This window comes from Quercus lobata, chromosome 10, assembly GCF_001633185.2.
Source record: "Quercus lobata isolate SW786 chromosome 10, ValleyOak3.0 Primary Assembly, whole genome shotgun sequence".
NCBI classification, from domain to species: domain Eukaryota; kingdom Viridiplantae; phylum Streptophyta; class Magnoliopsida; order Fagales; family Fagaceae; genus Quercus; species Quercus lobata.
In genome coordinates, this window is record NC_044913.1 from 32908227 (window position 1) to 32971453 (window position 63227).

At 34.8% G+C, this 63227-nt stretch overlaps 2 protein-coding genes and 1 pseudogene across 4 annotated transcripts; 1 reads left to right on the forward strand and 2 right to left on the reverse strand.

Annotated features, from left to right (window-relative positions):
- The first annotated feature begins 1285 nt into the window (after positions 1-1285).
- LOC115965493 (bifunctional D-cysteine desulfhydrase/1-aminocyclopropane-1-carboxylate deaminase, mitochondrial) lies at positions 1286-27235 on the forward strand. 2 transcript variants are annotated; one of them, XM_031084731.1, is made up of 11 exons: positions 1286-1524; positions 8405-8533; positions 8639-8704; positions 8814-9008; positions 9104-9214; positions 10415-10506; positions 12995-13087; positions 21191-21248; positions 21330-21443; positions 22660-22757; positions 26929-27235. In XM_031084731.1, the coding sequence occupies exons 1-11, from the start codon at positions 1327-1329 to the stop codon at positions 27131-27133; spliced, it is 1359 nt and encodes a 452-aa protein (XP_030940591.1). In that variant the 5' UTR covers positions 1286-1326; the 3' UTR covers positions 27134-27235. The 2 variants fall into 2 exon arrangements, with proteins under 2 accessions (XP_030940591.1, XP_030940592.1); XM_031084732.1 differs by lacking the exon at positions 1286-1524 and having other exon boundaries at positions 8169-8533; positions 26929-27234.
- A 962-nt stretch (positions 27236-28197) lies between these two features.
- LOC115965494 lies at positions 28198-38573 on the reverse strand (annotated as a pseudogene). Its single transcript, XR_004086068.1, has 18 exons — positions 38176-38573; positions 36620-36805; positions 36205-36294; positions 35697-35890; positions 35517-35601; positions 35060-35226; positions 34091-34279; positions 33751-33864; positions 33421-33543; positions 33206-33335; positions 33038-33136; positions 32070-32126; positions 30489-30535; positions 30259-30402; positions 29875-30052; positions 29715-29800; positions 28836-28914; positions 28198-28311 (listed from the first exon to the last, which is right to left on the reverse strand). The product of XR_004086068.1 is annotated as a cycloartenol synthase-like (transcript).
- A 3504-nt stretch (positions 38574-42077) lies between these two features.
- On the reverse strand, positions 42078-44936 carry LOC115964651 (receptor-like protein EIX1). Its single transcript, XM_031083917.1, has one exon. It carries the CDS (start codon positions 44934-44936, stop codon positions 42078-42080), a length of 2859 nt encoding a protein of 952 aa, XP_030939777.1.
- Between the last annotated feature and the right edge of the window lie 18291 nt (positions 44937-63227).

The following is a 63227-nucleotide window of genomic DNA, read 5'->3' on the forward strand; positions in this document are numbered from 1 at the left end:
CCAGTTCTTTCAATTTCTCTAAACAAGCCAAACTCATATGAAATTGAGAAGCCAAACCCATATGAAATTGAGAACAAAACCGAAGGAAGATTTGAGACTACAAAATTGTGAAGCGGAGTCTTCGACCACCGCAACCCACCATCTCAACCTCCCTTTTGCAACCACCTACCACACCATTACCATTTGTGATTTGTGACCACCATCGATCTTTGTTTCCGTTTCACAACCACTATTGATCTCAACCTCACCCAATAAATCATCGATCTTGGCCTCTCTTTCTAAACCAAATCAAATTGATCTCAGCGTATCTTTCTCTAACTCAAATCAAACTGATCTCATTTGCTCTCTCTCTAAAACCTAGATCAAACTGATCTTAGCTTCTCTCTCTTTAACCCAGATGAAACAAATCTCAACCTCTCACCCTTTCTCTAATCCAGATCAAACCCAAATCCTATAACCACTTCAACCCCCACTAATCAAAGCATATCCCAAAACCTTCGAGAAATTAATTTGGGTTAGATTGAGAGAAATAGAGAGAGTGAGAGAGATTATTGTGTCTTCGTGTTTGGTTGTTAAGAAAGTACCAAAAAAAAGTTAGAAAACTGACATGAATTGTAGTGTTTTTTTTAAAAAAAAAAAAAAATTTAATTCTATATATTTTTGGGGTTAAAATTGATAAGTTAATTATTATTATTTTAAATTTAAAAGCTTACAATGGATGTTGATGTGACATTTTTTAAATGCCAAATATATTTCTAATATTATTTTAATGGCTATGTTAGTTTTATGCTTGCCAAAGGTGCAGTACATCAGCCATGTATAACAAGGGAATAAAATAAGAACGATTTTTCAATTTTGGAGACCAAAATGAAAATCGGCCTAAAAGGGCTTGTGCAGATCGACGATGGAATTGTGGAGAACGCGCGGCCATGACTAGGCTCATGCAGATCGACGATGGATCTGTGAAGGAAGAAAGAAGGATCTGGAGGAAGAAAGAAGAGATGGAGAGGCAGTGAGGAGAGAGAGCCGGAGAGACGGTGAAAGGAAAATGAAGGAAAGAATAAAAAATAAAAAATGACGTGTGAACATAGAATAAAAAATTATTTTTCATTTTAGTTTTGATAGATGTGCACGATAGCAAAAAGAGAAAAAAGTTTTAGTATAGCTTCATTGCTGCATTATTTTTTTTTGTGTTTTGGTGTAGCTAAAATAGTAATACATTGCTGTGAATGCTCTTAGGACCAAAAAGCTATAAAAATTCATTTTAAAAAAGAAAAAAAAAAGTTAAAAACAGTCGATGAACGAATGATGTAAAGAAGAAATGAAATGCTGTGCAGCAGCAGCAGGCGTTGGGCAGTCCGCCCTCTGAGTCATCCGAATCGTATGAACAAAATCTTATTGTTATTCTTCAGGCCCAAACGCTTTTCTTTCTCATCTTCTTCTCCTTCTTCACGCACTAATATCATATTAAAAAGTCAGTCTGAATCTAAAACCCACATAAACACAATCATAATGGAGGACGAGGTTTCAAAACAGCAGCAGAAGCAGGCAACGAGGAGCATGGAGTTCCTCTCCAGCAAACCTTACGTCCCTCCTCAGTGGGCCTCTCATCTCAATCCTATCCCTTCTCACATTTTCTCTCTTGCCCACGTAAAGTAACCTAACCTAACCAACCAACACAAACAAAACTCTTAACTCTCTTTTATAAGAATTATATTGGATTTCGGAATTGTTTTCAATTTTACCTACTCTTGAGTGGCTCAGCAAAATAGTAGAGAGTTGTCACGACCCAAACCTATACTCTAGATTTTAGAGCATTGCCGGCATGTTAATAACAAGTTAAACTCAATACTAACACGAACCAATTAAAGCTGAAGGTGATTATCAAAATTTCACCTCTCGTCATCCGTTTTCATTCCTTGCATAAAAGCCATAATATACAAAATTCATAAAAACTTAAATCTTCATTACATTCAAACTTGCAAGTTTGAACACTTGGCTGAAACTAAAGGTTTTCGAGTAAATATTACATAATTAAACATTTAGCAAAAACTCTTTTTTACAAACCTAACCTAACCCTAAAGATATACACTGGGGTCCAAAACAAACTTAATAGCATCTTTGTTCATGAGGATCAAGTACATCTTGATACCTCCTATATAACAAAAATCTATATCTTCTAAACAACAAAAGAATTATACAATCTAAACAATTGAGAACCATGGATCTCTTGCCACCTCTAATACTCTCGCTGCTTCCAGAAAAGAACCTATGCACTGAAATATAATAGGGTGAGCTGCGAAGCCCAGTAAGATTTTAAGTTCCATGAGCATTTAATAAGAATGCGTGTAAGTCAAATACTCTATGGATATGCCAGATTTGATAAATAGTCTTCATACTATTTTAATAATAACTTATGAACTTTCATACGAAGATACAACATTTTTCCTTTCATATAATAATAAAATGACATAATAAGGAACTTTAACATATTTCAATAACCTTATCTTTAAATAGACTATAAAACATTTTATCATAAACTTTCCATCAGATTTATAATACATTCAATATACATTTCTTATCATCATACTTTTCTTATAAATACAAAATAGCTTAATGGCTCATTAATAATATATTAGTCAGTCTAATTGTAAGTTTGTTACAACTTTTGGGAGGCTTCCAGCACATTGTGTCAAACATCCAGCATTCTCCACAATTCTAGGAAATCTCATGATCATATCAGAAATATCACACCCCTTTCGGTGTGCTCAAATCATCAACCGTGGGGTTGGTTGGCATCCTCCACAAGTTGGTATTTTCCAACAAGGGCAGGTGCAACAAAATCCTCACCACTTTTAATGGCCGATCAATACTTCCATGGAAATGCCGGTACTTTAACTCCTACTGACTGAATTCAGATCATAACAATGGAATAATCCAAAAACTATATTTTTCTAACAATTATACATTACATAAATACTTCATAATAGTAGCATATCCACTTAATTCTTAAATATTATGTTCATAGTGTAAGTAATAGCATCAATATGCTAAAAGTTTTCATATATATAAGATTCAACAACTCACGAACATCTATCTTTACTTAAATCATGCTCATATGTAATATCTCTAATTAAAATGTTTGAATGTATAATAAATTTTCTAAACAAACTTTATACTTATCAAACGCACATGTCATATATCTCTTACCTGAAAGCAGAAAACGTGAGAAAGTTGGATAAAAGGAGCTCAAGTGTCCATATTCTCGTCACGTAAATGAATGACCAAAACTTATTACTAACAATTTTTCTAAGTATATAAATTTATACATGAATCACCACCTAACTTTCAAACTCAAGAAAATCTTAATTCCCATCTCACAAAGGTTCCCCACAGCAACACATAAATACACGCACACACACACCAATCACATGATCAAAAGAATCCATAGACTAAGTTTTGAATTACGAATCTTCTGCCATACCAAGCAACAAATAGAAAATTCTTATAGCATCATGTTTGTCAGGTTATAATTATAAGCCAACAAGAAAACTTAATCACCTAATAATTAAATTTTCCTATTAAAACAACATCTTTGCAAAATAAACTCACCTACAAAACAACCTTTACAATCTCTAATTCATTATCTCAACTCACAATTTTCTAGGTATAATAAATTAACCATAATACCTTCAATATTTTAAATTACTAACACAAAGCAAACAATTACACCATTAAAATACCTAAAACAAGAAATAGTTTTATTTACTTACCCACAAACTTTGAAGCTAAAACTTTAGTGTTAGGTGTTTGATTTCTTCTTTAGAGAGAGGTATCTATGGTTTCGGTGAGAGAGGGAAGTATGGCCGGATTAGGTACAAGCAACGAGAAGTAAAGAAAGAAGAACAAAGGAAATAAAAAGGAATAAAGAAACAAAGAAAAGGGAATCTGATGCAGTAAGGAGATAAGGGAGAAAGGTGATGGGGCACGTGTCTTGCTAGGGGAAAAATGGGTTGATGACTCACCCATTATACTTTTCAAAATTTACTTACCACCCCTCCATAAACTTATATTCTAGAAAGACCCAACTAATAAGATAATTATGCATATATATATATATATATATATATCCTTACCTTTATAAACTTCTTCCTATAACATTAAAAGAGTATATTTCTTCTATAACATCAAAATATCAAAGTCTTATGCACTTAAAGTAAATAAAATAATGATAAGTATGTAAATCCATAAAATTAACCATGCATATAGGCTGGGATTTTACAAGAGTCATCCGCAAACAGTAGATGGGAATACTAGGTTCTCTCCTACAAATGGAAACACCATATAGCCGCTCTTCAATCTTTGCTCGTGCTAGTAAAGAAGTAAAACACTCTGCACATAAAAGAAGTAAAACACTCTGCACCAGTCATAAGCTTTGCTAATATCTAGCTTCAATGCAAGAGAACCTGTTTTTCCTTTTTTTTACGACAATGTGTAGCATGTAAAGTTTCATATGCTACCAGAACATTATTAGTAATAAGGTAACTTAGGACAAAAGCACTATAGGTAGGAGATATCAAATGGGTATCTATTGGCCAATACTTTAGAAATAATTTTGCAAATGACATTACAAAGCCTTATTGGCCTATAATCAGACAATTTTTTTGGAGATTTTATTTTGGGGATAAGGACAATATAAGTATAATTAATATTAGGCTCCATGTATCCAGAGTTTAGAAAATCCAGTACAACATTAATCACAACATCGCCCACAATATGTTAAATTTTTTTGTAAAAGAGAGCATTCATACCATCCTACTTTTCTTACTCTATTACTATCTTGAATAATAGAGATGGACAAATGTTTCAAATTAAAATGATTACATAAATTTAGAATTTTTATTGATAAAATTAAAATTTTAAGCATAAGTTTAGGTCGTTTATGTAATTTTTCATATATAATTTTATTAGAAATTTTATGTGTATTACACTGATTAGTGATTAGTTTAAAATTTAAAATGTTTAATTACACATTTGATCCTCAACCTTCTCCCTATATTTCAAGTTGGTCCATTTTAAATGTCTTAGTTTTAGTCTTTAACCTTTTTGAGAGGGCAGTTTTTAACCTTTTAAATGTGTATAAAAAAAAGGTTTCTAAAGTCACCTGATTAATGGAAAAATATGATGTGATAAGCAAAATTGCTATAATCAAGCATTGATGTTTATATGGAGTCTAGGAGGCTAGGTAGCAATTGTTGATGGTAGAGATATGTATATAAGCAAAATTACTAACATCTTGTTTTATAGTAGTTAGTGTGTAATTGTTTTTCTAATTGCCACACAGACTTCATATACGTATGAGTATATGCTTTTAGTGGGAAAATTGGCATTTTCCCTTAATTTACAAACTATGTAGAAATTTGTCCCTCTTTCCAGACTATTTAGAAATATGTCTATATTTTGAAACTCGATTTTTAGAAAATCAAGTTCTGCTAATAACTCGATTTCAAGATTTTCAAGTTATGGCTAAATTTTGCCATGGTGGAGTAAGCTGATGTGGCTTTTCCCATTAAAAAAAATCTAGGTGGAACTCGATTTTGTTAAAATCAAGTTCCATACAAATGTTAAAACTCGCTACTTGAAATACCGAGTTCAAAAAAAATTTCAAAATGTAACTCGATATTTTTGACTATTGAGTTCTTTGGGGGGGAAAAAAAAAAGAGCTGTACAAATGCCACTACATAGCCAAAAACCCCACACCATTATTAGCAAACCCACTCAGCAACCACCACATAGCAACCAACCAAGAAAAACCTAAACACCACACAGCTAGCAAACTCACACAGCAACCAACCATCCACCACCATCAGTAACCATTGAAACTCAACCCGAGCACTGAAACCCAACCATCACCACCACCACAGTAGCACCGAAACCCAGCTATCACCACCACCATAGTAGCACCAAAACCCAACAACCACCACCCCCGTTAGCAATCAACCACCCACCACCATTAGCAACCACTGAAACCCAACCATCACCACCACCATAGTAACACCAAAACTGAGATCAACCAACCCATAAAACAAAGGAAACCTAGCCATGACAGAAAATCAAGGAAACCCAAACACCACCAGCCAACACCAAAGCTCACCCACCCAATCTACTTCCACCCCAAATCACCACCTAAAATCCACTGATCTACTACAATCACCACCTAAAATCGTAAGCAAGAGAGAGAATCGAAGATTGAGAGAAAGAAAGAAGAGATGAAGAGAGAAGAGAGAGAATCGGAGAGTGAAAGAAGAAAGGAAGAGAGGAGAGAGAGAGAGAGTGCATTTTTTTAAAATTTTTTTTGCAGAATTCGATTTTAATAAAATCAAGTTCTTTGTGGCAATTTTTTTGGCTTCCACTGTGGCACAAAACATATGGAACTCGATTTTAATGATATCGAGTTTTACATAGAACTCGATTTTATTAAAATCGAGTTTCAAAATAGGGACATCCCTAAATAGTTTGAAAAGAGGGATAAATTGTTACATAGTTTATAAATTAGGGACAAATGCCAAATTTTCACTTGCTTTTAGTGTTTTCATTTGTTAAGTCATACTTTTTAATTTGAAGCTATTAAAAGGGACCCTTTTGACACACATTTCAAAATTTAAAAACTAAACTTAAATATTTGAAAGGCTATGAAATAAATGTTGACAAGCAAATATATAATTAAATCAATCTAGAATTCTTCTAGGACCACTACTTCTTTTTTTTCCTATTTTGGTCCCCAAAACTAAAAAAATCGTTTTCATTTTAGTCCCTACTGTTATCTCACTAATGAAAATTGCATATGTGACAAATAGACTACACTGCTGACAAGCATAAAGTTTATGTGACCATTAAAATAGTATTAAAAAATGTATTTGGCATTTAAAAATGCCACATCATCATTCTAATAATAAAAAATCCACATGAGAAAAAACAATAAAAACAAAATTCTAAACTTGTGATTTTTCTAAAAATAAATTAAATAAATTTTATTTATTTATTTTGGAATAACATATTCTTCATGGAAGAAAACATTTTTCCCCAAATGGTTGTGTAGAAAATTTAAAAAAAAAAAGTTTTTCTTTTATTTTCTTAGCAACCAAGCTCTTTAAATCACCAAAACACTAAATCCTATCAAATCAAACCGAAATGAAAAACTTCAACTATACAAGCCAAATCCATATGAAAACCTAGCCAGTTCTTTCAATTTCTCAGTACAAGCCAAACTCATATGAAATTGAGAAGCCAAACCCATATGAAATCGAGAACAAAACCGAAGGAAGATCTGAGACTACAAAATTGTGAAACTGAGTCTTCGACCACTGCGACCCACCATCTCAACCTCCCTTATGCAACCACCTACCACCACCATTACCATTTGTGATTTGCGACCATCATCGATCTTTGTTTCCATTTCACAACCACCACTGATCTCAACCTCACCCAATAAATCATCGATCTTGGCCTCTCTTCTAAATCAAATCAAACTGATCTCAGCATATCTTTCTCTAACTCAAATCAAACCAATCTCGTCTGCTCTCTCCCTCTCTAAAACCTAGATCAAACTGATCTTAGCTTCTCTCTCTCTCTCTAACCCAAATGAAACAAATCTCAACCTCTCACCCTCTCTCTAATCCAGATCAAACCCATCAAACCTAGATCCTATAACCACTTCAACCCCCACTAATCAAAGCATATCCCAAAACCTTAGAGAGAAGTTAATTTGGGTTAGATTGAGAGAAATAGAGAGAGTGAGAGAGATTATTGCGTCTTTGTGTTTGGTTGTTAAGAAAGAATAAAAAAAAAAAGTTAGAAAGCTGACATGAATTGAAGTGTTTTTTTTTTTTAATTCCATTTTTTTTTGGGTTAAAATTGATAAGTTAGTTATTATTATTTTAAATTTAAAAGCTTACAATGGATGTTGATATGACATTTTTTAAATGCCAAATATATTTCTAATATTATTTTAATGGCTATGTTAGTTTTATGCTTGCCAAAGGTGCAGTACATCAGCCATTTATATCAAGGGAATAAAATAAGAACGATTTTTCAATTTTGGAGACCAAAATGAAAATCGGCCTAAAAGGTAAGTACCAAAAAGCTAGAAAAATTCATTTTAAAAAAGTTAAAAACAGTCGATGAACGAATGATGTAAAGAAGAAATGAAATGCTGTGCAGCAGCAGCAGGCGTTGGGCAGTCCGCCCTCTGAGTCATCCGAATCGTATGAACAAAATCTTATTGTTATTCTTCAGGCCCCGACGCCTCTCTTTCTCATCTTCATCTTCTTCTTCTTCACGCACTAATATCATATTAAAAAGTCAGTCTGAATCTAAAACCCACATAATCATAATGGAGGACGAGGTTTCAAAACAGAAGCAGAAGCAGGCAACGAGGGGGAGCATGGAGTTCCTCTCCAGCAAACCCTACGTCCCTCCTCAGTGGGCCTCTCATCTCAATCCTATCCCTTCTCACATCTTCTCTCTTGCCCACGTAAAGTAACCTAACCTAACCAACCAACACTAACAAAACTCTTAACTCTCTTTTATTATATTGGATTTCGGAATTGTTTTCAATTTTTGTTTTTGTTCCTTTCAGCTTCCCACTCCAATTCACAAATGGAACCTTCCTAATTTGCCGAACAACACCGAGGTCTGGTTGAAGGTGAAGAATTTCCTTTCTTTTTCAATCTATATGACAAAACCAATCAACCAACCAATCCAATTGCTTGCTTGCTGAGTATATGTATATGTATATGTATATGTATATATAGCGTGATGACCTTTCAGGAATGCAATTGAGTGGAAACAAAGTGAGAAAATTGGAATTTTTGATGGCAGAAGCGGTGGCACAGGGTGCTGACTGTGTCATCACAATCGGAGGCATCCAAAGCAACCACTGCCGTGCTACTGCTGTCGCTGCCAAATATCTTCATCTTGATTGCTTTATCATACTACGAACTTCTAAGGTCCAACACTCAACACTCAACACTCAACAACCATCATTTTCTCTTTTATTATTATCATCATCTTCTTCTTCTTATACCATGATAAAATATTGCAGGTCCTTGTGGACAAAGATCCTGGATTGACTGGCAATCTCCTGGTTGAGCGTTTAGTAGGAGCTCATGTTGACCTTATTTCAAAAGAAGAATATGCAAAACTCGGAAGTGTGGTCTGTTTGTTCTGTTCCAATGCATTTCATTTTACTGCCATGCGTTTCTTACTTTGCTTGCTGTTACTACTTTTTACATCTCAACTTCAAAAACCTCCTTCTTTATGTCATACTATACTTTACAGCCATGCATCTTTCAATGTTTATTGGATGTTTTTTGGACAATACCTAAAGTCAAGTCAAGTCCAGTCCCACTTGAATTCATACCTTCAAGTTAGTTTTCAGAACTTATGGATTTCTCCATAAGTATTCTAGAACATTTTCACAAAAGCAATAAGTAGCAAGGACCCTTTTCATTGACCTTGTTGACCGATCGTACAAGATTTAGGGCAAAAGTATATTGACAAATAACCAATTGCCCCAAAAGCTTAAACTCTTATTCAATCATTTAACTATAATTCTAACACTCCCTCTCACACGAGGCCCCGAATCTCCCTTAATAACTAGGGCCAAATACGTGAGATTTTTAAGTGGGAGGTAGAGAGGAGACAATGTTCAAACCCAAGACCACTTATAATGAGACCACTATAAACTATGAATTCTCCTAAAGGCTTGAGCTGTTAGAACGGTGAATTTAATTACTTTAATCATAATTCTAACAGATGTGAATCTTTCTTTCCTAGTAGAATGGTAGATAAAAGAAGAAGAAAAAAGAACCTTTCTGCTTCAGTAGAATGGTAGATAATAAGTGAGATTCTCTGCTAGGAAACTTCTCTTGCAGTTCCTTTTTCCTTTCTGGTTGTCCTCTCATTATCTGCTCCCCTGATTGCTGTCAATGACGACTCTATATCCATAAAATCGATCGTATAAATGTTATAAGGTGTCTAATTCATTGATTTTCCCTCTTTCATTTTTACTTTTTCTCTCTAGAACCTTGTTTTGAATGATCATAGTTACTAAATGGACAAGTTAGCCATGCCGTATCAACATTGTTTTCCTTCGATATTTTTTTAGTCATCCTTTTTGCTTTTGACCATTGGAGTAATTCTATGTGACTGAACTAGTAAAATGAAATTTGTTTCCTCAAGCAATTAGCTGAGATAACACATTACTGATTTATAGGACTCTCCTAAGCTACATATGACAGACTATATTACTGTTGTTTACCAATATATATTTTCGGATATTAATAAACTGATACTTTTTTCCATTGCTAATATACTTAGTAATTTTCTTTGTTCATATGAACTTTAATCTCAGACTCTTACTAATCTCTTAAAAGAAAAGCTGCTAAATGAAGGAAGAAGGCCATATGTTATTCCTGTTGGTGGATCAAACTCCCTAGGGACCTGGTGAGAATGGGTCACTGATGTCTATGTTATTCTATTTTTCCATTTGATTCTATTGTTTGGGAGTAATAATGTTGTAATTTGAAAATTATAGTAAACTTTCCCTGTAAGCTACTTGTAAATGAAATAATTAATATCTTATGTTTTACACCGTATCAAATTGGTCTCTGGTCAAAGACCATTGGAACCTGTTTGATACCTGAAAGAAGACTTGGGAAAGCATGTGAGTAGACTTTTAAGTAATCCTGGTTATGCTGCAAATTTCACGGCCATGGGGTGACTCTAGAGTATTTTACCAAATCTTGGGAAATATATTTTTTAGTTTGTGTTTCTTTGTTAACACAGTAACTGATCTGAGGGACAAAGTGTAAAGAACAATTTGGATTCACACACATACACACACACACATATATATGCATGTATGTATGTAGGTATGTATGAATCTGGAAGGGAGTGGTGAGTTTGTAGTTGCAAAATACGGCTTCTTGTTTTGCCTGTTAGGAGCTTGGTTGTTGTAATCATTTATTTTTCTGTATTATTATTTGCTTTTTGGGGGGGGGGGGGAGGGGTGGGGTTGTTTAGGTACATTTCAAAAGTAGGATCTACTTTGTGGCAAGGAATAATTGAAGTTCTGAATTTATAGGAGGTCTTGTGATTTTCCCTTTAGGAACCAATTTCCATATACTTATTTGATGACAGATAGGCAATAGCTTGCCAATTTCTTTTCCTCGAAATTGTCTGGTCCTTGGTCTTTGTTCCAACAAAAGAAATGTGGTGATAAAGAATTTCCAGATTTCATCTACTTTCTGGAAAAAATTTATTTTATTTTAGTTTATGATGCATTGAGGAGGAAGGATGCCCTGTCCTTGTGACTGAAGTTGTTTCCCAGTCTACTGTTTGGTCTTTGGCAAGAATATGTGGGAAAGGAGTGCCAACTTTTTCAATGCTTCTTCCTCCTAATATATGATTATGTCAACCTCCTTGTTGGATGAGATTTTATGAGGGACCAATTGAACCAAAGGCTATAGTTGGTGCTGGAGATGAAAGAAGATTTTTATTTAGTATTATTTATGTTTGCCAGTCAATTGTATTTTTATGTTTTAGGTTCTAGTAGTTTATTAGGCTATTAGTATTTTAATATTTGGAAGCAAGGTTATTTTTGTAATAAGGCAATTAGAGTTTTCTACACCATTTAGAACTAAGGTTTAGCAATCATTTATAAGCAAACTATTGTACTCCTTTTGGAGATAGTTGATATTTTGATAGATGAAAAAAAAGGGCCTTTTGGTCTCTCTTTGATCTGGTGCTGACTTCAGTACCACCTTAGGTGTTGACTCCAAGTCAGACCTAGGTGCTGACTCCAAGTCAGACCTAGGTATTGACTCCTAGGTTATATCCCTTTACTTTCCTGTTGTTTTGTTTTGTTCTAGTTGTTGTCAATAGCTTTGGTTAAATGGTGGATTATTTGTTGTTATGTCGAACAGTCAATTGTTCAATTTTCAGTTGTTATCAGCCTGCATCAGTAGTTTGGTGTGTCTTCTGTTTTGCTGAATAGTCTTTGATAGCTGAATGATTTTTTTGGTCTCAAACACTCTTTTTTTTGGGTAAATCTTATTTTATTTAGTTTGAGAGGAGAAAGCATACGTTTTTATGCTTTGCGTACATGGAAGGAATCAAAAGAGTTGATTGTTTAATAGTGTTTTTTTTTTTTTTATGGCGGCAATAAGGCGGTGGAAATGGTGAAAAGTTTTTGCTCCTGTGAGCTCTTGGAATCCCCTAGATTGCAAGGACTTTCCAATTAGGTTTCTTAATAATGATCAGGCTAATTTGATTTTCCAATGGGGTTCAGGTTGGGTTTTGGTTTGTCTTCTGCTTTTTTTTTTTTTTGTCCTTGTAGATTTTGGGCTCCATGAGGAAGTTTGTTACCTAGGTGCTCTGCTTCTGTATAATTATTTTGTTTTGGCTGTTTTGGGGCCCAAGGTCAGTTTTAGTCACCTTTGACTCTCCATTAGGCATTCCACTTCTGAATATTGTGTGTAGTTTGGTGATGCCCACTTGGCATCTCTTTAATAAATTATTCTAGAAAATTGAAAAGGGATCTGAAGTACTAGTTGCCAATTTTTCTTAATTACTTCTCTCATCCTTTCTTCCTTTTCTCTCTTTTTGTGTGTGATAAAAAGAGCAAACAGTATGTGTGGTTGTGCACTTCCCTATAAATTTGCACTTAAAATCTCTTTCTTTCTTGCTGAGTTCTGTCATTTTCTTCTTCCCCCACAAGTTTCCTTTGATTTCCTTTTCAAATCTTGTTTTCTAATAAGGATTTCCTGTTCAGATCTTATTATAATTGATGTCTACATGTTAACTTTTGTATGTGATATTGTTTTGTTCAGGGTCTATATTTTGTCCCACAAGTTTCCTTAATTTCTTGTTCTAATCTTATTATAATTGCTCTCTCCATACTAACTTTTTCATATTATATTGTTCTGTTCAGGGGTTATATTGAAGCGATCCAGGAGATTGAGCAGCAACTTCAGATTGGGACTAGCCAGATAAAATTTGATGATATTGTTGTAGCCTGTGGAAGGTTCCACTCTATTTCATCTATTAATATTTTCTGCTGCCAACAATTCCTCCTCCCCTCTCCCCCCTTCAACTTCTCTTTAATTAGTGACATGGAATAATTTAAACCCAAAGAAGGCCCATTAGTCCATTTTGTTAGCCTGTTTTCTAAGACCTGTCTTTAACTCTTTGAAAATGTTTTGTTGTCATTATGTCTTTAGAATTTTAAAAGGTCATGCTACATTGAGGGAAATCTGCTTGTTTTCTGGTGTTTCTTTGCGTTCTTGAAAATGTTTTGAATTTTTTTTTCTCTCTTTTCTGCATTTGGCTTGTATGGAAAATCACAAATCTTCTGATATATATTTTTTATATAGATATTAAATAACACCCTTTTTTCACCGCTTAAAAATATTGATACCAAACATCTAAATCAAGCAAAAAATAAGCACACTCTAAATAAAATTATTGAAAATTACATTTATAAGCACAATCAAAACGTGAGTGCAATAAAAAAAAAAAAAAAAAAAAAAAAAAACACTAAAAAAATTAGTAAAAGCTATTAACTAAACTTACCTATGAATTATGTTGTACAGAGTAGGGCGTATCAGGGGAAGAGGTGACCCAGGAAGAGGGTATGGGTTATTGACATTGCATGGACAAGGATACAAATGGAGTGTGAGAGGGTCTTAATGATCAATGAAAATGTATGGGGGCAGAGAATATGTTATGTGAATAAAGAGGAGACAATCTATCTACAAGAAACCAAAATAGAAATCACGACTAAAGAAATACTAAGGAGTATATGTCCATTGGTAAATTGGTGGGTGTTGGGGGCAGTTGGGAGTGCTGGTGGAATATTGTTGATGTTTGATAAACGTTTAGTAGAGATAGTTGACTATGTAGTAGGTGAATTCTCTGGGTTTTGTGAATGTTTAGAAATCTGGAAGGTGATTTTGAGTGGACTACGGTTATCTATGGCCCAAATGATGTAGGATGAGGCCAAATCTATGGTAAGGGCTAAAAGGTGTTAGAAGGAGATGAGATGTAGCTTGGTGCTTAGGGGAATTTCAATATGGTGTGACTTCTATGTGAAATATGGAATTGCCAGACTTTTTCCACAAGCAATGCAAGGCTTGTCCAAATTTATTAATGTACTTGAGTTGTAAGACTTTCCATTATAGGGCCTTTTTCTCCTTGGGTAACCAGGACCGTCTCTTTCTCACATTGATCGTTTTTTGGGTGTCATTGATGTGGAAGGAATAGTTCAGATGTTGTTGGCACATTTAGAGATGATCATACTGTCTAGCTGGGTTGAGTACAGGTTAGTGTTCATTTAGTTTTGAGAACATGTGACTACAAGTATCTGCTTTTGCGGAAAATGTGAAAATTTGGTGGGAAGGCCATAGGGTGATGGACTCTGCTAGTTTTGTCCGGACAAAGAAGCTTTTCAAAGTGAAAGGTGATCTGAAAAAGTGGAATAAGGAGGATTGTGGAGATATTGATGTGCAGAAAAACAAAATTATAGATGAGTTGTTGAGGCTTGATTTAAAGGAGGAGGGTGGCTTGAATGATGAAGAAAGGAGCAAACATGATTTGAAGACTCTGTTAAAGAAGATTGCTTTGATGGAGAAAATGGTTGGAGAGAAAACTCCAGGGCATTACAGTTGAAGGGAGGAGATGATAACATGAAGTTTTTTCACAGATTGGTCAATTGGTGTAGATGCTCAAATTTTATTGGTAATATTGATGTGTATGGTGTAGTTTTGACTAAAGGTTTGTACAAAGACCCCATTGATTGGCAGCCTAAGGTGGAAGGCCTTGAGTTTGCTGGGATGAAGAGAGTGAATGGCTAGAGAGTTTATTTGATGAGGATGAAGTTCTATTAGTTTTTAAATCTATGAGTGCGGATAAGGCCCTTTTTCCTGGCAGATTCTTTGTAGCCTTCTTCCAAAGATGTTGGGAAGCGATAAAAGAAGACGTGATGAAGTATTTACATAAGTTTCATATGGAGGGATCTTTTGAGAGGAGGTAAATGTGCTTCATTGATAGCTTGGGTTCCAAAGAAGCTAGGTGCATCTAATATTAGGGTCTGTTCGGTTGTTGACAATTTTTAATCTCAACAGTTATAAATTCTTTAAACTCTCAATAATTAAAATTCTTGAGAGTTGACATTTATGTTATTTGGATATACGTATATTTTTGAATTTATATCTTATTATAAAAGCACAATATTAAAGAATATAAATTTGAATTATTTAAAATAATCAAATTGAGTACATTTACTTAAGTAATGCTAGTTAAGTGGCTATGGAGGTTCACCTGAAAGAATAATCATTCTTGGAAGCAGGTTGTGATGTTAAAATATGAAGGAGAGGGGGATTAGATTTGTAGTTCAATTTGTACAATACATAGGCTAGTAGTTTGAAGGCCATTAGAGAGGGATGATATAGCTTGTGTAGGTTTGTTAGTTTTAGGGTTTGGGGATGGCAAAAGAGTCTTTATAATTGGTTCTTCAACTCTAACCTACCGTCCTTATTCCTTGAACTATTTCAGCTTGCTATGAATAAAAATGCTATGGTCTACAAGTATATAGAGATGACAAATGGTTGAGTGCATTGGAATTCAATTTTTGTGAGGCATGCTTAGGATTGGAACTGGAGTCATTCATTAATTTTTTTGAGGTGATGTATTCTACCCAAATAAGTGTGGATATGAAGGACAAGGTGTTTTGGAAATTAAGCAAAAATGGGTGTTTCTGTGTTTGCTTATACTATAAGGCATGAGAGAGAATGATGTCTCAGATTTCCCTTGGCAGGAACTTTGGAGGGTGAAGGCTTCTTTGAGGGTGGCTTTCTTTGTGCGGATGGTTTTTTTTGGCATCGATACTCATTATAGATATCTTCATGAAACAAGTTATGTTCATTGTGAGTCAATGTGATGTGCAAACATGATGAAGAGCATGTTGATCACTTGGTCTGCATTGCTTGATGGTGAGGAAGTTATGGTATTTCATATTTGTCGTTTTTGTAGTAAAGTTGGTGATGCCTAAAGTAGGAAGAGGAATGCTTCAATGCTAGCGTCATAGACCTATTCCTTTTAGAAATAGGGTTTAAAATGTAGTGTCGTAGGACCTTTGATGGGCTGGAATTGTATATCGAGAGGTTAAAATCCCAATTTGTTGGAATTCTTTCTTTTGGATGTCCTTGGATGGGAGTAGAGACTTTCAAATTTGTGTAATTTCATACTCTTTCTACTTTTAATTTTGCTGGGTTACTTATGGGTATACAGCTTGTGTACTCCGTTTTTTACCCATTGTACTATTTGTAATTGTTGTTTACGGTGAAGGTGTTTAGGGTTTGATAAGTCAACCCTAACACATAAAATATTATTTATATATAAAGGAGTACATGATATTACTGTTAACACTCCCGCTCAAGCTGGAGAATATATATCATACAATTCTAGCTTGTAAAAAATAAACCCAAATGAGTCTTACATAAAGCTTTGGTAAACATATCAGCAATCTGGACTCTTGTAGAAACATATGGAGTAGCAATTACACCATCTTCTACTTTCTCCTAAGTAATATGACAATCTACTTCAATATGCTTGGTTCGCTTATGGAACACAGGATTGGAGGCAATGTAAATTGTTGCTTGATTATCACAATGTATAGTCATAGGCAGCTTCACAACAAATCTTAATTCCTCAAGTAAATGCTTAATCCACATAAGCTCACATGATGTGTGTGCCATGGCTCTATACACAACCTCTGCACTAGATCTGGTAACAATAGTTTTTTTCTTACTTCTTCAAGTAATCAGATTTCCTCCTAGAAAAGTGCAATGCCTAGTAGTGGATTTTCTATTTGATAGTGATCCAACCCAATCAGCATCAATGTAGGCTTCTACCCGTAGGTGACCATTAGCTTTATATAAAAGACCATGGCCTGGATGTGCTTTAAGATACCTTACAATCCAAATAACTGCCACCTAATGTGGAAGGCGAGGATCTTTCATAAACTGGCTCAAAACACTAACTGAAATGATATATCTGGGTGAGTAATTGTGAGATAATTCAGTTTACCAACCCTACGACGATATTTCTCAGGATTAGATAACAGCTCTCCTTGATCTTCATACAGTTTGACATTAGGATCCATAGGAGTCTACATTGGTTTAGATCCTAACAAGCCAATTTCTTCCAAAATATCCAACACATACTTCCTTTGTGATTTACTGATTCCTTCTTTAGATTGTGCTACCTCAATACCCAAGAAAAAACAAAGTTTACCCAAATCCTTAGTTCGAAAGGAGTTTTGAAAGTATCTTTTCAAATCATCAATACCTTGCTTGTCATCACTAGTGATTATAATATCATCAACATATACTATCAACAAAATCTTTCCTCTATCAGAGGTATGAGAAAACATAGAGTGATTAGTGTGGCAACATCGCAATCCAAACTTTAACACTACTTCATTGAATTTATCAAACCAAGCTCTGGGAGATTGTTTAAGACCATAGATGGCCTTATGCAACCTACACACTTTTCCAAACTCCCCTTGAGCAACAAACCTAGGTGGTTGCTCCATATACACCTCTTCCTCCAAATCGCCATTCAAGAAGGCATTTTTAACATCTAACTGAAATAATGGCCAGCCCAAATTAGTAGCCAAGGAGATCAAAATCCGAACAGAAGAAATTTTAGCAACAGTTGAGAATGTCTCGACATAGTCAATACCGTATGTCTGGGTATATCCTTTGGCAACCAAGCGAGCCTTCAAACGCTCAATAGAACCATCAGGCAAATACTTCACAGTATACACCCAACGACAACCAACAGTAGTTTCCCCTGGAGGATGAGTAACTAAAGACCAAGTAGCATTTTTAGATAGGGTAGACATTTCTACCTCCATAGCAGACTTCCAACCAAAGATGGACATAGCCTCCTAGACAAACTTTGGAACAACAGTAGAATTCAAGGATGTGATAAAGGCATGAAGAGATGAAGACAAGTGACCATAAGAGACAAACTGAGAGATAGGGTGAGAGGTACAAGAATGCTTACCTTTGCGCAAAGCAATTGGAAGAGAGGTAGGATCAGGAGGCAGATCACTAGGCAGGGAAGAAGTCTTTGTTGGAGGTTTCTGTCAACGACGATATACCTGGAGTGGTTTCTGAGGAGATTCAATAGGAGACACAGGTGGTAGGAGAGGAAGACAAGGTGGAGAACTGTCACTAGCAACCGAAGGAGAGAAATAGGATTGAGATTCATCAAATGTGACATCAGCACTAATGAAATGACGACGAAGAGTAGGTGAGTAACATCGGTATCCCTTTTGAGTAAGAGAATACCTAAGAAAAACACATTTAATGGATCTAGGATGAAGTTTGTCACTCCCTGGACCTAAGATATGAACATAGCACACACAACCAAAGATCTTAGGAGGTAGATGAAACAAAGGTGCATTAGGAGAGAGCACAGTATAAGGGATCTGACCACCTAGAACAGTAGAAGGCATACAATTAATTAGGTGACAGGTAGTGAGAACAACATCACTCCAATATGATTTGGGAACACGCATATAAAACTTTAAGGCACGAGTGACCTCTAACAAATAACGCATTTTGCGTTTAGCAACATCATTTTGTTGTGGAGTATGGGGGCATGAAGATTGGTGAATTATACCATAATCATCAAAAAATTGAGACAAAGATGTGTGAAAATATTCACGAGCATTATTAGACCAAAAAATACGAAGTGAAGCATTAAATTGAGTCTTTATTTCCATATAAAATGATTTGAAAATTGAGTACAATTCAGACCGTTTTTTCATAAGATAAAGATAGGTGACTCTAGAATAATCATCAACAAAAATAACAAAATATTTAAATCCCAACAATGAGGGAGTGTTTATTGGACCCCAAATATCAACATGAACTAAATGAAAAGGACTACTAACACGACTCTCACGTCGAGAGGCAAAAGGCACCCTATGGTGTTTACCTAACTGACATGCTTCACATTGTAAAGACTCAATTTGACGACACGACGGAATGACTTCAAATTCTAGAGAGATGGATGACCAAGGCGACAATGATGCTGAAGAGGCGAGATAGACAAATGAGAAGCCACTAAACGGGAAGAACCACATCGATCTTGGTATTAAACTCCACCAGCTTCATGCCCTCCACCAATAATCTTCCCCGTCTTGAGATCCTGAAAGATATAGTGAGTGGATAAAAAAATGGCAGCACAATTCAAAATTTTAGTAAGCTTACTAATGGACAAAAGGTTAAAAGGAATATATAAGATAGAAGAGAGAGAAAGATTATGACTAAGATTGGCAGTGCCCAAACTAGAAACTGTAGTGGCTGAGTCATCTGCCAATGTAACATTGGGAAGATTACTAGATTGCTCAAGGTCAAGAGTAAACCTGAGGTACCTGTCATATGATCAGTAGCACTTGAGTCAATGACCCAAGGGTCCTGAGTGGCAAGACAAGTAGCGGAAGTACCTCGTTGAGCCAAACTAATAGTAGAATCATACCCAATAGAGTTGGAATGCAGAGACAAGAGGCGATTGTACTCTTCTTTAGGAATGGAGACTACTTTGGATGTTGGTGGAAGTGACTGTGAAGGCGGTTCTTCAACTTGAAAACTAGCTTGGTGAGATGAGGGTTTACCATACAACTCCCAACAAAAGTCTAATATATGATTCAACTTGATACCATGTTGTTTACGGTGAAGGTCTTTAGGGTTTGATAAGTCAACCCTAACACATAAAATATCATTTATATATAAAGAAGTACATGATATTATTGTTTTGCCCCTATTACTCATAACATTAATATTTAGTATTAATAAAATTGACTTGTCGAAAAGAAAAACAAAAAGTAGATAGATTCCACAAGAGTCTAGATCTCAAAGTGCGACTTGTCTGGTGAGATGTGGTGCCTCAACTATCATAATCTATTATATTCCTACTTTCTTCCTAGCCTATAATACTGCACTTCTACATCCAAAGCTTATGCCAGCATGTCATAATCTCAGTTATTATATGATATTTTATTTTTACTGAGGCACCATTAAAATCAAATTTACAGTTTTTTCCTTCATAACAGGGACTCCATAAAAGGGTCAAAACTTTCACTTCTGTGGAAGAGCCTTGATGTAGGACAGATTTGAAACCTCAAAGGGCCTAACTTTTCCCAAACTTTGGAATTTCAAATCACCTTTTAAAACAATCCCTTAAATCCTTATTTCTGCTGCTACACCCAAAAGTTGTGCCACCTATCCTTCTCTGTTTCAGCCACTCTTCATTCCTTGAACCCTATCTTTTCCAAACACTACTCAATTGACAAACTCTAGATACCACTCATAAATCCTGAAGCCATGGTAGACCATCCGGCTGGCAGAGTTCCCTGAATCTGTCATACATTAAGCTATGGTTAATGTGCAACCAGTGATTGGTAATGCAATTGAAAATCTGATGCCACAGTATGCTTTTCTGCAGTTTCACATGTTGACTATAGAGGATAAAGTTCTAGAAAGTGAGCAGGTTGAGTCCATGGCACAATCAGCCATTTCTTGGGCATAGATTCAATTAAGGAAAGATTTGGTGCCAATTTAAGTAGCAAGGACTAAAGTTATCTTTCCATATGTTAGGTGTACTTTGTAATATAATGGCTGTCATGAGTTTAGGATTTGTTTCAATAATTTTCTTTTTAAGTTTTTTCATAAGTCTTTATGTTTATTTTACTAAGAAGTAAAATCATCAATGTCTCCCTAATTCTTATTCTTAGGATTGAAGTCATTCATATTACATCAGTACCAAGTTGATTAGGCACCACCTTATTTTTATGTTTGGTACCAAGTTAGTGACTCTATGCAACCGAAATGACTTCACTGAGCTAGATTTCCTTTCAAATTAATTTATACATTTTGCTTTTATGTTATAGCAACTTATGTTGGCACTCCTTCAAAGAAAAGTCGGTTTTGTTCTAGCAAACTTTTATGGGACTTTCTACCTCACAATAATGATTATTCAGCTTAAATTTTTATTTGTGGGGAGTTGTGATGATTCTATGTCTACCCATTTAATATGTAATAGTGTTGAATTTCAGTGGGGGCACAATTGCTGGTCTATCATTGGGATCATGGCTGAGTACACTAAAGTCAAAGGTTTGTCCTTCTCAATGTAGTTTCTTATTTGCTGTTCTTGACCTATCAATTAATTTCAATTCTACATTTCACCATTTATAGGTCCATGCATTCTCAGTTTGTGATGACCCTGATTACTTCTACAACTTTGTTCAAGGCCTACTTGATGGACTCGAAGCAGGTGTTGACTCACATGATATTGTTAACATTCAAAATGTAAGTGTTTAAGTATATTAGCAGAGGTCCTTTGTGAAAATGTATTTTTCTGTTTCATTGCTGAGCTGCTGTCATTTGCCCCACTTGGTGCATGTGTAACTTACCAATCAAAGAGAGAGAGAGAGAGAGAGAGAGAGAGAGAGAGCTTTTCAATAAACATGCATTACATGGCTGCATTAATTGTATTGCCTGCTCTCTAGTTTTACATAAATGGAAAGGAAACAATTTTTTTTCTTATTTAATGTAGGTGGGTGAGTTGTAATGCCTTAGAGAGTTAGAAAGATAATGTTGTGTTATAGGGGTTATACCGATGTTGGATGAGTGGTACTCTTCTAAAAGAGCCTGAATATTCAAGTGGTTAGGTGTCCCTACCAGCTGTCACCATTAGAATATTCATTATCCTATTACAACCACCTCTTCCATATAAATGGAATGAATAATCCACTGGCTAACATTCTTGATTTTCAAGCTCCTCCTTTTCTATAATATATTATTCTCTTTTTCTTCAACATAATGGTGCATGAGTATGTGAAGGCATGCACCTATGTCTACACACTTCTTTAGAACATTGGTTGGTATTCAAGCACCTGTTTTTTTCTGCTCAATCTGGAAAATTAATGCTGAAGTGGTATGTTGAGTTTTCTGTTTCATTCTCATTTTTCCCTGCTTGGATGGTGGTGGGTTAGTATTCCCAGAAACAGTAGGTCTATTCCAGAAGATCTATGGGTTGTAATGTTTATAGTAAACTAATGGTCAAACCTGAAAAATCTCAGTGTTCACTGACGACAATGTTTATGCTATTATATAATGGACAATGATTCATCTTAGAAGTTTGTGATTAAATGATTAAATTTACCATATCCCAATAGCTTAAACTTTTGGGACAATTGGTAATTTAACATGGTGTCAAAGTAGGAGATCCTGAGTTCGATTCTTGTCTCCTCCACTCTACGTCTCAGTTAAAATCCCACGTGTTTGGCCTCACCTATTAAAAGGGGGAGTTTGAGCCCACGCGTGAGGGGGAGTGTTAGAAGACTATGGTTAAATATTTAAATTTGTTATATCCCAATAACTTAAGCTTTTTGGGACAATCGGTAATTTAAAAATTCATTCGCACATGTTATCTGTATGAATTTGCCTACTTCAATAATCAGGCTGAGGATACTGTTTAATTGGTTATAAAACAGGAAGTAAATTTATTTTTATCTTTTTACAGGCCAAAGGTCTGGGCTATGCAATTAACACCCCTGAGGAGCTTAAATTTGTTAAGGAAGTTGCTTCAGCAACTGGTGTTGTTCTTGATCCAGTATACAGGTATAATATCTTGCAAACCTTCATCTTTCTTCACACAGGTGATTATTACAGGAGATTCCTCAACTAATAAGATCAGTTTTTGGCTAGAGAAAGATAAGTATTATTTCATGATAAGCGGAAAAAAATGTTTTACATATACATCATTTGCACAGAGCTTATGTGTTATATTGTATGGCAAAGTTGTATTGGTTGTGAACGTTTTAATTTAAGGTAATGTGAAAAACCCAAACGTGAAAAATTATGTAAAAATTTACTGTGTCCCATCACTATCCACTTAAAAACCTCAATCATATGTGTAACCATAGTGTTCTTTTGTTGGTCAGTCGCTCTCCATTGGCTTTTTCAAAGCTCTAGGAGATTAAGGCAACATAACCTCCTTTCACCTTTGTTTTTTATTCTTAATATTGAGATTCTAAGTAGAATGTTGGTGAAAGTTGTGGAACAGGGTTATGCCTCATGCTTTCAAGTTGGGAATAACTTGGATAATAGCTTGCTTATTTATCCTCTCCTATTTGTTGATGACACCTTACTTTTTTGTGAAGAAATTTTGAACATCTTTACGTCCAAGTTTTTTTCTAGTCTTTTCAAGTGGGTTTAGGCCTAAAAGTGAATTTGGCTAAGGACCTAAGGACCCTTAGGAATCAACACCTAAGGCATTAGGAGTCAGGACCTAATAATTGGAAAAATATCCTATCTGAATTTCATTAATCACGTCTATCTTTCAATACAAATAAATCAGTCTCTTAAATAGAGCTAGAGATAAAGATAACAACATACCAAAACTAATTTTAACCAAACTCAAATAATAATACTTATCTAATCTGAAAAATAAACAGAGGAATACCAAACAAATCCAACTGCGTAAGAAATCCAATCTAATTAAGTGAGCTGTCCTCATCAACTCTCCTGGGGTGGGGAAGAGCAAAATAGTCCCAGTTAGGGAGGTTGAAGGAAGAGAAGACCTGGCAAAAATATGTTGTAGAATTGGGAGTTTATCAATAATTATCTGTGCCTTTGGGATCTTTTTCAAGGTGAGAACGGCTTAAAATCCTACTTTAGAGAAGATAGAGCTAACACTTGCAAGGTGCAAGAGACTTTACTTGGGGGTTTATGAGTGAGAAAATGGTGCACTTCTAGCCAAGTTTTGACGGATAAATATCTTTGGAGATAGGCAGTGGAAGGAAATCAGCTATGGCAATGGGTTGTCTGATTAAAAAAATATGGACCAGATTGGGGCAATTGACAACCAGGGCTGTAAGGAGGCCATATGGTTGTAGTTTTGGCAAAGCATCCAACGAATTGGGAGAGATTTGCAGGCTAGGATTCTAGGGTTACTAAATGCTATTATAAATAGCCGCTTGAGTTGTACTCAAGCCTTTTTTTTATTATCTATTTTATGAATATTTCGCGAACTCTTTGAGCCTAGAAATTGATTTTTGATTGTTCTAACTTAAGTCCTATTATCTTCTTTGTTTTTATGTTATTTGTTGCTTGAATTTATTCTTAAACCCTTCTTATATGCTAGACCTAAGTTCTCCTAACTGCATCATTATTACAAGGTCATAAGAGGTTCCACTAGAGTGTTCTTTCCTTGTAAGGGATTTTGGTGTAATAATATTCTGAAAAAATTAGCTTTCTTTGTATGGACAGCTCAGAAAATTTTTTGACATCGTATTCAGAGAGGCATCATATTGGTTAACTGGTGTTGCATGTGTAGATTTAGTGGTGAGACAATGGACCATTTGTTAGTGCATAGGGATGTAACTCTTGAGTTCTGGTATCGACTTCTTTCTATGTTTGTGGTCCATTGGGTGTTGCCAAAGACCATTGCAGAGTTGTTCTTTGGATGGTGGAATTGGGTTGGGAAACATGGAAGCTATCTGGGGTGGAATAGGACCCCATTATGTCTAATGTGGATGCCTTGGAGGGAGATGAATAATTGCACTTTTAATGGAGCAGAGGCTTTAGTTATTGAGTTGGAATCTTTGTTTGAGTTGTCTCATTGCATGGGAATTAGTGACAGGCATTCACTGGTAGATTTTTAGACTTTCGTTCAAACTTATTCTTCTTTATTTTTTTCCCTGTACAATTCTTTAGAAGAATTTGCGTATACAGCTGGTATACAAAAAATTGCTTCTCTTCATCAATAAAAGCATTATTTTTCTATAAACATACATCCAAATTTGCAAGTAGTCCTAAACCCTATAAGTTGCTTTCCAGACAGATTTGTTATCGCAGCCCTGTCTCAAGTCTATTTTGGTATCAAAGCCAAAGATTCTAACATATTTTGCATGGATTGGTAGGAAGAGTTGAATTATCATGATAATGAGGATAAGGTCCTCTTTGATTATGGATTCTATACTTTGATTATTTGATTATGAAGAAGTTGGGCCTTGGTGTGATGACAAGTGTCTTCCACCAGAAGCAACAAGTCTTGGGTTCAAGTTTGGGGATTAGCCTCTCCAAAAAAAATTGGGAGTAAGGCTCCCTATCATGACCTCTTCCAAACCCTGCAAAAAGTGAGTTTTGTGCTCTAAGTACGACTAATTTTATGATGAAGTTAAACAAAAGCACTTTGTCTAGCTTGCAACATACTTCCATTTTAGGTGGAGAGTGAGGTCATGGGTTTAAGAGCCATTGGATGTGTGTATAACTTATAAATAAAGCTTCCCAACATATTTTCTTTCTCTTTTCCCTTTACCTGGTATAACTAATAGATTTGAGAAACAACAATGAGATTTTTTGTGGGAAGGTGTTCGTGACTTAATTAAATATCACCCGGTTAATTGGAGTACAGTTGTTCCCCTGTGCAACACGTGGTATTGGGTGTCAAAAAACAGCTTTAGTAGTTCCTGTTCAAGAATTGATTATGGTGTGGAGAAGGGATCATCTTTAGCAAAGCCCTGTAGATAAAAAGCAGGGTATTTAATGGTGAAGGTGGTGCTCTGAAGAAGTTCCCAATCCTTATGGACAAAGCTTATGGAAACATATTAGAAGTGGCTGGGTTAAATTCTCTAATCCTTAGATTTGATGCAGGGGGGAGTTCATTTGGTATGATTTATGGTGTAAAGATTCTTTACTAAAGGAGGCATTGCCGGTGCTCTTTTGAATTGCACATAATATAGATGCAACAGTGGGGGAGTGTATTAATTGGTCAAATGACATTATCCATTGGAATTTAAGCTTCTAGAGCAATAAAAGATTAGGAACTTGAATTTTAATTTGGCATGTTTTCTTGATATTCTCTATTCTACCAAGGTTGAAAGAGAGGTAGAAGATAGATTGGTTTGGGTACCAGGCTGGAGCCATGAATTTGAAGTTAAGAGCCTAATTGGTTACTGTTTTTAGAATCAATTTTCAAAAACAATAGAAAACTAATTTTTATTTTTTGAGAATAAGAACAAAAAATTTTCTTTCAGTGTTTTCAATACGAAAGTGCATTTGGAAATGAGCTAATACCTTATATAAGGCATTAAGAGTGGAGGATGGTAATACTTTCCCTTGGAGAAGTATTTGAAAGGTCTAGGCATCGACTGCAGCGGCTTTCTTTGCATGGAAAAAAGCATTAGGAAAGATTTTGACATTGGATCATATGTGGAAGCATCATGTGGTTTTAGTCAATTGGTATTGCATGTGCAAGTAAAGTGGGAAAAGAACGGAACATTTCCCCTGTGATGTTGCCCGAGAGGCAGGAGCTATGGACTTCGGTATTTCATTTGTTTAGAATATTTTGGGTGATGTCTAGAATTGCGTTCGATCTGTTGGCATGCTAGAAAGGATGCATTCGGTTGCGTTGTAGTAGTGTTATTTGGAATGCAACTCGTGTGCATTATGTGTTTTTAATTTATTTTAGGGAGGGTGAACATCAAAGTTTCTGTATTGGAACTGGAGCCCTAGTTTTTAGTGTCGATATATGATTGGATGTCTGCTATTTTCTCCTCTTCGAATTTGTTTTATTGATCTCTAAATTTTAGAGGCTATATTTTCTGCGAGTGTTTCCCATGTAGGGTTGCCTTTCATTTTATGCTTTTTATAATGTTGTGTACTACATAGATCCCATATATGCATATTTTTTCTTTAATGAGATTATGATTTGATTGATACACCCATTGTGGGTAAGCATGGCTGCTTTGAGTAACTCTCGAATTTTTGGGTTGTGCGTTTCTTTTAGTGGGAAAGCTGCTTATGGAATGATAAAAGACATGACTGAGAATCCAAAGAAGTGGGAAGGCAGAAAGATCCTATTCATACACACCGGTGGACTTTTGGGTTTGTTCGACAAAATTGAAGAGATGAATTCACTTGTTGGGAATTGGAGTCGAATGGATGTCCATGAAGACATTCCACGGAAAGATGGTATTGGAAAAATGTTTTAGAGAAGCAAAACAAACATATATTGAAGTTCTTACATTGCATTATGCATGTAAAATAAGTTTGTAAAAAGAAGAAGATGTTGATGCAAATCTCCTACATACATTATGTATACATAAGATTAAGTCCAAAGAGTGAGAATGAGTATTACTAAGATCCAAATATTCAAAAAATAATCTAGTAAAAAACTTCAGTTGAACTGGTGAGAGGACTAATTCCAAACAAACAAATAAATAAAATACAATGATAGTGTATGCCAAACTAATAACTCCATAGTTTCCACGTCAATCATAATAGCACTAGATTCCAAACAAGAAAAATACAATGCTAGTGTGTGTATGCCAAACTAATAACTCCATAGTTTCCACATCAAGCATAAGCGAACTAGATTCCAAACAAAAAAAAAAAAAAAATGCAATGCTAGTGTATGCCAAACTAAAACTCCATAGTTTCCGCATGAAGCACGAGAGGACTAGATTCCAAATAAAATAATAATGATAGTGTAGTGCCTGTAGGCTAACTAATAATTCCATCTAGCAAGTAAATTAACAACACTCATTAACATTACCCAACGAAGCGCAAATACCCAGAAAACAAAAAGAAAATAGGATTATCACAAAAGATTCCGGCCCCAAAATGCAATCCACACAGTAAATGCAGTACTTTTCAAATCGTTTGAACACCGAATACTTTTCTAAGGAAATTTGCATCACTTGAACCTTTCAATGCCTCATAGTATGAGTGCACATCAAACCTACCATTACCATTCAACATCTATCTCATGCAATGGGGGCCTTAAGCTAGCATTGGGACTTTTACTAGGGCTCACTTAAGTCCAATTGGCAATAATGTAAGTGGTCCACAATTATTAAAATATTTGGATTATTTTTATTCATTAATGGTCATATACATAGAGAGAAAATTTTAGGAAAACTAAACTGTTGAAAGCAATAGTAAAAATACTCGACAACAAATATTTTAGGGTGCCTGCAAAAGTGACATTTATGGAATACAAACAACAAAAACAAAAACTAAAAAACTAAGAGGAAGAAGGTAAAAGTGACATCATTTAGGGTGCCTGCAATACTCGACAACAATATTCTCCAAGGGCCCAAATAGGAAAAATGTTTCGGTATGCAGCATAGCTGATCATTCAATTTTTGTTGAAAACTCCCATGATCTCCTGTATGACAAAATGCATAAATTATTAACACATACATATAAGGCATTGATAAATAACTTTCTTGAGCAATTGCTGGTGCAATAAGTTGTTTTTAAAAGATTCTTATGCTGTGTGGTCTAAAATACATGAGCAGACAAGCCAAAGATTTACAATATTTATCTTTTCTAGTCTATAAGAACCCAGATATCTAAAGAAATTAATGGTCTAGAGAACCTATAACCTCCATATCATCCATTTAACCACCTCTAGTAAAAATATCAACAACAAAGTGTCAATACCAAAACTTTGGGGTCAGCTATCCCTAGTAAAAATATGCTAAGAATGCTTCTATGTTTTACATGTTTTTATCTTGGTGTGATTTATTTCTTAGTCAAATTTATGTAATAGGATACTGCATTTTTAAAGCCATAGAAATGGACTGTTGGTCTGTTCCTGCCTTTCCTCAGAACATAATACAATTGCACATTCAGGAAATATTTCGCTTTGATGGGAAAGAAAAATAGAGAAACAATGCCTAGGTTTACCTCTTGTGGAAAATCTCCATTCTCCATTTGAGAATTTATTAATAACCTTGCTGCACAATGCAATGGTGTTGAATCTCTCAGCCTTTCAGAAGAGAGAAAAAAAAAATAAAAAATCATTTATTAATATCCAGACTAGAAAAATTATACAGCAGGTGATATAAATTTCTGTTGGGAAGAAAAAAGTATACAACCAGCTTGATCTCTTTTTGCCTGTCCTTATTTTCTGGTTTTTATTACTTTTTTTTTTTTTTAAAAATGAAACTGGGAATGTGGTCAACCAAAACTGATAGTTACTTCAATTTTCAAATTATGAGAAATATGGTGATGAATGTGTTTTTCATGCAAGACACAATTGGTGAAATTAACACAAATATTACCTGTGTATCAAAGTATTAATTATATAATGTATGGATTTTTAAACATTACTGTTCAAAAATCCCATTAGTTTTCACAAAAGTGAATTTCCACTCTCAGAACCTATTTACTCTGTGGCTAAATGTCATTGAGTGCAGGTTATGTATGGAACTGATATTTCATTACCAATATGACGTTGAAACTTTTCCTTCATGACTCTTAAGTAGGCATGCATGGTAATTCTCTAGTTTTAATAACCTTATTGCGAGGAATGTATGATTATCTGAAGCTATTTTCTCTGTGGCCAAATGTCATTGAGTGCAGGAAATGTATGGAATTGATATTTCATTACCAATATGATGTTGAAACTTTTCCTTCATGACTCTTAAGTAGGCAAGCATGATAATTCTCTATTTTTAATAACCTTACTGCGAGGAACTTTAGACAGATGGGAAGACGAATTCATATTATCAACCAAATGCTAAAATGAATTTGAAAGGAGTTTCCAAATGATTCTTCACCAAATGTACCTGACCAGCATTGATGAGGGCTAACATAGCCCATCCGGTATTGACAATATGTGGCCTATTGTCCTCGAGATTGGTATACACCTGTTCAAGAAAAGATTAAGATGGCCTGCATGTGGGAGTTACAGAAGAATATAAGAATTAAATATAGTACCAACCTTGTTCTGACATGATAGGTAACTTTCTCCCAAACCACCTGAAGCAAGCTCTTTGGACAGCAGATAATTGCATGCTTTTCGGATGCTAGAGCAATTCTTATATGTCCTTCCAGCAGCTACCAACCCCTTTATCCCAAACCACCCACCATAGGTGAAGCAGACTCCCCAGGATCCAAACCTATTTAATTATTTTAGATTAATTGGGTGCAAGTAATTTCATAACTGTTCAAAGTTCAAACAATTCCAAGATATACAAGTGACTAATTAGGTTAAGCTCAGGCACTGATACAAAATTAAAGTGGGAGAGAAATTAGTGACTGATAATAACGAAGACATTCATACAAATATGCAGAATATAAATAGAAAAGTAATGTGAAAGCAAACCAGGAGCCATCTGGAGCTTGTATTTTTTCAATGAACTCTGCAGCTTTAGCAATACAATTTTCTATTTCTTCCCTCTTATGCTCAGGATATAATTTCTTGAATAATGTCAGTGCTTGAATTGCTGCTGACGTACACTCAACATATCTACCTAATCACTTCATTTAACATCATATTAGAATTTTTCAATGAAAGTAAATAGAATAACAAAATGAAGTGTGATGAAATCTTACGGATAATCAATCACAATATCACCAAAGGTTTCAGCAGGATTGATTAACTGAAAATTGATGGAGACAATAAACATTGCAAATATAATCTCAGCATCATTCCAATAAACTTGCAGCATAGGATAAAATGAACTATACGGCCAATTACAAGATAAGAACATGGAGTTTAGGATTACATAACTCGACCACGGTTGCAAAGCCACCACTTAAAAGCAAGATTGGCATAGTAAAGTATCTTCATTTCACATGTCATCTCCTTATCCCCCATTCAAACCCGAAGAAAGGCAAAGAAGAGGGAAAAACACATGAAGATGGATTACCAAGAGCTAGATTTTAATTTCTAGTGAATTTCCAACTGACTGCCCTATAAAAATGCGTGTGACTCAACCATAATTTCAAGGGTTAGAAACATCTGCCGTGTGTGGATAAATTACTAACTGATATGATTTCTTTACCACATTCCCTATATCTAAAAAGAGCTCATCAAATCATAATTAAATACAACCATAAAATCATTAGAAATTGATATGGAGTTGCCAATGAGCTCTAGCTCAAAAGGCACCTCATTCCCCACAAGAAAGGGCAAAGGGTAAGGCCATAGTTTCAAAACCCACTTAAGTGCACATGCAAACTTAACAATCAAAAAAGAAACTTATATAGAGTTAATCATCACATTGATCATAAATTTCCCAGGTCGAAACACCATTGCTCTATATCAACTTCCTACAATCCTTTTTTTTAAGATTGATAAGTCTACACAAACACCCAGTGAGTTTTAAACCTATGTCATTACCCTCCACCATTTCTTATGGTGGGATATGGTATCATTAGAGCGCTCATTGACCTCAATTCCCTACAATCCCTAATCAATGTCATATAATTCTCAATCAATGTAGGAAAGTATAGACTACGCAAAACACACACCAACACACACATCTATATAGGAAGTCATCTGGGCAATCAGTGATTACCAACCAGAGCTAACATAGGAGCCAAGAGCTGAGTCCCATGACATGTAAGACAGTCTTTTACTCTGGAAACAAGTATCATTGGTAGACTGTTAGGATGCCAGTATCTCATCTCAGTGAAAATTCAGCTTTTTAAAAGTTTGTGAATCAAGGTTATTTTTCTGAACTAAAAATCCCGAATGAATTTTAGCCATCTCAATTCAAGGGGTTTCCATACAATGAAATTCAAGGTGGAATAGCTTCTAAAGTGTCATTCCAAACACTGATGGTTTTCCTCCAATGGATTAGTATGAATCACAATATTGGTGCAGCCAAAAGTCACAAAAGATTCTAGGGCTAAGTTATATAATATATGTCTAAGAACATAAACAAGAAAAAACAATTCACAAGTAATTTATAATTTTTTTCTAAGTGAAGGCTAATTCTAAACATTCATTATATTTGAGTTCAAATATCATTGGGAGAACAGGGCCAGCTTAGTCATGAAGCTCTTAATAAGGGGGTACTTGGCAATAATTCAAACTTTCAAGACATAGCAAATTCATGGTAAGAAGAATTATTTAAAACTAAAGGTAAAAGTTAAAAGAAAGAAGCCTTAAGAAGTTATAATAGTTACCTCCAACCACTGGTAGGATCTAGTTAATTCATAAGTTGCAAAGCCACCATCAGTATTCTGCAGTGATCTAAGAACATCCATTAGAATGTTTATAACTCACCAGCTACTGAATTGCAAAACTAATCTGCTAACAATACCAGAGACAAGCAAACTAAACAAAAAAAATATCACAACAAAATGGAAGAACAATAAAGTCAGGTGCACATATCATGCAGAAATGTTCGTATACAGAACTCTTTCTTTTAAGAATTACATAAAACCTCAAAGCTTCAAAGTGCCACATTCTATTCCATGTTTACTTCACAACTTCAGATGTATGATTCTGGAAAGAGTAATAAAACATTAAAAACAAAAAAAAAAAACCCAACATGCTTATAACCAAATTTAATACTCTGCATATCATCTAACTCAATCAACCAAGACTTTTTAAGGCATTCATGATGTTAAGATATGTGTAAGAAAAACTACAGAGTAGACAAACTACATCCTTTGTTGGAGGAATTTCTTTTCCTCTTCCACTATTATCTTCAGAAGATATCCATCCGAATAAAAAAGAACAACCAGAGGTATGAGAATTATGAACTTCAGAGTAATGTCTACATTTTTCAGAGAAAATCAGACAATAAACGTTCAGGTTAATATTTTCATCATTTGTGAATCAATGATAAATCCTTGGATGTTCAGAGTTCAGTACTGCCAACACCTATATTCTTTAAATACTTAAATATATAAGCAAGCCCAAGCTGAAGGCACAATTAGCTGCCATCAGTGAGGGAAATGTACATATTATAAATTACTCTAGTCACTTCTACCCAGATGAACAAAGCCTTGAGTTAAACAAGTCAATTACAAGAATCATGAGAGTAAACTATTATGTCTTTTTTCAGTCTGTTAACATTTTTTTTTTAAACTTGCTATGTCAGATTCCAACTTTGAGCTTCTAAAAATGCAACATATCTAACAATTACCTGTAAGGAAAGGAGAACATTTACAGCATCATATAACTGCTTCACATCTAACGACTTCCCAACTGTTTCTGATGGGAATGTTGATAGTAATAAAACAGCCTGCACAAAGAAATAGATATCAGAAATTTTTTCCATTATATAGTATGGAACTGTTTGTTCTAACTTTACCTTCAATCCTTCTGCAGTGCAATCAGAAATAGGCCATCCATGATCTGCAATTGAGAATGGCCAAGCACCTTTTGAAATGTGATGAATGATGATACCAAAAATTTAGATCTCCAGGACAATCTTCTAAGACCTTCAAAGCAAACCACAATTGGTCATGAAAATATGAAAAGAAAAATTTTAAGATATAATAATAAAAAAATTCTGCAAAGGAGAACCTGCGAATCCTTTATGTAGTCATGTGCTTTTCTTAAAGTTGCTCCATATTCTTCAGCAATTTTAGTTGATATAATTGCTTGAATAGCAAAAGAAGAATCCCATGATTGACTCCCATTATAACCCTACATCAAAATTAATACAAACACACAATGTACAATTCTCAATATTTGAGGTAGTGAAACACAATCATGGGCTCTATATACTTCATTGAACAATTAAAAAAAATACTAAGGGCTTCCCACCACAGAGAAAGGGGGGGGGGGGGGGGAATACTCTGAGAGAGAGAGAGAGAGAGAGAGAGAAAACTGTTTAACAGTAAATGTCTGAACCTGCATTTTCATGCCATCTTCAGCAATCCACAAATAATCAAAGATTCTTGGAAGATGTAATTTGAATGCCTCTGAGTTTGGGTCCTCCACCCAACAACAAAGCATATTCAACACCTGCATCATCCACAAAATACAAGGTCAATAGCTCAATGGAACTACCAACAAGCACAATGAGTGCCTTTGAGTGAAGGTGTAGAGCTAAAGAAGCTAATTAATCTAACTCTTCAACTGATATTATGTTTGAATGACTATCAACCATTTTTCCTCATAGCTTCAAATTAAAATTTTCCAGTGTTAAACTTTGCTCTCTAGTTCTCTCTCACATCTTTAAAAAAATTACCTTATTGACAGGCTCTATGCATATATACCGAGTATTTTCATCTTCATAGTGGATATGCTGCATTACAGTTTGTAGAGCCTTCTCCCTCAATCTTTTTGCAGGCCAACACATAAAAACAGGTTCATAGGCATAGTATAGAGATCCCCAGAGGATATCCTGAACCAGTGGATGGGGGTAGTATAGATCTTCCTAACAATATTTGTAAAGCAACCCATGCAAGCATCAATAGAGACAGTGAAACATGACAGAAGTTGCATATTAAATCTTATTTTGAATCAGATGTTCTATTGCATATTAACGTATCTATGAACTCAAATTAGCTCATTGTCTAATTCAGTTGTTTTTTTCAGACCAATTCAGAGGGTATGTTAGTAAAACTTAAGAGCAATAGTCATATAGTTAGCTTACATTCACATAGCCCCAAAAAATAAGTTAGCTTATATTCAATAGACAACAAACCTGAGATATGATTTTATTTTTTTAATTAAAAATAAAAATAAAACCTTGATGGTGTTGGAAAGTGCTAAAAAGCTAACAAATTGTAGTAAGCAATAATGATACTCTCGGCACCATAGGGTTTTGATACATATCTGTAATTGATGTGACCTTTTTTGTTTATGAACTCCACATTTTTTGATACTATGGATAATGGTTTTGAATAGGAAATCATGATACAATTTGGGTTGGGGACAGAAATGGGTTTGAAGTTGACCCTCTGGGAGCCTGACCAAACTCTGCAGTATTGATTAATATCTTATTACAATTCTAAATCTTGACGCAATCATTATTATTTATACAATATCAATTAATCCGATACAGCAGCTATTTTGAAGTATCTTTGAAACCTAGTATTTGAATTATTTTTCTGGGCAACAGCAAGAGCTGGAAAAAAGAATAAAAAATATTATAGCGTGGAAAATTTAAATGTAGAAAACTTAAAGGCGAAGAAAAAATATAATTTTTACCTACCTTCGCACAAAGATTGCGAGCCTCATTCCAATCTATCTCATGATAGGGAACCATATAAAGCTCCTTTCTCAAAGATCGGATTGCGGACGTGATAGGACCGACAAATCTTTTCCCATATAAATAAGACATGGGCAAATACACCATTCGGCAATGACACCACATCCTTCCTATTAACAGAAAACATGGAAATTCAAAACCAAGAAACTGAGGACAAAGCCATTCTACTGCAATTAGCACCCTGCTCAGTTGACACTCATGAATCAAAGTTCTTCCTCACAAATTTTAACAGAGAATATGCAGATTGAACAAATTTTAAGTGATATATAACATTTTCCCAATGTTTTCTAAACCATGTTAGTAAGATTTTTAAATCGTAAGCAATACATGATACTTTTTCCTTGACAAAACTGAACATACATTGTGTTAATGGTATAAGAAAGAGCAGTCAAATAGAGACCTGGATGACAAGGAAGAATGTAAGGGAAGAGCCATATTTCTGGTGGCAGTGGATTATTCCCAGACCATTCATACACTCCAAGTACCTGAAACCAGAGAAAATCAACCACAAGTCAGTTGATATTTTCAAGGTATTAACTTCTTTGGCAATATCTTACAAAAAATAACACTGAGTTCATACTGAAAGCCACATTTTCCCCCATGAAGTGATTGCAGTGGCACCACCATGATCCAAGATCCATTTCCGTGCTTGTTCCATTGCCTCTAATCCATCCTCAGCTCCTTCACCAAGCAATCTCAAAGTAACATAATTTAGTGCAGTACCAAACATGGTGCTTGGGCCCTCAATATGTAGACCCCAACCCCATCTTTATTCTGCAATTAGAAGAGTCACCATTTCAAGTTCTTTTTTTCATCAACAAATTAATACTACCACACCCAAAGTAATTAGAAGTCTAGAACAAAGCTCTATTGAGTTTAATTCATAACGTTTTCATCAATCATATAAGCAATTTACCAGAGTATGAGGAATAAAATCATTAAAAAGGTTTCCACAAAATTGAAGACAAAAAAATAAATTATTAGTAAGGCAATTATCCCTTTATTAACAGTGTGACTAAAAGTGATATTCAAAGTGGAAAAGGAGTATTATAGATAAAACTTTCTATGTTGCAAGAAAATATTCTTGCCTGATGATTGTACAGATATCTGCAGATCTCACATATATATTCTTTTGATAAGACGGTATTGAGTGTTCCAGTAATTGAAAGAGTAATCACCTATTGCATTTTATAAGAAGGATCACACTTCAGGTCAGCTTAGGATAACTTTAGAGGAAAAATTCAAGAAGTGAAAGAACTTCATTTTTCTTCTGTGTTTTTTTTTCCCAATTCCTTGCTAAGCCTTACAAGACCTCTTCCAGTTCATTTTGCGAATCCAACAAATTTTCAAATCAACCATGCTAATCTTATAACATGAAACTGTGTGCTTTCAAATTCAACCACAATACATAGATTAGTCCACTTTTACTACACAAAATATGGGATCACCTTCTTTTTCTCCACTCTTATGGAAAAAATTCTGTTTTGTAGGTTTCATTCTTACCAAACCAGGAATTAGAAACATGGGACCCCCATAATCCCCCAGCCAGTGACCATCATGTGCCTGAATTGTTGAGTAGAAATTGATGGCCCTTTGTAATGTGATTGTTACCGCCTCCTTTGTGAGTTCTTCTGTATCTTGTACTTTGATTTGTGGTACAGTAGAAAAAGATGGATTCTCCTTTGCAAACTAAATTTGAGAGGAAAAAGTAAAGCAACATACTGTGAACCAATTAGTACAGAAAGAAAAATAGAAAAAACCAAGTCAATTACAAATTTCAATATGTTCCCAGCAAAAAGTAATTGCCTAAGAATAATATGACCTCAATTTAATTCACAATATATACATTAAGACAAACATACCCAGTGCATCCAAATTCTGATTTAAAAAAAATGTAAAGTTGCATATTCTTTCTTAAGCATAAGTTTCCAGAAAATTGATAAATGCCACTAACAAAAAATTTAAATACTAGAAATCATTTCATACACAGTCTACATTTCTTTTCTTGATGATTACAGACCCACTTAATATATCACAGAATCAACAAAGATTTATAATTGTTATCAAACAGAAGATGTTCCATGAGCTCAGAAGAAGAATATGCTCCCACCTCAATTCTCAATTTCTCAGTATATACACATACAAACACACCCAATCCATCTAAATCTGAATTGAAATTTAAAAGCATATACAACCATTAGCTTCAATTAATGTGGGAATCATAAATTACTCTATGACCAAATTTCTGGATTAAAGGCCCTTCAGGGTGCCAATTGTCATACGACAAGTAGATTTCAGTACCAGGACCCACTAGGAACTTGAGATGAGGCCTGAATAAGTCTCTTGAGTTTTAGAATTTTCCACCACCCCCATGAACAATCTTAAGGGATCTTAAAACTCCAGAGACTTTGGCCCTTAAGTTGATACAATTCTATCCAAGGAGGTAAGGAACATTGACAAGGTGATCCCTTATCTCCTTAACTTTTTGCGCTTGGAATGGAAGTATTCTCTTGAATTCTACAATGCAAAATCCAGGAAGCAGTGGCCTTTAAATTTCATCCAAAATGTGAAAACCCCACTTCACAACTGGTGGTTAGAATATGATAATCACAGATACCACATCATGATCTCGATTCAATTGTCAACACATACATAAATACAAACACACTCCAGTTCATCCAAATCTAACAGAAAACTAAAGCTTCATATAACCATTAGATTCAAATCAAATTGAGAAATGCCACAAACAAAAAACTTAACCCCAAAAAAAAAAAAAAACCCACTCTTTTTTTGGTAATCACAGACCCCATATCATGATCTCAACTCAATTATCCCTATATACATAAATACAAAAACACCCCAATTCATCCAAATCCTAACAGAATAACCAAAACTTCATATAACCGTTAGATTCAACAAAATTGAGAAATGCCACTAACAAATAAGTCAACAAACAAAAGTGAAAACAACCCATTTCACCATACTCACCATAGAACTAAAACAAACAAGAAAGAAAGAAAATTGAACAGATTTAGGATAGTGGGTACATGGGACCAGACCTGAATGCGCATGAGAAGGTCAGAGCTGTGGCGTTTCTCGAACCGCCGATCGGAGAAGCCGCGTCGAGCATCTTCGATCTGCTGAAGTTCTTCTGGGGTGCCTAGTTCTGGGTGGAACTCCCAAACTTGACGTCCCAAGTAACCGTTCAAAGTTCTCAGCCACGTTTCACTGCCAGCCCAGTACTGCCACCACTTTCATCGTCATTGTTACGTTCTCTCACTGTCTCTGCACCGGTCTTGAGCTTCCACATTCCACAGTTGCTTTGAATTTGCTTTAGCCTTTCCGTATATAAATGAGATAACTTCCGTAATTAAACTTATTTTCGCTGAAAACTAAAAACACGTAATAATAATTTTTTACGATAATACTGTAGAATCTATTTTTAATATCTATTTAATAAAATAGTTGTGCATCTCGTAAACAGTATCGTTGCAATGTATAAACAGTAGATTTTGCCTCTAAAAACCGAAACAAGTGCAGGAATAAAAAAAATAAAGAAGAAGAAAGAAACGTGAAACGTGGAAAACGCAGTCTCTCTCTTTAGATAGAACTTATTTTGCTGAAATTTAAAATTTAAAACTTAAAACACTGTAGTAAAATAATTTTTAAATGTATAAATAGTATCGTGAGACCTATTTTTAATGAAAAAATTGATAAAAAATATAATTTATAGGTCCATAAACAGTATATATATACACTGTTTAGGATAGAAAGTTAACGATTACGATTACATTTCATTAAATAGTAACCGCAATACTCCAAATGAAAACGCGTGAAAAAAAAAAAAAAAAAACAAAACGTTAAACGCAAAAGCAAAACTCAGGAACCAAACACACACAAACGGGTACTGAGAGAGAGAGAGGGAAAGAAGAGGTTGACGATGGAGACCGTAGAGTGGACACCAGACAGGACAGCCTGTTTTCCCTCACTTCTTACCCTTCAACAGTTGCACGCAAAACGATATAAAAAATGGTATAACAATTTTTTTTTTTTTTGAGAAGGTTATAACAAATCCTAAATTCAAAAAAGGAAAAAAATAATTTAAATTAAAACTAATAAAAACTTATATTTACTGTTTCTTTAAAAAAAATTTCTCACTTATTATTTATTATAAAAATATTATATATTTATTATATGCATAGATTTGTATTACCTGCAGAACTTATATACCTAGTTGTCCTTTTCTTTTTTCTTAAAAAGTAGCTTTTATTATTTAAAAAAAAATATTTGTAGTTGTTATTAATGTAGGTAAAAAAATAATTAAAGTTTTCAATTTAAATTAAAATTAATAATTATTTACCATTAATTATTTATTATGAAAATATTATAATATTTATTATAAAAGTATTATAAATATAATAAATTTCAAAAACAATATTATTAATTTATTATATATTGAGAGATTTCAATTATGTGCAGAACTTGTATACATATAGTTGTCCTTTCTCATTTCCCCAAAAAAAAAAAAAAAGTTTTTCGTTTTTGTCGTGTCCTTTCTCAGAGGAATACATACGTGTAGTGACTCATTATTTCATGATTTTTGTGTGGATAAGACGTGGATAAAAAGAAGAAATTGGTAAAGTATTTTGTCTTTACGTAAGATATTTGAGACAAGTTTGAACAATATCTAAACAAAAAATATATTAATATTTTTACATGATAATAAACTACAATTATCAAGAAATGAATATCATTTTTTGATAATCATAACCATAAGTAATTTGTCTATAAAGAAAAAATAAGAGAGTCAAATTTTGAATCACACAATTGTCACAGTTTTCTCCAATTTTTTGTTTGGGAATTTTTATTTCGGGCCTTATTTTAGATTAAAATCATCATTTAATTCTATAAATTAAAGTTCTCAAGCCACAAGAGAATCCACCGCCTCTATTTTAAATAGAGAGAAAAGGGCATTGGACACTCTACAATCTACATAAACTGTGTCAAATTTCTACTCACCCAAACATGGTAGCCACAAAACTTTCTATTAAAAAATTTATTTAAAAAAAAAAAAAAAAAAACCCTCATTTCTAACATCACATAAAATAACCCAAATTACAGTTAAAAGCCCAAGTAAGCTCCAAGTCCAAGCCTAGATAGTAGAAACCCAAAGTTCAAACCCACTTCAAAATTAAAATACCCAAACCTAAACTCACATTACATTAAGCCCAATATTTAAAACCCAGATTGAAGTCCATAGTAACCACACCAATGCTAACTGTTTTGTTTTATCTTTTTCTTTCTTTTCTTTTTTTAAGAAAATAATTTTAATGAACACCATCGAGAGGTTTTGGGAGTTTACATAATTTTAATTTCACAGAATATCTTTCATTTATCTTTATTTCTCAGAACTGTTAATTGGAAAAAAAATAGTATAAAAAATAAAATTGTCAATCATTAATTAATGTAATTTGTAAGCAATTTAAAAAAAAAATAATGTTACTACTTCGTCAATAATCATAGCACATGCAAAACTAATTATTTTAGGGTAAACAAGTCTACACCCTACAGCCACTTTGCTTGTTGAGATTAAAATACATATCAAATTATCAACGTCAACAAATATTAATTATTGAAGCACAAATCTAATCACACTGTAAATGTTTTGAGAAACACACCAAATCTTACTCACATACTGAATACCATTCACAAACACCCATACATTACATATATGATATCACCCAAAGAAATTTATTCCGAGTCCAAGGCTTATATAGCAACACCTGGTGTGAAAACAAAATGATATATATAAGATGGCGATATAAAATTGGACAGAAATTAAAAATAAAAAATAAAAAAATAAAAACAAACTAAAGAAAATAATTTGTTTGAGGAAGGGTAATATTTTTTTAAGACAAATTTAGTGTAGAACTTATTTTAAACAAAAATAAATAAATAAATAACCTACTTGCTTAACGAATAACCAATATTGAAAGAATAAAATTTTAGAAAATATAAAAGAATGACAATATTTGTTGCGCTAGCATAATCTTTTATTTTATTTTTTTATTTTTGAGCAAGCATGATCTTTTATGAACTTAGGGTGATCTGTTGTGATTTTTTTTATTTTTTATAATTTAATAATTTTGGGAGGGGATTTGATTTTGAATCAATAGTTTTCATGTATAGTTTTTCTCATAAGATACTCTTTGGAACATATATTGAATGCTTTGAGAAGATAATCATTTTTTCTTATAAGTCGTCTTCTATGGTTTTTCAAATAGTAAAAGGCACACAGCTTTCATTAACTATGACTTTTCTTTATCGAATGAAAAAAAGTTGGAGCACATTGTATAATAATTATTTGTAAATTCCCCAAATTATTTCTTTTAGATCAGAATATTTTCTTCTTTTGTTAAAAAAAAAAATCATTTATATTTTTTAAAGTAAAAAATTATGTGCTATATATATAGAATGTTATGGTTTTTTGTATTTCCCCATTAAAATCAGGGGCAAAACTACCGTGCGAGGTATTTTTTTGGGTGGGGGTCTAAAATAAACAATAACATACTAACAACAACAAAATAACTAACATTCATATATGATTGAGTTTTCATTATCTTAAGATGTATTGTTTTTATTTTCTTCTTAATGAATGTTGCTATCTTCTTTAACAAAAAAAAAGAAAAAAGAAAAAAAAAAAAGCATTAGTGACCCAAAACAAAATCCCCTTCTTATCACAATATACTAGTAGTAAGTAAATTTTTTTTTTTATCATTTTTTTTTGGGAGAAATTTTTTTTTATCTTTTATTCCTTTATTTGCTTACTTCACTAATTTTATGTAGAATTCAATGGTAGCCTTCAAAGATATGGAAACTAGAAATTTTTTTTGACAAACTATGGAAACTAGAAATGGGCCCAAACAATGACAGCTGAAAATAGAGAAAATATTATTACCAATTAGCTTTGAAGTTGCCTTTGCAATCTGGCCATAGTCACTCCTCCAATCACGTATAGTCGATCTCTGATATTATTCAAGAACTTGAAATAGGATAATCGCCATGACCTGTTTAGTAGTAATGTGCCAAAAACTCCCCAAAAACCGACGACAAATCCAATGGCTGCACTAACATAAAATCCTCGGGTTATAAACCCATCTTTCTCGTCTTGCATGCTAGCATCTCCACTGCTTCCATTCACGGTTGGATTTACGGTTGGATTTTGAGGTGTTTCTTCACCCAAACAATTCTTTGGAAGTGGGAATCCACAAAGATTTGGGTTCCCCTCATATGAAGAGGCATTAAAGGTACTGAGTTGAGGGCCTGTTGGGATTCTTCCTGACAAATTGTTGTTTCTCAAGTTCAAGGAATTCAAACCATCAATAAGAGAAAGGGTTGAAGGAATTTCACCACAAAGTTTGTTATCAGACAAATCCAAGACTTCTAATGAACGTAACAGCTTAATATCTGAAGTGATTTTTCCAGTCAACAAGTTCCTTGAGAGATTCAAAGAAATCAATCCATCAAGCATCACAATTTCTTCTGGAATTACCTCACTTAATTTGTTGCTTGAGAGATCTATGCCCTTAACAAGTGCAAGAATATTTCTATAAAAGTATTCTCTTCCTTTCCACATCCAAATTGTTTGATCAACATATCTTGAAGATAGTAATTCATATGAATGGTTAATGGCTACATTGGGACTCTTTGTATCGGTCAGGGAAGTAAGGTTGTTGAGGCATCTTGGTATACTTTCTGTGATTCTGTTCAAAGCAAGGTCCAAAATTTGAAGATGTGTTAGATGACATAGATGTGAAGGCATTCTTCCGTAGAATTGATTGGACCTAAGGAAAAGCACAACTAAATTTGGATGGCTTCTCCCTAACCACATCGGTATCGGTCCTGACAAGCTATTGTTTCGAAGATCAAGAAATATCAACTTTGTACACTTTTTCAAGGTTGAAGGTAGTTCCCCACTAAAATTATTGTTGCCTAAATCCAGTGTTTCAATCTTAATTAAGGAGCCCACTGAACTTGGGATTTTTCCATGAAAATGATTGTTTGCCAACTTAAGAATTTTAAGTCCTTCAAAATGCATCCAGCAGTTAGGAATCTCTCCTGATAAGTGATTATTGGAGAGATCTAGAAATTTCAAACTATTATTATTGGCTTCACATAAGGACAAGGCTAGCTTTGAAAACATATTATTGGAAAGATCCAAATGTGACCCTTTAAATACAAATGGTGGTATTTCACCTTCCAATTTATTTGAATTCAAGTCAATGGCGAAGGGAAAGGATGACTCCAATGCCAAATTGGGAATGTGGCCATTGATTTGGTTGTGAGACAGATTTATATAGTGCAGGTGAGTTGGGAAGATCCAATATGAATTGGAAAGAGTGTCTGAAATCGTAGAATTAGAAAGATCAAGCCAATAGTAACTTTTTTGAGTTTGAAGCCATTTTGGTAATCCAGAGGCTAGTTGACAAGACACCAAATATAGCTGCTCTAATTGAAAAGGTGGAGCCCAATTAGAGCTGAAGTTGACAACCAGTGTGTTATTATATATTTGAAACAGCTTCAATTTTGTGAGCTTTGAGAAGTGTGCTTCAGAAATAACACCTTTAAATAGATTATCACCAATATATAAAATCTCTAGATTGGATTGTTTTCCCAAACTTTCAGGTATTGTCCCACTTAATCGATTGTGAGAAAGCAATAATACTCTCAATGATGAAAATGTTGTGAGATCAGGAAATGATCCCATGATGTGATTGTTATCTAAATACAATTCCTCTATTGAGTGGTTTGCACACCCAGTTAAGTTATGAAAAATTCCTAGAAGTTGTTCACTAAGATTGTTACTAGATAGAGATAATGTTTTCAAATTACACATTCCACTGAAGCTTTTTGGTATCCCTCCTTCAAACTCATTACCATCGAGATCGACAAGTTCAAGAGAGTGTATTTTGCTGAAAGCATCAGGAATTAAACCTTGAAATTGGTTATCAAAGAGATAAAGTTTGACAACAGTGATATTGGAGTTGAACAACCACTCTAGTGCTGAAGAAGACAAAGTGAGATTGTTATAAGAGAGATTGAGGACATCAAGAGAAGTAGAAGAATTAACATGGGGAATAGGAAAAATATTCGGAAGACTACAGGCATGCAAGAGTAGGACTGTCAAATAAGGTAGTTGATTCACTACGTGGAGCCAATTATTAACTTTGCTCAAGTTAACGGAACTCATGCAAAGGAAACTTAAAGAAGAAAGTGGACGGAGCCACTCTAAGTTTTCAGGCTCATTAAAATTATTCCGGCCAAGATCAAGATGTTGCAAGCTAGAAAGGTTCCCAAGCTGAAAAGGAATATTTCTTCCGAAATTAGCATGATAAAAGTCAAGGTGTCTTAAGTTTGAGAGAGAAGCAATGGATTTTGGGATTTGGGTATGATTAAAATCATTGTAACTCACATCCAAAAAAGTCAAATATTGCAACTCACTCAACAAAGGACTTAGTTTACCTCTTAAAGGTTCCACATCTGAGATACTGAGATTGAGATGGGATACGTGGCCTGTTTGGTTGTTACAGTGAACCCCTCTCCATTTGCAACAATCTTCTTTCCCCTCTTTAGTACTCCAGGAAGAAAGATGGTCATAATCATCAATAAGGTCTTCTTTAATCTTGATAAGTGCTCGTCTCTCATGCTCTTTGCAGCCGAGGTTAGCATCTCCCACACCCCAATAATTTCCAAGGGCTGGTTTCATGCACAACAAAATGAGAAAAAAAGTGAGAAGAAGTTGGAGGGAACTTCCACCCATGATTAGGATGAATGTAGAAGATCAAGAATGTGATTAAGATAATAAGAGCATTCAACACATAAAAGGTGCAATGTTATGAGTATCTTACAACCCCTGAGCCACAATTATTTATACATGCATTATGTAGAAATTATTATTATCAAATAATAAATAAATAAAAAGAAAGAAGTCAAAAGTTGTTGGAAATTGCTTATGATTGATTAGTCAGCATTGTAATAATAATTCTAGTACCATACCCTTTCACACACATTTTGCTATAACTATCTTACATAATAAACTATAAATAATAGAGAAAAAAATGGTGGATCCATAAGATGTGATAGACAATCAATCACACTCTGTAATATAAGACAACTGTGGCAAAATGTATATTATTCGTAATATTATTGTTAAATTTAGCAAAAAATTTGGACAGTCTCATGAAATTATAAATGCATTCCATGTTGTAATTATAGTGACAGCCCGTAAGAAACCACTTTTCCATGTCAATCACTAAATTAAGGCTTAATTACAAATTTTTTTTTTCTTTCTAAATTTGAAAGTAAAATTCATGGAGAGATTTAAACTCTAGAGTCTAGACATCTCCATTGAAAAATACCAAAGTGTGTGTTGTACTACAAAAATATTTGTAAATTAAGGCTTACAATATCCTAACCAACACCAGCCGAAAGTAAATAAATTACTGTTGAAAGGAACAATAATTATTTGAATAAAAAAGATCAATAATTATCCCAAAAAATAGGGTTCCAGCATCATTGATCACATCATTGGATATGGCTTACCTCTAATATTTTTTTAACTGGACTCTCATTTTATTTTAATAAAAAACTGTCACATCATCCACTAACTAAATAAAATATGAATATTAAAACCAATTACTATTGGCTATTGTATATTTAAAACAAAAGGACTTATCCAGTTAAAAAAATACCGGAGGCAAACCAAATCCCACATCATTGACATTAGAGGCCATAGGCTGCCAATGATCTCAACACCCTGGTGGTTCATTAATGGCAACCTTCTTTGTTGCAACAAATAAATGAATTATCACAAGATTCAGTTTTCATAAAAACTTGGGCAAATTATACTTTACTCCATGGTTTGCTTGAAAAACACTTTGCATACCTATGATTTAAAAATTGGTACTTTACCCACCTAAGGTAAGCTTTGTTTATCTCTAGTTATCCACATTTGTTAAAAACATGGGTAAATTTGTATTTTTGCTACCCTTTTATGCCATATAAAAAAACTAAAAAATCAAGAGAAAAGAAGATCTAAAAGCTATGTTTTGTAAAAATTAAAACCTAACTTTTAAATATTTTTTCCCTAACCTTTGAAGGAATTCACTGTACCATGTTTGAAGTTTAAAAGCTAGGATTGAACTGACCAAGAGGCATGTAGAAGCAAGCAAGCCAAGGAAGTCTGCATAATTAATCTCATACTCCAAGTTTGCCAAGGTTTATAACTCTGAAATGGGTATCAAAAGCTGTGTAGATAATTAATGGACAATAAAAAGCTACAAAGCCACCATGCTCTTAGTAACCAGGTAAACTTGATGTTCTTTTTATTAGGGATTATGTGTACAGTAACAAGTGTAATTTCCCATAGTACAGGGAAATATGATTGAAGAAATTACAATCAAATTTGACATGGAATTAAAACCAATATAAAATAGTTGTAACTTAACAACTTTACAGCAACCATGAACAAATTGTAACTATTAGAATTTAGTTTGTTTAGTTGTTTAGTCTAGAAATATTCAATTAAAAAAGACAAATGAAGTTCAGCATAGTGAAGACTCAAGAAATCAGAAAAATTGAAGTGCAAATAAGTTTCACTTATCTCGACTGATTGAGATGCACATCTTGACCTATTGAGAGTCATGCAAATTGCAGATCTGGTTTTCTTCTCAGCCATTTGATCTAGAATTTTAATGGATCTTAAGTATATATAAATATAAAACCTAGAGCATGTTTTTCCATATTCAAGAGGGCAGTATTATGCACACAAATGTAGAAAATTTTCATACCCTTTTGGAGCTACAACCGGAGACCTTGTGCAAACATAAAGCAAAGTTGTTGCATTTAGCTAATCATATTTGCTGATCTAAATCTTTGAGTGGAGATGTCAAAGTCACAAAGTGAAAATTTTGTGTTGTTGATCCAAATCTTTGAGTGGAGATCTTAGAGTCACAAATATGGGAGTTTGTGTGCAATAGTTTCATAGTAAAAAAGTTTGTGGATTTGGAGTTATATGTGGTCACATTAGTAAGTACTACATGAGGTAACAGTAGATTTAGAGTTAAATCTATTGTATAAACTTCGATTCTATTAGTGAAATATTGCCTTGAGGATTGTTTATGTTAAATCATCTCTAGGTTTTTGTACTTTGAAACCATAGTTTCAAAAGTTTTCGTGAGTCATCATTCTTGGTGTTCATGTGATTTATATCTTTGTGATGTTTATTTGATTTAGATCTTTTGCATAATCTAATTTATTATTTGATTAAAAGTTGATTAAATATGAGATAACTGGGGTCTTAAACCCTAACAGGAATTATCTTTTGCAACTCATTACTTGATGATTTATAAAACTATTTATATGTATTATTTAAATAAGAAATTATCTAACTAAAACTACACACGAATATAATATTTTTAATCGTCACATAATAAATTATAGCAAAATAACTCCAAATCTATTTGGAGTGAAACCTTTTGGCCTTAAAATCAATAATTTGCTCTTATCATCTTTGATTAGACATGGCAAAACGGGTCAGAATTTTTTGACACGACCTAAACCCGATTTTTTTGTCCCGAGGCAAAAGCAAGTTGAACCGTGACTTGACCCGTGATTTTAGCAAGTCAACCCAACCCAACTCGCGACCCGACCTATGATAGAAACCATTTTTAATTTTTTTTTGGTAAAAAAATAATAAAATTAAGAAAATATTGGTTTAATTGTTTGTTGTGAGCTTTAAGGAAACAATTAAGACATTTACATAACTGCATGCAAATGAATTGAAAGATAAATGGTTGAACATTCTATAATGAGTAAAGATTTTTAGGTATCAAATAGCAAAGTACATGTCAAGATAATCTGATTATGGTGGAGTTAAAAATATAAATTTAAAATTGTAGACATGTGTGAGAAACATTCATAAGTGTGAAAATAGTGAAGCCAAAGTATCATATTAGCATAAATTATGAATGCTTAGACCTATTTTTTAACAATTTATGTCAAAAATGCTTTTAAAAATAAATTATGATATTTCCTAGAGTGTGTGTTGCTTACATTGATATGATATTCATAAAAGAGACCATATATAAATAAGTAAACAGTCAAACTTTAATGTATATTCTTAAATTGAAATAAAGTGCTAACCACAGTTGATAATAGATTATAAAATTAATTTTCAAGATTGTAAATTTCGTATATATTTTTATTCTTTGTTAAATGACTTATCCAATCAATTATTTGTAATTTTGTTTTATATTTCGGGATGTTGATATTGTGTATAAATAAAACTGTGTATTTGTTTTACTTATCTTTGTGTTATTTAGTTTTAGTTAGCAATGTTGAGATTTGTATAATTTTAAAATTATTGAATAAGTTTGAATAAGTTTAACTGATATGAATTCATTCTTGATATAAGTGATGAATTCAAAGTAATGCATTTTACATCAAGTAATTTGTTGCATGACTTTCCAAATGGCAAATTCATGTTGTTTTCTTTATAAAAAAATTCAAGTGAAAAATACGGGTTAACCCGACTTGACCTGACTCGACTCACAACTCAATTGACCTAAACCCTTTTTTAACCTGTTTAAAATGACCTGTTTTTGACTCGTAACCTATTTAATCCATAACCCAATTGACCTGACCTAGCCCGCTCGTTTGCCATGTCTATCTTTGATGACTTCAAATTCCTTCTTAAAAGAAGACTCTTGTTTGTGAGCAATTCTGGTGCTACACCCAAAATCACAATTTTGTCCACAATTCACCCATGTGGTGAGTTGTGGTTGGTGAAGGGGTGTCCTCACATGAACCCACCATCATCCCTCCACCAACCACAACTCATCACATGGAAGAGTTGTGGATAAAATTATAATTTTGAGTGTGGCACCAGAATTTTTCCCCCTTTGCCATGTCTATTTTGATGACTTCATATTCCTTCTTAAAAAAAAGATGCTCGTTTGATGACTTCAGATTCCTTCTTAAAAAAAGAAGCTCGTTTGCCATGTCTATTTTTGGACTTGAAAACAATAAGTCGCTCTTATCATGTTTAATGATTTCAGATTCTATCTTAAAAAGAGACTTTAGATTGCCGCCATGGCAATAGTGAGATAAAGCAAAAGTGGTAGGCAATGGCCAAGCCCACGTGATCATCTCTGTTTTTGTTGTCTATAGTTCTATCTCTTTCTCTCATCCGAAACACTTTTGCATAACCACGTTTCTTCCTCTCTTCAATTAGAGAGTCTTCATTTCCCCTTTTACTATTCCTTTATTACCTTTCATTGCCCATCAAATCAATCATGTTGCTTTAGTTTTGGCCAATCACTCAACAGAGAGGATTGCAAAGTTCCTATCATTCAACTCAAGAAAGGCGACCAGCTGGACTACGTGAATCATGCTAAGCAACCTTCGCAGTTGTTGCGTTTAAAAATGATAGTGAAAATCAGATCTTATCCCATCAATTGACAAGGGAATTAAATAGCAACTCTCGAATTTTCTTACAATTTTTTTTCTCGTGTTTAACGACATTAATAAAAATATTTGAATACCTGACTATTTTCTAGGTGTATATAGTCTTCTTGTCAATACACATCAGGTATTAAAAAGAAAAATCCTTTAAAAATAGTCTATGTTTTTATCTAGTGATTTCGAACACAGAATTTCATGACCAACTTGTACGATGCATTAATGAAAAATCATATGCTAAAAAGGTTTATATATAATCTTATATTAATCGCTATAAATGAAGAATAATTAAGTATCTATCTTTACACACCCGAATTCACTAAAAAATTGTTGTAGAGTATTCTAGGGGGAAAATTATTAGGTATTCTCGGAGTACAATAAATACGTATTCTCCTCTCTCACATAAATGGTAGGTCCTATCATGAATTTAATTAGTAGGACCTACTATTTATGTAAGAGGAGGAAGTATGCATTTATGATATTTCGGAAGTACACAATAATTTCCCTCCCAGGATGCCTGTTATTAAAGACAATAATAATCCAACAACATGGGTGTTAGAAGTTACTTTAAATTCTGCTGAATCTGAAATTTGTGTAGGTTTAATAAGATTACATGAAAGCAAAAGGGTCTTTATAATTGTCACCTACCATTTTGGATTATTTATTTATTTTTTACTAGGAGAGTTTTGTAAAACTAATTGTCGCCATATTTGCTAGTCCCTGAACATCTTGAAAATCAATTGAGGAGCAACTTGGATGTGAATGTGCTTAATCTTCTTTTTTAAAGTTGCAACGTCCACTGTCATTTCCCCAAAGACAATGAGGGTCCCTCTGTAGTGTGAAAAAAATCTAGCATGAGACGGTTTTCTCACGAACAAAACACAAAAGTCTCCTCTTAAAGCCTGACAGCACCTCACCAGCCCAATGCAGCAGATTTCACGTTTTGTGGCAATGTGATCTTCAATTGACTCACTATTGTTATCTAATTAAAGTACTTTTTTTTTGGGGGAAAAATATTAACTATGGCCTTTTGTTAAAAATTTATTTAGAAAAGTTTTTATTTTAAAAAAAGTAATTAATATTTTGATTTTTTTTATTTTCTATAAATGTGACTTAAAGTTAAAATTGAATTTATTTTTTATTGGAATTTTTTTTTTTTGGTTGCAAAATCTCTAATTCTTTCCCCTAATTAAAGACATAAACTAAACTCAATTCTAACTAACAGTCAAAATGATAGAGATAGATTCTCTAACATGCTTGACAAATAATTTCATGTGATAATATTCTTTTTGGGTCATAATTTTTAGTGTTTAAACATTAATTTTATTTTATTTTAGCATGCCTACCAATCAGCTCTACAGTAATTAGAGTTGTCCGTATCAAATAGTTTTGTTCTCACTCTTAAAAAAAAAAAAAGTTTTGTTCTCTTTACTGCAAGCGATTGTAGTTGTTGCCAACTTTTTCAGTTGCATAAACTTTCCAAGTCCTCTGCCAAAGACTTGACTTTACATTGAACACAGTTCAAACAGACTGAAATTAAAATTAAAGTTTGTGCAGAAAGAACTTTGTGCCTCACGTTTTGCACTTTTTTTTTTTTTTTTCCTTGTACGTAAACAGTATTCTCACCTAGATTTACTGTACAGGACAAAAATTATTGTTCATATACTGTTTATTACTGTTCACAGTACCGTTTACAGTACTGTTTATATACTAAAAAAATATTAAAAATAGGTCTTATGATATTATTCACACATTTAAAAATTATTTTGCTACAGTGTTTTCAGTTTTCAGTTTTCAGTTTTAGCAACAATAAGTTCAATCCAAACGAACCTATTTATTGATAAAAAATATTTTATTATCTTTTTATTAATTCATGCGAATTCAAATCTAAAAAATATGAGAAAATTTCCTCCCATACTTGTTTACCTAAACTATTTTATACAGATATCCACAATTAAAACATTTGCATATTTATAGTCCTTTAGGAATAGCTTATTTAGTCAAAACTGAAAACATTTTACTAAAGATATGGTAGATAAAACTAAAAAGTAGTTAAAATAGTACAGTGCAACTAACGAATAGTATCAATAAAGTCTAATGAGACTTATAAATAGTAGCAAAAATAAGCTAATAGTAAAAAAAAAACTGACTTTTTAAACCAATACCAAACACAACCTTAAAAGTAAAAATAGATATAAAAGAGTAAATGTAAAAAAGTGGACTTGAAAGTTTTATTGTCCAACAAATGCTAGGTAAAAGAACCTAAGACAGAGACTAAGGGCCCGTTTGTTATTGTTGGTTTTCAGTGTTTAAAAAATATTACACGTATTTTCATACACTTTTTCACCCATACGTATTTTCAAAAAATACAAATAACATTACTAGAAATCTCTTACCAAACGGGTCCTAAATTTTACCAAACGGACATACTTTTCAACTCAATTGTCGACGTGAGGATTGGGTTTTGATTTTCTGGATCAAATCTAGCGCCCTAAGAAGACGCAAAACAACTGTTGCCGTGTTGTGCGGAGCCAGAAAAGGCCCCATAGTCACTATGCTTTACTTCATTTTATTTTTTATTCTTTTTATGGGTCTGTTTAGATAGAACTTATTTTGCTGAAACTGAAAACTGAAAATACTGTAGCAAAATAATTTTTAAATGTGTGAATAGTATCGTAGGATCCATTATTAATGAAAAAGTTGCTGAAAAGTGTAATTTGTGGATCCGTAAACAGTACACATGTACACTGTTCACAGTAAAAAGTTGCGGTTACTGTTCATAACAGTGATGAACAGTAGCGTTTTAGCATTAAAAAAAAAAAAAAAAGGGCTGAAACGTAAACGTAAACACAGCAACTTCTCAATGGATCCAAACACACACTATAAGGGCGTTTGGATTCAGATGAATCCTGCGTCCACGTTTCCAGTGTCACGTTTTCTCCTTTTTTCTTTTTTTTGGCCTGCATTTGTTGACTTTGGGGGGACAAATTTTACTGTTATAAACAGTAAATACACTGTTCACATACTGTGCTGACACTATTCACACATTAAAAAATATTAAAAATGGGTCCCATGGTATTATTTACACATTTAAAAATTATTTTGCTACAGTGTTTTCAGTTTTCAGTTTCAGCAACAATAAGCTCAATCCAAACGGACCCTATATATACTTTTTTTTTGGGTGAAAGAAAGAAAGGAAGAGAGAGACAGTAATGAGTGGTGCTATTTAATTTGGGACAGTTCTAGTTTATACCATGCGAAATGTCTCTTTGACATGCCTATTACACATCCCCATACACACACTTCGAAGTTGGAAATCAATTTCTGTGCAAAAATGACTCGTGTAACACAACCAAGTTGTGTGTAAGGTCTGTGTAACATGCGGTGTGTGTGTAATATACATTGGTGGAATTGAAACTATAGCCCATTTTAGGTTGGTTGTTGGACGCAAGGGACTATGTGGCCCTTGCCTCCTTCATTGTGTCTAAAGGGATTGGATATAAAATGCTGATTGACTTGGAAAAATTGGATGCAGAGTCAATAACTTGCTCGAACCTGAGAGAGAAAAAAAATACGGGTATAGGTTTCTGACAAAATAGATTGATCCAAACCTGAACTTGTACAAAATTTTAGTTCTTTGCACTTTTACATCTTTAATTTTATGCTGAATTGTATATTTTGTACTTTGAAATGTATGCTGTAAGGACCTGTTTGGAGGGGCCCAAGCCCAAAAGATAGATAGACTCAAGCCCAAAACAATATATTTGTAGAGAGTGGGTTGAAAAATTAGGTTGTAACGAGTTGGACAACTAATATAATGGATTTAGAAGACAGGAAAAGGAAGATAAACTAATCTAAATTAAAGAAAATCGTCCTCGGCACAGTCCGAGGAGATAAATCCTTATATATATATATATATATTTCTTTCAAGTGTGATTACAAAGTCAGCTCTAGATGGCTACCATGTTTCTTTCTGGATTTCTCCCTCTCACCCTTCTCCATGGAGGTTCTCTTACATTATATAGCTCCCTTTAAACAATCTTGATCCTACACTTGTTGCTCATCTAAGCCACTATTTGAGTGCTTGTCCCATCGGACACCCTCTTAGGTCCTTTATGAGTTGGGGTTGCCAAGATAGCATTGTTCAAAGGTCTTCTCCACATTAATGCAACCAGAAAGTTAGTTGCAGAGCATTTAATGCGGTGGCAGCAGCCTTTCCTTAGATATTTCTGAGCTTCCATCCTTCCTATACGTTCATAAAGCACGTCCTTACTAGTGAAATTTCCTGGAAGCTCACCTTGAACGATAGGATATACATTTGATCTGTATTTTGTTTATTCGAGTAGATACTCCTCCTCGGCCTATCTTCTCCGACCTTTCCATTTGCAACGTACATGATAGATACCGCCATGATAGATGATTTGATTATATCTCATAAGACTACCTTTTTCACAAAATGTGTGGAAAGCGTTTTATAAAACCATTTCATAAGATATATATATATATATATATATATTTTTTTTTTCTTCTAATTAACAGTTTCCTCTTACATGTTACAGGACATGTTTATTAGGCATTTCGGTTAAGTTTAAAGTTGCAATTGATAATAACCAAAAATGCATTTGAATAGGATGACTTACTTTTTTCCTTAGAATTTAATCATTTATATATGCAAAACAAATTTGATTCAGCAAAAAAAAAAAGGAACGGAAGCGAGGAAAAGTTGGAGGAAACTTCCAGTACTTCCACCCACATGAGAGCAGTCATAAAGGTATGGTTTTCATGTTCTCAAAAGCGCTGCTTTTAGTATTTACAATATCATCAAATAGAAACTATAATACAAAAATCAAAGAAGAAAGAAAAGTAGTAAAATTTAGTAGGGGTGTGCAGCCAACCTGTCAAAACTGATCGGATTCAACCCAACCTGTCGGGTTGGGTCGGTTTTTAGGACTTAGTGGGTTGGGTTACAAAATTTTTTTTGATAGCGGGTCGGGTTGGATTCTGGCCATAAAATTCCAAATCCACCAAACCCAACCCGACCCACTCATATATTTAATATATATTTCATTATATTATATAATTAATAATTTTTTTTTTAAAATAACCAGCTCTTCCTCCTATCCTATATAAAAGCCAATATTAATGTATATTAATTCATATATTAATGTATAACTAAGTTGGAATATTAGTTCACATATTAATGTATATTTTGTTTGTAACTCAGGTGGCAGATGTAATATCTTTTTTTCTCAATTTAATAATAATAGTAATAAAAAAAAATTTTATCCAATCCATGGGTTCAACCCGATCCATGTGGGTTGGATTGGACTTACGTGATGGGTTAGGTTGGGTTAAATTTTTTTTAATCCACCATGGTGGATTGGGTCAAAAAAATCTCCTTAATTCGATCCAACCCGACCCATGTACACCCTTGAAATTTAGATTTCGATTAGAATTGGGGGCAAAGCATAGGATGCTTCAATATCAATATGTTTTATTGTCTATAGTAGTTGAAAGGTGTAGTTTGAATATAAATATAACTTAAAGTTATATTAGGTATAACTTGAACCTAATATTATATATATATATATATATATATATATTTCAAATTTAAATTGAGTGGGTACTATATTGGGTCATTTTTAAGAAATTAAATCATCGTTCAACTCATGTCACTATTAAGTATCAACGTAAATAAGGGAGTATGTACTTCCAAGTCATCCGAAATTATAATTCGTGTCACTATGACTTTATCAATTGTGATGAAAGCAAATTAGATAGCCATGGGCCCGTGTCAGATTCCTAGCTTTTAAGAAATCAGTGAGCATGGATTCAACATTATCAAAACAGTTGATCCTTTGTGCCTTGCTTTAGTAGCAAAAAGGGTAGACATGAAAAATACGATATACGTCTTTACCGTACGTCTTAGCTTTGAGTTATCTCGGGAGAGCCAGATATTCCACAAGCAAAAGGCTTATCAAGGTGTTTTCTGGTGCTAGAGAAGGTCTCATTTGGGAGGAGTAATTGTTAAAGTAACAATTTTTTTTTTTTTTTTTTACAAATTACTAATGTAGTAAGAGGTTATTAAATATTGATTGATGATGCAAGAAATCAGGGATCAGATTTTTCAAAAACCAAAATGCGATGAGAGACCTGAAAAAATGTAATAAATATAATCGAAGTGCTCCAATGTGATATCAGCCAAATACCCTCCGATAGTTAAGATAGAACTTCTCTTGAGATCTCCAAATTAGAAGTCAAAAACTCTAAGCATTCAAGAGTGGGAATTTCTCTCGTGTTGCTCTCCACTGGGAAGCCACGATGGTGAAATCCCTAGCCTTTGCATAGGCAGAATCTTTCCCCTGCTCTGGTGGAATCTTGGCTCTCTCATCCCAGTTCCAGTCTTCATCACCTTTCTATCTCGTGGCTCTCTGTGTCCAGTTTTATGCCTTCCTACACTTTCTACCCTTCTCATCCACATCGCACCCCACCCCTCTACAGCATGGACGATCTCACAGGCCGGTGTGCCCGCCTCTCCCTTCACAAAAAGGAATGCCAAACCATCCCTTTAACCCCTGTTTTGAAGAACAATAACAGAGTACTTGTGGCAAAGCTCTTCACCAAACGTCGACTTAACGTGGAGGCGTTGTCACGGACACTCAAAAGCATGTGGAGATTTGCCCAAGACTTCAAAGTTCATGACTTGGCCTCAAACACGGTGCTACTTCTGTTCACCCATGAGGCTGATGTGCAAAAGGTGATCTCGCAAGGACCTTGGTTGTTTGACAAGTACTTGATAGGCCTCTACCAACCTAGTGCCTCTGAATCTGTGGACGACGCAAAGTTTGTCACAAGCCCCTTTTGGATTCAAATCCATAACCTTCCTCTCAGTCGTATGAATAAAGTTAATGCTACAGATATAGGGAACACTATTGGCAGAGTTGTACAGGTTGATGCGTCACCATCTGGGGAATGCAGAGGACGCTGCATTAGGGTCCGAATCCTTATAGACATTGAGCAACCCCTCTGCAGAGGATGTTACGTGGATTTGGGTGGCTCGGATCCCCATTGGATTTCTTTCCAATATGAACGGCTACCTATATTTTGCTACTGGTGTGGTCGCTTAAATCATAATGAGAGGGACTGTAAGATCTGGATTGATAGTGGCGAGTCATTGCAGAAGAGTGACCAACAATATGGCCCATGGTTGAAAGCTTCCTTGACCACCATGCAACAACCACAACTGGTACGTACCAAATCTTCCCAACCAATAGCCCCACCTCAACCTCCACGACCCACACCTTCACCATCTACACGGCCATCACCTCCGACGGAAAACACGCCATCACCATTGCCGAACCTACCTACTACGACTCAAAATGCAGAAACCGTGACTCAAGCCGATAAACCCGAAACTGCACCAACCCACAAGGAAATTTTATCGGACCCACAACTGTTTGACACGTTTATCACGGACCTTGACCATGATCTAAATTACAATCCACTTTCACACACCCCAAATCCACTACCACAGTTGGCCCACGCTCCATTAACTGACATTGTTCAACATTCCTATTCCACCACTAAGTCAACTATCCCTTTAAATGTTAACTCTGACACTTTGACCACAAACCACCCAGATATTCCATTCCCCACACACATGTCTAACACACCAAAAGCCCCAGAACCCACTACTACTCCCACAGACCAAACTGTAACAGAAAAAACCGTACCTTTGCATGGTACCTGGCGTCGAATAGGACCACCCCACAACACTATGACCGTTGGTATCTCTTGTGAATCAGTGTTGGGACCTAAACGGAAGCAACAGGATGGACCATTACCTGATGACCCACCCAAAGACAAGAAGCAGAGGCTCTTGGAAATGGAAGCAAAGTCACTGGGTAAACTCATGGCAGAAAATTTGGGATCGGCAGTGGCTGCTCGGCAGCACCGCCGGACGCAATGATCATCATGAGTTGGAACTGCCGGGGGCTTGGGAACCGCTCGGCAGTTTGGGTACTCGCCGACTTGGTGAGATCAAAAGGACCCAACGTTTTGTTTCTTATGGAGACGAAATTGTCAGTAACTGAGATGATTCCGATTAGAGATGAATTAGGGTATCGTTCTATGCTTGCGGTACCAAGTCTGAGACGGAGTGGGGGTCTGGCTCTCCTTTGGAAGGATGACATTATGGTAGATACTCAGACCTATTCTCTTAATCATATTGATGCAAAAATCTTGGTTTCTCCACTGGTAGAATGGTGCTTGACTGGTGTGTATGGCCATCCAGAGGAACAGAGGAAGAAGGAAACCTGGGCTTTATTGCGGCATCTCCATTCTAGGGCCTCCATGCCGTGGATTTGCATTGGCGATTTTAATGAAATCTTGTCATCTGATGAAAAAAGTGGTGGTGTGCCTAAGCCACTGGGGCCTATGCAGGATTTTCAAAGCACCTTGTTGCATTGTGATCTAGTAGACTTGGGATACTAGGGGTACAAATATACTTGGCGGAACGGTAGGCCAGTAAACATGTTTGTGGAGGAGCGGTTGGATAGAGCTTGTGTGAACCCGAAATGGAGAGAGATGTTTCCGACTGCTAAAGTTAGACATCTAACGGCCTCTTACTCTGACCATGACCCTATTTTACTCGAAACAGAGTTTGCTACGTTGAGGCGTAGGCGAAGGAGGATCCAAAGGTTTGAAGAAAAGTGGGTGGCCCACGGGGAATGTGAAGAGCAGATAAGAAGATCGTGGACCTAGTCCCACCCAATTGGGAGTCCAATGTTTTGTCTCTTCGAAAAGATCAAGAAGTGCCGCATGGACCTTGTGCAGTGTAGCAGGGGTGCTTTCGGAAATACCCGAGAGCTTCTTAGTGCCAAGCAACAAGAGCTGCAACAGTTGGTTCATTCCAACTATGGAGGTAATATGGAACGTATTAACCAGACAAAGAGAGAAGTCAATGAACTCATGCATAAGGAAGAGGTTTTTTGGCGACAACGATCTCGAGCTATATGGCTCCCTGTTGGCGACAAAAATACCAGATTTTTCCACCAGCGTGCAAGCCAACAACGACAAAAAAACCAGGTTGAAGGCTTGGTTGATTCGGATGGATTGTGGCAAACTGAGGAAACTAAAGTGGCAGATATTGCAGTGGACTATTATCAGACTCTTTTCACAGCATCCGCAACTACTCATATGACTGAAGTGGTGGACAAGGTAGACAGGGTTGTGACAGATGATATGCGACGCACACTGATGCTCCCTTACACTGAAAAGGAGGTAAGAGTAGCCCTTTTCCAAATGCATCCATCCAAGTCCCCTGGCCCCGACGGCATGTCACCATATTTTTTCCAGAAATTCTGGCACATCATTGGCCCTGATGTCACGTCCGCTGTGTTGTCTGTTTTGTATTCTAGACGATGCCTACACAAAATGAACCTAGCCCACATAGTACTCATACCCAAAAAGAACAAACCTGAGCATATGAGTGAATATCGCCCCATCAGCCTTGCAAATGTGGTATCAAGGATGGTCTCAAAAGTCATAGCTAATCGTTTGAAGATGATCCTACCAAATGTCATCTCAGATGCCCAAAGTGCTTTTGTGCCAAATAGACTTATCACAGATAATACCTCAGTGGCTTTTGAGATGTTACACCATATGCGGAACCGACGGAAAGGGAAGATTAGGCACATGGCAGTGAAGTTAGACATTAGCAAAGCATACGATCGGGTCGAATGGAGCTTTCTCAGGAAAATAATGCTCAAGATAGGACTTCCTGTACAGTGGGTGGACATGGCCATGGAAACAGTACAAACGGCAACTTACTCAGTCCTCATCAATGGTGAGCCTCGAGGACACATTACTCCGACCAGTGGAATCAAACAAGGTGACCCTCTTTCACCTTATCTCTTTTTGTTATGTGCTGAAGGTTTGTCCTCTATGTTGCGAAAAGCCATAGACACCAAAGAATTGCATGGCATCACCTCATGTCGGGGTGGAGTCCAAATATCACATCTCCTCTTCGCCAATGATAGCTTACTTTTCTGTGAAGCTACTCCAAGTGAATGCTATCGCTTGTTGGATTTATTGGCTAAGTACGAGGCTGCCTCTGGACAGGCCATAAATCGCCAAAAGACATCCCTTTTCTTTAGCCGAAATACAAGGAATGAGGTGAAGGAAGAGATTCGAGGTTTGATGGGTGCGCAAATTATGACTAGCTGTGAGAAGTATTTAGGGCTGCCAATGGTAGGAGGAAAGTCCAAAGTGTTCACTTTCAGAGAACTACAAGAGAAAGTCACCAAAAGGGTCATGGGATGGAAGGAGAAGCATATCTCAAAGGCGGGTAGAGAAGTGCTGATCAAAACTGTCGCCCAAGCGATTCTCACCTACTCGATGAGCCTTTTCAAAATTCCAAAACAATCTGTGATGGTATAAACTCTGCTCTATCCAAGTATTGGTGGGGTCAAACTAGGGAGGAGAAGAAAATACATTGGATTAATTGGGGAAGGCTGTGCACATCGAAAAGGAAGGGCGGAATGGGGTTTCGGGACATCCATGCCTTTAACTTAGCTATGTTGGCGAAGCAGGCATGGCGACTGCTACATGAAACGCACTCACTGTTTTACCGTGTGTACAAAGCTCGATATTTTCCCTCATGCTCTTTTATGGATGCGGAATTGGGAGCAAGCCCATCGGTAGTGTGGAGGAGCCTATTACAAGCACGTGAGGTGATTAGGGAAGGTTCTATATGGCAGATGGGTAATGGACAAACGATAGGTATTAATACCCATAGGTGGCTGCCTCGACCACCAACCTTTAATAATGGAGCAGATAAAAGCTTGAAAGTGGCTGACCTCATTGATGCAACTACAAACCAGTGGGATCGAGCTAAGGTGCATGCCATTTTTGCCCCGGGTACAAGGGAGGATATCCTACAGCTCAAGCTAGGTAATATGACCTTGAGGGACAGACTGATATGGAAGGAAAATAAGGCAAAAAAGTTTCTCGGTGAAAACGGCCTATCAGGTGGCTCTTCGACTCCACCACCCACAATCAGGAGAGCACTCCCAAGGTACGGACTTTTATTTGGCGTGCATGCTCTAATATCCTGCCTACCAAAGCAAATCTACTCCAAAAGAAGGTGCAGGTGGACCCCACTTGTTTTGTGTGTGGACAGCATGAAGAAACAACGGGACATATATTGTGGGAATGCCTTCTAGCTGGTAACATGTGGGCACTGGTTAGGGGTAAGGTTCAGAAGACAAGCTCCTGGGTGCCAATTAGCTTCTTCCTTCTTACGAGACAAATGATGGAGAGACTATCAGGGAATGAATTTGAGCTATGGGCTATGATTGCTTGGGCACTCTAGAATGCACGAAACCGTATACACTTCCAAAACACACAGACCCATCCAATTGAGATCCTCAAGCAAGCAACGGACCTGCTGATGGACTACCAGAAACTTGTTCGAGATCTTGTGCAACGGCAGAAGGCACGATGACTCTTATAGTTTTTTTATCAAGGACTTTGGTAGTTTGTAAGGACTGGTGTTATTTTATTCTTTCTCTTGTACTGATTGGGCTTGTAGAAGGGGTAGGCCACGATGCATGGCTTGCATGGCTTTGTGTATTACAGCTCATCAGCCAAGTCTATATTTGTATACTCTTATTTTTCTTTTGTTTAATATACTTCTATCTTTGACGTCAAAAAAAAGAGTGGGAATTTCTTACCTACCTCAATTTTGGTGAGGTTTGGCCTTTGTATAGGAGATTCTGAGTGTGTTTCCGTGTTTTATGCCACTTTCCCTATGGGAGGTGTATTGGTTGAATGGAGATAATGGGAGCGAATTTTGAGGAGATTGCTCCCACATTTTGAAGTAGTAGCTTGATATGGTAAATCTAATTTCTGTCAAGTTTTGTAAAATTTTTCTTAGCATTGAATGACAGTACTTATGGACAGGTATGCAGTCTTGACGACCATCATACTGTGGATGGTTCTTTGCAAGCTTAGACAACCCTCTAGGGGATGTCATTTTATTCCTTATTATTAATAAATAAAAAAGTAATATCAGCAATAAACCTAGATAATTAAGAACTAATAAGAATTTTTCTCATAAAAAATTAGTAAAAATATTGTAAAGGAGTTTGTGGTTGTATTATTCTAAAATAAAACTACGATATACAATCATGAAAACTTTTCCAGATAAAATATATTAAATTATAGGGAGCTAGAATTTTCCATAACCACGATCATCTAGTGTTTGATGTGCTTCTAGGGGACAATTGATACAGGAACTGCTCACTAATGTCACAGGGCATGTTCCATCTATCTCCATCCAGATAAGTTCACGCACGCACTCACACATGTATGTATTTTTTTTTATTTTTTTTATTTTTTATTTTTTATTTTTTATGTCCTCATAAACATATGTACATACATAAATTGAAATTGTTGAATTTTTGTGCATACTCAATTGTAAAAAAAAATTCATTTACTATAAAGGAGTAAAAGCTTAATTTAACTTAAAATTTAGTCTGCCAAAGCAGCAGAAAAATAATAGGACAAGTCCTCTAAACCATATAACAACATTACAATAGAATAGACCCTAGCATGAGACGCCAATAAACCAGACATTCTATTCCCACTGGTAGCAACAAAACTGAACTGTGCCCAGGCACAACAATTTGTCAACAACTTGAGTTCATCTATCAAATGACCAAATGAGGCCGTTGGGAGACATTCTTATTGCATAGTTCAGATAAAGTGTGCATTATCACACTCAGAAATGCATTTAAAGATACCAATTTCCTGAAAGAATTTAGTAGCTTCAAATAGCACCCAGAATGTAACTAAAAAACTCCATTCGACCACGAATCAATGGAATTCTCCAAGACTTGCTAGCAATATACCCTGCCCCCGTGTCTCTAATAATGATTCCAAGCCCTGTACAGTAAGAGTCCGGAAGGAAATGAATAGATCAAATAAACCTTTGTGGTTATCAAGAGTGTCGAAAATGGTAATAATAACCAACACAAGTTCATCCTGGAACCAAAATTAGCGATGCATGCAACATAATTGAGTAATTACCTAAGTAAGACACTTAAGACGTAACGCATCTTGAAAGAATACCTTTTTTTGATAGGTACGCATCTTGAAAGAATACTATGGAGACTTTTCGAATTTGTAAACTAGAAAGCATATTTGACATGTTGTAAACTTGTTGATTAAAAAAAAAAAATGTTGTAAGCTTGTAATTCATTGGTATCAATCATGGTTGTGTAAAAGGATAGTTACATAACCGAAGGGAAGTAGTGGGTCTATGACATGTTTTTGTAAAGCATAGTTCACTGAGAATTTTGAATAAATGAAGAACAGAGACAGAGACATGTTCATAAATTTGGGAGTAATAATGATGATAATAATACTACTTTAGACTTTAGTTATCAAGAAAAAAACAATAATGAAAAAAAAAAAAAAAAAAACTTAGAATGACATTGATGATAATGACAATGATAATAGAAGTACGGAAACAATTATCACCAATTATGTTTGATGCTGCCTCCATAATCTAGCTGTAAGGACACAA

What these genes read in the sequence shown, in the direction of transcription:
- LOC115965493 (XM_031084731.1), top strand. Translation starts at nt 1,327, where the DNA reads ATGCTGTGCAGCAGCAGCAGGCGTTGGGCAGTCCGCCCTCTGAGTCAT. An exon ending in ACATCTTCTCTCTTGCCCAC is followed by an intron (nt 8,534 to 8,638) that starts GTAAAGTAACCT and finishes TGTTCCTTTCAG; the next exon opens with CTTCCCACTCCAATTCACAA. An exon ending in TCATACTACGAACTTCTAAG is followed by an intron (nt 9,009 to 9,103) that starts GTCCAACACTCA and finishes AAAATATTGCAG; the next exon opens with GTCCTTGTGGACAAAGATCC.
- LOC115964651 (XM_031083917.1), bottom strand. Translation starts at nt 44,936, where the DNA reads ATGGGTGGAAGTTCCCTCCAACTTCTTCTCACTTTTTTTCTCATTTTG.